Here is a 71,853-nt window from a genome sequence, read left to right as displayed (position 1 = left end):
CTAAATGACCATGTGACAAGCATGCAACAGCCAAGCTGTGCGCTCTGAAGCATGGTGGGGGCAGAGAGAGAAGGCTGGGTCAGGTGATCCCAAGTGTACATCTGGGGTGACACAGACTGGGAGCTCTTAGGACCACGGTGGCTGAACAAGACCACGACCCCTGTCCTTAGCTCTCATTTGTCAGGGAGCTCATCTGCATGGGCTCCAGGAACTCTCCTCTCCCTCTCAGCCCTCAGCCCAACTTCTCTGGATGCAGGAAGTAGCCAGGAAAGCTCTGCCCACAGCGTGGAATGCGTTTCTCAGTAACTTTGCTCCTCATTGAGCAAACATGTGGCTCCTGTAAGATGCATCATTGAGGCTGCCAGCTTCCCGGGCTTCCCAAGTTCTGGAACTCTGCCCTCCAGCTCCTCTGATTCCTGGGCAAAATCTGCTAGAGTAGGGATCCTGTGGGCCTCCTCAACCTTGGAAACTCCCCATTTTCTAAAGCTGAGAATTTACAGTTCTTGACTTTGGGATAAGAAGTGGGAGTTTCAGATCATAAGCTCCATGATAGCAGGGATCCAGTCTGTATTGTTCACTGGTCTTCCTGTCCATGGAGGCACTTAAATAATTATGGATCAAATGAATAAATGACTAAGTGAACAAATGATATAAAGGTCACCTCAGCCACCTTTCTTGCAGGAAACCAGAGTCACCTGTGGACTATTCCCTCTGTCCTCTCTCTGAGGAGCTGAAGGAAGAACATAACATTCTGGAAGGCACATCACATCTGGGGTCAGACTACCTGGGTCCTAGTGCTGGCTCTGCCTCTTATCAGATGTGTGACCTTGGGTAGGTTCCCCAACCGCTCTGCTTCATTAGCTTCAAAACAGTGATAATAACCTTTACTTTAGAAAGATGCCAGGACAACACTCTGAGACATTCTTAAGTTGCCTGGCATACAGTAGGCACTCAAGAAATGATGCCTGTGGTAGTTACTAGAAGTCACAGTGAGATGGAGCCACAGTGAGATCAAGTCACACAGCCTGGGTCCTGGAATGCGGATGACATGGGCAGATTTCCTCCAGCTGATGTGATGAGTAGCATGTGGCAGATTGTAAAGATGGCTGCAATATCCCTCCCATCCCTTTGCAACATGACTTTGCTACCACCCCCACCCGTCATCCAGAGACTAAGTCCATTTCTGCACCCCTTAAACCTGCTCAGATGTGTGACCTGCTTTGGCCAATGGAATATTAGAAGATGTGTTGCAGAGACCTGCAAAGTGCTTGCACATTGAAGCTTGCCTTCTTTTGTGGCTTGGAACTCAGCCGCTGTGTGAATGAGTCAGGGCTAGCCTTCTGGAGGAAGAGAGACCACACAGAGAAAGGCCTCAGCTGTCCCAGTTGAAGCTCCAAACATGTGAGTGGTTTGTATCCAGCCCCATCGAAACTGTCACACTCCCAAGAGTCACCCAGCCAGTCCCGAGAATCAGGGAACATATACAATGTGTCTTGTTTTGAGCCACCAACTTTTGGAGTGGCTTGCCACTCAGCAAAGGCTAACTGATACCATGTAGCATGGAAGAGAAATAAAGCTCAGAGTATTAAGCCACTGATCTCTGGGGATGTTTATTACCGCAGCATAACTTAACCCATTTTGATGGATACATTTCCTTCCCTTTCCATCTAGAAAAGGAAGAGTTGTGAGAGGCTTTGCCCTTCACAGTTTCCCCCCTATTCAACCATTTCCTTCCACTAAGCCCATGGTCTGCCTCTTCTGATGTGGGGTCTCCTGCCATTATCCATGCCTAGGGTGGGTTAGTCCCTGGGCCCATCATGGAGCCTTCTCTTGACCTCCCACATTTGGACCAAACTCTCCAGGGCTCTCCAGGGCCTTGGAGATAATATGTGCAAGGTGGCCACGTTGTGACACCCATCCTTACAATGGACTCTTGAGGTGAGGTAGGCTAGCCCCAGCCTGCACTCAAGCATTCTCTCACCCCCTTCAGCTCTATTACCTGGCTACAAAATATGGTGGAAAAGGAACTGCTCTTTTCAGCATCGGGCACACCTGGGCTCAAATCCTGACTTTCCCATTTGCCGTTTTAATGCTGGCTGTCATCTCTTAACTGTGTGACCTTGCGAAATTTCTTTAGCGTCACTGAGCCCCAGCTTCCTTCTCAGTGCATTGGAAGTAAAAATTCCCTGTTCACATGGCTGTGAGAATTATAAATATATTAAGTGTCTAGCACAGTGCCTGACACATGGTAGACATGGAATAAGCAATAACTGATCATTATCATTTGGAGCTAGAGGACCAGCTGTCCAATCCAGCTCTGCTATTGTCTGGCAGGGTGTTCTTGGAAAAGTCACTTGGCTTTCTGAGCCTTAGTTTCCTTCTCTGTAAAATGGGAGTGAGAATGATTATTTTGACAGGGTCAGTACAAGGATTTTAAAGAAGAAATATATAATAAACTACATGGCATGTACTAAATTCCAGAGAACACAGTTCTTCTTCCCCCTGTAATTATCAAATTCCTTTGAGGGCAGAGTTTGTATTTTATCTTTGTACCCCTCCCCCTACTCTCTCTCTCTCTCTCTCTCTCTCTCTCTCTTTCTCTCTCTCTCTCTCTCTCTCTCTCTCTCTCTCACACACACACACACACACACACAAAGCTGTGCGCGCACACACACACACACACAGAGGAATAGATCCCCAGCTACCCCAGACCCCTTCAGTCCAGAGAAGGCTCTGTGCCCACTCAGCTCTAAGGGAGACTTCTCAGCCCAGATAGCCTCATTCCATTATGCACCAACTAAACCAAAAGAAGTAACAGAGCTGAGGTGGTACGGAGACCCCTTTGTGCATCTCACTCCAACACCATCCTCATCCTCCCCCCCACTTCTTTCCTCTCGCCTCACCCTCTCCCACAAGCATGCTCCATGACTGCTCAAGAGCAGTTTCCATGGTGATAGCATTTTAAAGTTTTCGAGGAGCAGAACAAGAATAATTTTCCACCCTCTCCTCCTCCTCCGTGGCAATCCGGGAAAAGGGAGCTTATTACAGATAAAGGGTGGGGTAAGGGGCAAAGAAGGAAGAAGCAGTTCTTTCTTTCATCACCTGATTGGATGAGAAATTCCTCACTCTCATTGCCCACCATCATCCCCTGGGGTCCTAGGTCTCTTGGTCCCACCCATTTCTGCTTGGATGAGAGGATGGAATGGGTGAGGGTAAAAGAAGAAAGACATAAAAGAGAGAAAGGGTGGACTGATACATTCCTAATCACATGCACACACACATTCACAAAGACAGTGGCTATTGTCACTAATTCCACTTTGGGAAGCGATACTCATTAACAGGGAAAAGCAGAGTATTAGAAGTGGAGACCAGTGTAACCCGGATGGGATACATCATTGAAATTGAATCTATATGCTACAACCACCTTGCAGATATCCTCACAATCTTCCAGCCCAAAAGAGATCTGTATACACCTTGAAAGAGCGTTGTGGTCACGATGCCCTATGATGACAGTGAACACCTGGCTGAATGAAGTGTGGGTGGATACTCATCTTTCATTCTGACTCCTATTTGCCTCCACAGTCTTCTTTCTCTCAGCCCCACCCCCAAGGTTCCTTCTTGCTCATTCTCCAGTCTTTGAAGGGTTCTTTGGTCCAGATTGTGCCCCCCCACCCCCGCCAGTTTGCCAACATCCCTGAGGCTGACACCCCCTGGGATTAAATGGAAGGTGAAAATGGGCTGTGAATGGCCTACCTCCCTTTCCTGTATGGCATGGCTGTAAAGAGAGCATCTACCCAAGGCCAGATGAGCCAGAACCCCCAACAGGTGCTAGGAAGCTGGCTGAGGCATAGGGTAGGGCCACAAGCTCAGATAGAGGCATGTCCAGTCAGGAAGAGCTCAAGCCAACAAAATTCCTCTCCCATTTTGTTCCCCAATGCCGGGGACATCAGGATAGGGAGGAAAAAGAACCAGATTCAAGTCCTGGTTCTACAACTCACTAGCTGGGTGACCTTAAGAAAGTCACTTAATCTTTCTGAATCTCTTCTATTTTACCTCCATTATCCACCCTGTCTTGCTCCAAAAAGTTATTTTAAAAATTCAAGGTGACAGGGAAATACAAATCCAAACCACAATGAGATACCACTTCACACCAGTGAGAATGGGGAAAATTAACAAGGCAGGAAACAACAAATGTTGGAGAGGATGCGGAGAAAAGGGAACCGTCTTACACTGTTGGTGGGAATGTGAACTGGTGCAGCCACTCTGGAAAACTGTGTGGAGGTTCCTCAAAGAGTTAAAAATAGACCTGCCCTACAACCCAGCAATTGCACTGTTGGGGATTTACCCCAAAGATTCAGATGCAATGAAACGTCGGGACACCTGCACCCCGATGTTTCTATCAGCAATGGCCACAATAGCCAAACTGTGGAAGGAGCCTCGGTGTCCATCGAAAGATGAATGGATAAAGAAGATGTGGTTTATGTATACAATGGAATATTACCCAGCAATTAGAAACGACAAATACCCACCATTTGCTTCAACGTGGATGGAACTGGAGGGTATTATGCTGAGTGAAATAAGTCAATCGGAGAAGGACAAACAGTGTATGTTCTCATTCATTTGGGGAATATAAATAATAGTGAAAGGGAATATAAAGGAAGGGAAAAGAAATGTTGGGAAATATCAGGAAGGGAGACAGAACATAAAGACTCCTAACTCGGGGAAACGAACTAGGGGTGGTGGAAGGGGAGGAGGGCGGGTGTTGGAGGGGAATGGGTGACAGGCACTGAGGTGGACACTTGACGGGATGAGCACTGCGTGTTTTTTTGTATGTTGGTAAATTGAACACCAATAAAAATTAATTAAAAAAAAAACAAAAAAAAATAAAATAAAAATAAAAATTCAAGGTGAAAACATTTTGCAAGTTATCAAATAATACAAACCTGTAAGATATTTCTTTCTATTACTTTGGCAGAGTTAGTGAACAGTACAAGCTTCAAATCTGGTCTCAAACAGCATTTTAGGTGAATCTAGGAGACAAGAAAAGTTCAAATGTCAATTTAGAAATGCAAAGTCCTCAAGCAATCGCATGAGTGATAAGGCAACTCAGGTTGCACAGGGACCTGCTATGTGACATTGGACAAGTCACTTGTCCTCTCAAGGCTTTGTCTTCCTGTACCAAAAGAAGTTTTTAAAGGGCCCTATAGTGCAGGAATCCAAGCCAGATAGGTGACAAAGTCAAGTTAGAGAGGGTGGATCGGGGGTCAGCACCAGGGACAGCTCCCCAGAACCAGGGAACCCAACAGAACTCCGTGTCATCAGAGACCTGGGTTCGAGTTCTGACTCTGGCCCAAACACAATGTTACCTTGACCTGACATACAGGCTTCTCTGAGCCTCGGTGTTGCCATCTGTACCCTATGAACTCACTGAGATGAGTATCATGACCACATCACAAGTAGGGCTCAGTGTAGCATGCTGGGTCTGAAATCCAAAGCACCACTGACAAGATGACTGTTTCTCTAAGATCCATGTGTCCCTGCTCCTCTGAATCTCAAGCTTCAGGGGTATGTCATCCAAGTTCTTGTCCTGATGGAACAAGTCTCCCATATTCCTTGTTCCCTTAAAAGAACTATTTGATGTGATAAAAGTGTTCAGAGTTGAACAGCTTTGGTTGTGAATCCTGACTCTGATGCCCATTAGCTGTGTGTCCTTGGGCAAACAAATTCTTCTCCCTGAGTCTCAGTTTTGCCTTGGTAATATGGGAATTAAATAATACCTGCTTAACAAAACTTGTATGAGATTTAAATGCGAGGTTTAGAAAATATTTTATTTATTTATTCATGAATAAATTCCATAGAGAGAGAGAGGCAGACACACAGGCAGAGGGAGAAGCAGACTCCCTGTGGGAAGCCCAATCCCAGTGCCCCAGGATCACATCCTGAGCCAAGGCAGACACTCAACCACTAAGCCACCCAGGTGCCCCCCTTTTTAAAGATTTTATTAAATAAGAATTTAAATGAAGGTTTATGTATAGCCTTCAGTACATGCCTGTCCCACAGTAAGTGCTAAATTAAAGCCAGTTCCTCAGCTACCCTCCCTTTCTGAATTGTGGTCTCTCTTGTTTTAAGAAACCTCTAGCTGGGACATCTTTGATTGGGTCACTTGGCACAAGAAAGGCAGTGGGTAAGGGGCCAGGTGCTATTTAGTGCTGCTTAGTATGCTGTTTTTCAAAGGAAATGGCTCATATCCCCAAAAAGCTGAGTTCTGATTAAGGCCCCTCTGACAGGGTCTTAGGTTGACCTCCAAAACCTGGAGCCCTGGCTGGTCAAGTAGTACAGTGCTAAATAATAGAGGCACTGGGAGGGCAGCTAGAGCTCAGAGATGAGGACAATCCCCCTTCTTCCTATTCCAGTCCTCTGTCTTATTCACTTTTAGTTGTTGACTGGGGTAGGGGGTGCAGATGTGCAGGCTACAAGGTTTGCACAGATCTAGTCTAGTCCTAACTTGGCAAACAATTTGCTGCGTGACTTTGGCTGATTCCCTTCCTATCTCTGGACTGCAGAGCAGTTTCCATCTTCAAAACTGGGGAGCTCTCTGGGGCTGCTAACAAGTCTACATGCCTCCCCCTTGGGTCTGTACTGTGGCTGCAATGGGGACTCAAGTTACCATCGGCTCCTCTGCACCCAGCCTAGCCTACAGCCTGCTGGGCCCTTATCTAGATTCATCCTGAATTCTATCTGAGTTGTCACCCACAGACATCCAGGCTGGCCCCCAAAGCCCCTCACATGGCATTGGGAAGATGATCTAGAGCTTCTAGGGGTTTGTGGCCCAGACACTGAGGTCTTGGAGATTTCCCAGGAGAAGAAATATGCCATTTTATCATGGGCTTCAGGGGACAGTGGGAGAGCCACCATTTTGATTTTCAGCCTGATTCAGGGTCAAGGAGGGCAAAGCTGTTTCATAGGCAGTTAGGCAAAAAGATCAATACCTGAGGAGGGAGAAATCCATCAGCCTGGAGCCCAGAGTGTGGCTCCTCTACCCAGACAGCTCCCCAGAAGTTCCACATCCTCACTCCCGAGGTAGTGCTGGGGATGGAGGACCAGACCATTGGCTGCTCCGGGGCCCTAGCACCTCCTTTGTGAGTAGGATGTCCCCTTAGAACTGAGTCTTTATGACACATTTGTTTTTCAGAAGGCCTTTGGGTTATTATTATATTGTATTATTATTTTATTTTTATATTATATTATTTTATATTTTATTATTATTATATTATTTTTATTATAAACACTGATGGTCCTTTTAGAGAGGCAATGTGGTATGATAACCAAGAGCACAGAGATTGGAACAAGGCTGCTTGTGCTAACCCATCTCAGACAAGTCACTCAAGCTCTTTGCATCTGTTTCCTCATCTATAAAATGTAAAGACCATTGTTTGCTTCCTAATGAGTATTCTGAAAACCCCAGTTCTTATTGTTACTCCTGTTTGGTAGGCTACAGTGTTATACTGTTCATAAGGGAAGCTCCTCAATAGTCTTTTTTTTTTTTTAATTTTTTATTTATTTATGATAGTCACAGAGAGAGAGAGAGAGAGAGAGAGAGAGGCAGAGACACAGGCAGAGGGAGAAGCAGGTTCCATGCACCGGGAGCCCGACGTGGGATTCGATCCCAGGTCTCCAGGATCGCGCCCTGGGCCAAAGGCAGGCGCTAAACCGCTGCGCCACCCAGGGATCCCCCTCAATAGTCTTTATAATGCTCTGTGAGGACAGCACGGAAGGTGCTATTACCCTCATTATGTAAATGAGGACACTGAGACCCAGAGAACATAAGTGATGGGCCCAAAATCCAGCCGGGTCTCCTGAATCCAAGTTCTCTGCCCTCCCATAGAATACTGGCAGGAACTTATTCTCATATCTTCACTAAGCCAGGCACCTTGCCATACACCATCTTATCTAATCCCCATTACAAACCTCTAGCTTACACATTGTTACCCCTACTTTTCAAACAAGAAAACTGAGTCTAAGAAACGAGTGTCAAGGAGCCTGTTGCCTTTTCCAGTCTATAGTGCCTCAGTCATGAGTAAGACAACTCCAGCACTGCCACACCCCCAGAAGGCAGCAAGACCTTGGGCAAATCCCTATCTCCCTCTGGGTTGGACCAGAGCTCTAAGCATCTATATTCCACACGCCTCTGAGGAACCTTGACCTTGAAGTACCAGAATTGGAGCCAGGAACCTTTCAGAGCTCAAGCCCACTCCAGTCCCAGGTCTCTCAGGGCCAACAGGCAGATTTCCCTGCTCAGACCCCATTCTGAGCCAGTTCATTCTCAGAGAGTCCTGGACGATATGGCTGTGCTACTTTGGCAAGAATTTTTCTTTTTTTAAAGAAAAAATTATTTTGACAAAGCATTCTTATAAGCCATGGATGTCAGCCAGACTCTGTAGAAAAGTGTCAGCATGGAATCAATGTAGTCTTGGTGTTTTAATTATAGTAACATCCCCTAGCTCTGTCACTGGTGCCAGCCCCACTTATCCTGCCCTCATGGTAAGATTGGGAGTGGCCTATGTGACCTGCCCCCCAAGGACCCAGGCCAGTCTTGCTTCATTAGGATGAGTTGGGCCCCAACTGGCCCCAAATTGAATTTCCAAAGCCCCAAGTTCCCGCAGCCCCTTAGAGTATCACATTCCTGAAAGTCAGAGATGGGAAGAAACTCAGATAATTACCATATCCAACCCATTTATACATTGGAAAACCAAGGAATTGTCAAGTTATACTGTATACATCAGGTCTTTTTGTCTTATAATAGGACTAATCTTACAGAGAAGTGGCAATAGGAGATGTGACAGTCACCTTGCCTGGGCAAGGTGAGTGTGAGAAGACCCAAAGACACAAACTGAGAGGAGAGAGAATGGGAAAAAAGTAGCTGTGATGGATGAAGCACTATTATGTGCTAGCCACTGGGCTCATCACTTTTATAGATTATGTCATTTGGTCATCCCCATCATACAGATGTGAAAACTGAGGATCCAGAGAGATTAAATGACTTACTCAGGGTCACACAGCCAGGATGTGGACCTAGGTCTTCTAGACCCTAAATCTTGGGCTCTTCCTATTGAAGGGGGTTATAGTAGGCTCCTCTCTAATGCAGCAAATGCCTGGAGTCAATCTACTTTGTTCCCTACTCTTCCTGACTTGTCCCCTGAGATCAGGGACTCAGTTTCATCTAATGAAAATAAAAAAGGCCTCCTTGGGTGTAACCTGCTCTCTGTTGGGTTAGAGGTCTCATCTTTCCCATAGGTGACAGGGACACTTTTTGCCATTTTGGGTGTCCTATGATCTATTGGTATAAAAAGATCCAACCAATATCCTTACATTCAAGACGTCAAGTCAATCCCAGATATACCCAGAAATGTTTCAGGACACATGGATCAGTCACCAGAGGGAGATGAGATTGTGAGGTGAGACACAAAAGGCAAATCTCTCCAAGGTGGATATGGAAAGGGCACTTTCTTGCTCATCCTGCTCCTACTAATAAAGCACTTGCCACTTGTCATGGCCTTTGTGGTGACCAGGGTTGAGAAATATTGCAGTGGGCTTTTTGACTGACAGTGGCCTAAATCTAAACTTTAGATTTTTGAGAAATTCCTCTGCACTAGATTTGAAACACCCCTGGTCTGCTCCCAAGATGCCAGCAGCATCTTGGTGTCAATCGAATGTCTATAGATACCATGAACTGAATCAGTCTCTAGCTGTACTTCATTGCTCCAGGGTCCCAAATAATCTATTACAGAAGGTGGGGGGAACAGCAGGTGATCATCCCACCCTCCATTATGGTTCATCTGTGTGGGGACCACTCATACCTAGCTAAAACACCCCCTATCAATCCACACAGGGTGCTTGAAATTTCACATGGGCAAGTGGCTACCAATATGGGCTGAATTGTCCACCCCTTCCCCAAATTCACATGTTGAAACCCTAATCCCCAGTACCTCAGAGTGTGACTGTATTCAGCGATAGGGTCTTTAAGGAAGTAATTAAGTTAAAAATGAGGTGATTGGGGTGGGGTTAGTCATCCTAACCCAGGATGACTGTTGTCCTTATAAGAAGACATATGGGCATAGACACACACGGAGGGAAGGCCATGTGAGGACACAGCATGAAGGCAGGAAGGCGGCCACCTGCAAGCCAAGGAGGGAGGCCTCAGAAGGAACCAACACTCGTCACATCTCAATCATGAAGAGGCCTTTCTTCTCCTCCAAGCAGCTCATCTCTCTGTTGCCAAAGGCATTTTGAGATTACAAGAAGCTAAACTGATAAACCACATCTTCCTCAATCCGTGTGGAAGCCAGGGTTCTGGAACCCAGCAAGCATTTTCCACAGAAACAGTATTTGTAAAGGCAGACTGGTTCCCAAGCTAGCCCTCAAAAGCTTGTTTGGGCAATCCTGGAGCTCTGATACTCGTTCTCTCTTTTTGTCCTAGAGGATATAAAGTGCAACACTACCTCAAAAATATTGTTTAAACCCTACAGAAAGACAATGACGTCCACCACGAAGTGAGGGGGTAGTATTTTCCTTTGGGAAAGCAGTGCCTGGGGGAAAGCAGACGGGTTAGGGGAAGCCCAGGAAGTAAATGGAGTCTGTGGTGGCAAATCTGAAGGGGACTTCTGGGATTTCTCAAGGGCTTTTGAGGCTGAGCACTCTTCTTCTTTATTATGTCTAATTTCACATCAGAACATAGGGTCTCCTTTATATCCTCACAACTGAGCTGATCAGCCATGATTGGGGCCCTTGGTGAGAGAAAGCAGGCATGGGAGAGGGATGGAGCAGGGAGAGAGGAGGTGATAATGCAAGGAAATAGCATTGTGTGTGTGGGGGGGGGAATCACTGGGAGAGAGGGACTGGCTGATGGGTCGGATGGAACTGGGTATGTGAGCTCTGTCTCTCCTCTACCTTCAAACTGGGCATCAGGACAAGGACTCTGGAGTCACATATTCCGGTTTGAGTTCTGAGTCTACCACACACAGCCTGCGTGACTTTGAGCAAGTGGTGTAACCTCTCTGGGCTTCAGTCTCTGCCTCTGTAAAATGGAATTAAAATAGTACCCAGCTCACTGCTTATTGCGAAGAATCAATATTCACACAGAGTGCTTGGTACTCAAATACTTGATAAGAGTCAGTTGTGATGGTTTTGTTAGTACCCATGTCCCAACTTTATTATAGCCTAACTCTTAAGAAGTAGGCAAATAGGCTGGGCCAGGAGAGATGCCTCTGCCTCTGTCAGAAATGGCCACCAAGTTTCTGTGGCATGGATGGGGCCAAATGCTCTCCCCTCTCATCCTCTGCAACCACCGCTGGCATCCTCTCCTGACCTTGACCTGCCTGTGGCCACTCAATAAGAAGCCCTCAGTGCCATGGCCTTCCCCATGGAGCGGGGGTGGGGACTTGGCCAGGGGCATCCCTCTGTAGCTGAGATGCTGAGGTGGTTGAAAGGGAGCCTGAGGGGCAAGGGTGGGAAACGGGGTGGGCTGGAGGATAAGAATTGTGAATTCCCCGAGAGGAGCTGCTCCAAGGAGCCAGAGCTGGCTTTTCATTCCAATTAATTATCCTTTTAGAGCAGTTCAGGCTGCTGGAGAGCAATGAGGAGAGATCCATTTATATTAAAATCAGCCCCAGCCCTTCTCAGTGAGCTTCTAGCCTACGTGTAGTGTGGATACAATGCGCCTGGAGTGGGGAAGAAGAAGGGACAGGACAATCTTGGAGAGGCGGGTGGCTTGTTTCCATTCATGGCTTCACAGAGCCCAAGTCCGACCTGAGCCTGACTGCACTTCGGCACCCGAACCCCAACCCCACCTCCCCTGCAAAGTTTTGCTTCATTCCACATGCATTTTTGGAGTACAGCCTTAGACCAGACCAGCACTTGATGGTCAGGGAAGACTTCTAGGAGGAAACAGAGCCGCAAGATTTCCTGATGGATTTGGATGTGGAATATGGAAGAAAGAGCAGAGTTGAGGGAAGAGCAAGGGTTTGGGACCTGAGCCCCTGGAGAGATAGATTTGCCTTTGAGATGGGGATGGCTATGGGAGGGACAGGGAGGGAGGGCTATTGGGGCAGTGGACATGTCAGGTTTGAGATGTCTGAGGTCCGTAGAATCCTCCCCTCTGAGCTCGGGAGGCAGACCAGCCACTTCCATCTCTGTGCATTTCACCCGGCCTTCAGGGTGGTGGTGTCAAGAGAACCAGGGATCACAGAGCAGAGTCAGATTCTCTGACTCCTAGTCTAGTGCTCTCACTTCTTCCCCATCTGGCTTCTTCAAAAGGCCAGGCATGAGGTGGGGGGTTGGTGGTCTTCCATGCCCTTTCCTTCTGGACACATGCCCTCATTCTGTCTCCCAATGACCCCTCCTCAAGCCAGCACTCATGACTTATCTATTGGAAAGTGCTCTATCACATAATTCATACTAATGTAAAAATGACCAATGAGAAGGGAGAGCCTTGGAGGCCGCTGAGTAACAGGGAACAATCAATAATGACAAGAGTAAGACTAATAAATACTAATACTGATAATAATACAGTATCTAATGTTTGTATATCACTTACTATGTGCCAGGCACTGTAATAAGCACTTTATGTGTGTGTTTTATTGTTGAATCCTACCCATAACTCCTTGAGGAAGTGATATTACCAGTTGTGTTTGTTTTGTTTTTTGTTTTGTTTTGTTTTGTTTTGTTTTTTTACAGAAGAGAACACTGAGGCCCAGGGTTACACAGCCAGGACATGGCCAACTCAGGATTTGAACTCATCCAGTCTGACTCAGGAGCTCAGTGTCTGAACCACTGCCATATGTTGTCTATCTACACAATCTTGTCAATCTCGACAACCCTGTGAGGGTAGCAGTTTATCTCCACTGTACAGAGGGAGCACAGATCTAAGATGGGAGGCGAGCTGCCCAAGGTCACATAGCTGGTGCCAGTAAGGCCTAGATAGTGTTGCCAGATAAAGGGCAGGATGCCCAGTTAAATTTTAATCTCAGATAAACAGTACTTTTTAGTACAAGTATGTCTCATTCAATATTTGGGATATACTTATACTTTAAAAGTATTTGTTCTTCATCTCAAATTCAAATCAAGCTGGGCATCCTATATTATTATTTGTGGAATCTGGCAACCCTAGGCCCAGGGGAAAATCTGCCCCAGCGAAGGCCAACTTCCTCAGTCTCCTGGGATGAGCCCAGCTCCCCAAACCCAGAAGGATGGAGCTGAGGTTTCCCCAGGCTGCTCTCAGCACTGATATCCCACCTCCCAACAGCCTTTAGGACCTCCCCATGCTACAACCATCACTGGAAAATCTCTGAGATTCCACCCCAATAGTCTCTCCCAGAACCCTTGGGTGAGGCGCTGGGCCCACTGAGCCAGCAGCCATGCATCCCTAAGCACCAGGCTTAGGAGCTTCCAGCCCACAGCCCCGAGCCAGCACACCCATACATCACAGGCAGGTAGAAATCGAAACTTGTTTCTCAAGCCAATTTACTGGTGGGATCAGTCATCTGATTTGGGCAAAGTCGCAGTGCATTGGGCACTTGTCAGGCCTGTACCCACACTCAGACATGCACCACGCGTGCGCTAGGACAGAACCGTTCCCAAATTCCCACCTCAGGTAGGAAGCTGACAGCTGTAAAGTCCCAGCCCTTTGAGCAATAACCAGTTGTTTTGTAGAGCACCTGCCACACGCAGGGCCTATGCAGGCTGTGGGCCATCCAGATAAATCTAATAATTGCTGTTTTTAACCAAAAAAATAATTGCTGCCATGTTTTGAGTGGACGTTTACTACTTCACTGACAAACTTGAGAATTTTCTATGCATTTGCTCATTGAATCTACAGACGAGGCTTTGAGGGAAAGAACATTATCCCAATTATACAGATGAGAAAACCGAGGCACAGAAAGGTTTAAATGATATGCTTAAAGTCACACATCTAGAAGTTGCTGTTCAGGGATTGAAATCAGGGCCCCCAAGTATAGGTTCAAGATCCCTCTCCTTCTTTGGCCTACAGAACAAGCATCTTGGTGTGAGATTTAGGTTCAGTATCCAGCAGTGGTGCCCCATGGAACATCGGGAGGTCATGAGGTGCAGCCCCCTGCTTTGGCATGAAATGCTTCAGCTTGAAGGGGCTGGGGCAGACAGAGTGGAGCTGGGAGCCCAAGGCCCAGGATCTGGTGGGGAGACTTTGATTTCTGGGTTGGGAAGACAGGAGGGACTGCTGAGGACTGCAGACCCTAAGTGAGTAGCCCTACAGCCCCTTCCTCAGGCATTCCAAGGGTTGTACATACCAAGTGCCCCAGAGACCTGGGTTCTAGTCTCAAACTCTCTGGTTCCTCTCTCCATAACTCAGAAAAGTCTGTTCCTTTCTCTGAGCCTCATTTTCCCCTCAAGTAATAGATCTTCAACTTGTTCCATCCACCTTGATATTGATGGGTGACCCCCCAGCAGCTGTCATCAACCTCCCGTCCTCACCTCAGGGATTCCTCGTCCCAGGCTTCCCCACCCAGATGGGGAGCCCTGTGTGGTTAAAGGGACAAGAGCAAGAACTCATCAGCCTAAAGCAAGCTCTCTCCTTTGGGGCCATTTTTAAGATCCAGCCACACTTCAGACCTCGTCCTGCCCCCAGCATGCAGCCCACATCAATCACCTGCGTCCTCACTGGGTTAGCTGGGCCATGTAGGTCATAGACTCTTCAGAGGAGCTCCTCAGCTCCAGACTCGTAGGGGGTCTCTAAATGCACCCTCTCCTCAATGCTAAGGAGGAGTCAGATGTCTGTAGAGTGTCCACGCGTGCATGCACAGGCAGAGGGATACGGCTGACCCTTGAGCATCACGGGTTTGAACTACAGGGTCCGCTCACACATGTATTTTTTATAGTACAAAACTGTAGATGTATTTTCTCTTCCTTATGATTTTCTTAGTAACATTTTTTTTAGTTTACTTTACTGTAAGAATACAGTGTACCATACATATAACATACAAAATATGTCTAAACAACTGTTCATGTTATCAGTAAGGCTTCCAGTCAACAGCAGGCTATTAGTAGTTCAGTTTTTGAGGAATCAAGAGTTGTACATGGATTTTCGGTGTCCCTACCCCACTATTGTTCAAGAGTCAACTATATGTGCCATGAGTGATTTTTAAAGCAGCCTGTCCATCTCATCCCTGCTCCCAGGCTTCCACTCAAGTCAGCCAGTGCCCTGGAGACACAGTTGGGAATCCAACTGTGCATTCTGATGGCTCAAGGATCCCTTGAACTCGTGCACAAACACATCCGTACCCATGCTTCCTTCACTCCCTCGTACAATCTGCTTGAATAAATGTCCATCATCCTCATGGATTATGAGCATCTTGAGGACAGAGCCCGGTCCAGCCCTTCTGCACATCCTTCACCCTGAGTCCTACCCAGCACTCAGCATCGGAATCGGCATGAGGGACATGCTCAATGTTGTTAAATATTCCTAAATTTTGCAAATGTGCGTGTGCACGCATGCAAATGCACATACATGCAGCAGGGTGTGGCTAGCACATATGAATCTCCCTGTGTGTGCTGGCCCCTGCTATGTACTCACGGATTCAAATGCACACGCACACATAGATGTGCACATCAACCCGAGTGACCACACACACCCGTGTGCCCTTCTTTTTGTGCACGTTTGTGTGCTGGTGTGGTGTCCATGGGTATGAGTCTAAAACACGCTTGGAAACAGACACTGGTCCGTCCCCACGCACATGTGCACGCACATGTGCACAAAAATCCATTTATTTAATCACCCACTTACTTACCGTTGGACAGATGTTTAGCTAGCACCTTCTCTGCACCAGGCACTGGTCAAGCTCTGGGAACATAGCAGTGAACAAAATGAAGTGCTGCTTCCATGCAGGACATGGTCTGGTGGGTGCCTATGCCCATCATTGGGTGTGCACACGTGTGGCCCAGGTGCTAACATATGTGCATATGTGCATACGGCCTCACCCAGAGAGGTTGTGCCCTCCTCTGATCTCATCAGGCTCCTCACCCCACAGTATGCCTGGCCTATCTCACCTGTGGGGGGTGAGAATACTAGGTACCAGGTGACCTCATCATCCTCACCCTGGCCGGGACCGTATCTCATCTGTGAGCATGACCCATGGGTCAGCCAAGGTGACTCCTCCATGGGCAAGGGACATAGAAGACTTTTAAGGGCTTAGGGACAGGCCTAAGGGACAGGCAGGCCCGGTGGTGTCCTGCTGGCCTCTCAAAACAAATGGAAGCCGAAGCAGAGCCATCATCCTCTTGTGTGGATTCCAAGACCACCATGACACTCAAGTGGCATCAGAAGGGGCTGTTGGCCAAGATGCCACTCCTCTAGCTTAACCAGGTAGAGGAATAAAAGGGAGGGATAGGGGATGGAGCAGAGTGCCCATCTCCAGACCCTGCTGCTTCAGCTGGACCTGGGTGGCAGCAAAAAGAGGACACAGGACATAAGAGGCCTGACTTCTAACCCCGGCTACGGCCAAGCCCAGCCTCGCTGTGTAGCCTCAGAAAAGCCTCTGCCCCCTCTGAGCTAGGTGAGGCTGGAGGGGCGGACGACTTTGAAGGCTGCCCTTCAGGATGTCCCCTGCGATGACTCATGCCACCCCAGGATTTGGAACACGGGGATGGGGTGAGGCCAGAGTCCGGGATCTGATGGATGCAAACACTCAGGAAGGACAAGAAACTAGGCCAGAGGGTTCCTGTAGGAGAATCAGGCCTTCGTTCCGGGGCCTGGCCCAGAGTATAAGGGCTTGCCATGCCACACTCCCACCGGTCCAGTCTCTCTGCCTGGTGTACGCTCTCCACCCACAGCTGAATTTTTAAATCACCTGACTAAAAACACTGACTCTTAATAGTCGAGAATGCAGACTACAAAATCTTCCCATCATTAGGGTCCTGATTTTGTGTATCCCCATCCAGCCCCAGCCACACATCCAGACCCCATCCTCCCTTCGCGGCACCGCCTCCCTAATGCTGCTCCAAGTCAGTTTTGCTGCTAAGTGTCAGATGTGAGAGGGCAGGGACCATGTCCATCTTGTTCTCTTGCTGTTCCCAGAGCCCAGAACAAGCGTCTGGCTGATGGGAGGCACACAATAAACATTTGTTGAGCAAATAAATTAAATGCACTGAACTGGCAGCCGCGGATATTCAGGGTAGGGAACTTTCAGATCATTTTTATTTTTTCCTTTATACTTGTAAGTCATTTCTATGTTTTCTAGAATGAGCATGTGTTGATTTCATAACCAGAAGCTCCCTCCCCCTAAAAAGTTCCTAAAAACAGAACAAGACAGAACTTCTCTTGACTCACGGCCCTGCTCCCCAGACCCCCTCGCTGAGAGCCTGTCCTCCCCTGGGCTTCCTCAGCACCTGGCCACGTGAGTAGCCCAGGTCACCCAGGAACTTAGGGACCCAGCACCAGCTGCCCCGCCCCAGGCCGGAGCACCCGTTCTGAGATCCCATCTCTATCATCTCAAACCCATTCTGAACTGCCTCCTTTTTGTTTTGTTTTAATGTCAAAGTCCTGGCTCTGCCATTCACTCCCTCTGTGCTCTCGGGTGAATAACTCAACACCCCAGTGCCTCATTTTTCCCATCTTTAAAATGGGAATGATGCTAGCACCTGCCCCAGAGGGTAGGTGACAGAACTAAGTGCCCAAGAGGCACTAAGCACCATGCATAGCCCAGGGTGCGGATCAGTAAAGCGTTTATTGTTTTATTTTTTTTTAGTAAGCCCTCCTCACAAGCCAGGCTGAACACTCTGTACTAATCATCTGCACAACAGCGCTAGCAGGTTAGACTGGAGATGGTACCCATTTCACAAACGAGACACTGGATGCTCAAGAGTGAGGTCACTCTACCCAAAGCCACTCATCGAGGAAGCCACAGAGGTGGGAGTGGACACCAGGTCTGGCTGGCTCCTGACCCAGTGCCCCTGAAGCTTAAGAACTGCATGGACCATGTATGGGGAAAGGTATTCAGGCTCCAGAATAAGGCCTTGTGCCCAGGAAGGGCAGGGGTCCAGGGCAGGAGACTGGGAAGAGGGAAGGTGGAGTCAGAGCTCCTGTCCCACCCAGACCAGCCCACTGACCTGCCAGGCACCGCCGCTGTGGGATGGGGACCGGTCCCCGGGCTGGGTCTCCTCCTTCCCTCAGCAAGACCAGAGTCCAAATCCCAGAATGAGTCATTCTATCCTTCTCTTTATCCAATTGTTCGTTCATTCGTTCACTCATTCATCCAACCATTGTTTATTGAACACCTACTGTGTGCCGGGTGATATTCGGGCAGCAGAGACACAGCAGTGAACAGCACAGATGAAAAGCCCGCCTCTCCTGGAATTTACATTCCAATCAGGGAAGACCGACAAAGAGCCCACTAATGAGTCAGTATTTCTTTATGGAGCAGGTAAGAGGGAGAGAATGTGCCAGGGAGGGTGTTCCATCTCCTATCCGTGTTCAGCGGAAAACTTGCCGAAGGTGGCATCTGAGCAGAGAAAGTGGGGGGTCATGTGCCTATCAGAGGAGGAGGGTTCCAGGCAGAGGGGGCACTACCCCTTGTCCCCCTCATCTGTCTGTCCATCACCCTTCTCCCACCCCTCCCACTCTCAAGAAGTTGCCCTGGAGCCCCAGCTCTGGGAAAGGCTCGGGGTGAGGACCTAAATTCTGGGGTCAAACAGCTCCGACTCCTCCACCAGCGGTGGGGCCCTGGGCTTAATCTCCTGCACCCCCACTCTCTGTTCTGTAAAGCTAGGGGCTTGGGAAGTGAAAGAAAGAAAGGGGGTGCAGGTTTTCTACCTTCATATGAAGGTAGAAACGTCCTCCTGGAGCAAGAGGATTCATGAGTTGAGATTCCAGCTTTCTCAGGGGAGGTCCGGGGGAGCTTAAGACCCATCCCAGACTTGGGGTTGCAGGGACCAGAGAGGCTTGGAGTCTTCCTTGGCCTTGCCATTGTGGGAGGGTCCGTGGTGCCGGAGCAGAGAGGTGAGGGTACAGACCCTGCTGGGAGCCTGGGGAAGCTGTGGTCAGCCCCATGCTGGCAGCGCCCAAGTTGGCTGGAACACAACCCTTGGTCTATAGGGACATGACGGGGTCCTGGATCCAGCCTACATCCCCATTCTCACCACAGCAAGCATGGTGTCTCAGCTCGAGTGTCACCTCCTCAGGGAGGCCGGCCGTGATCTTTCTACCTGAACAGCATCCCCTAGCTTGTTGCACTACTTCATAGATCTGTGTGGGGACTGGGTCAGCACCCATCTCTCCTGTGCTGCAAACTGTGAGACCCCACGTTTGCTCTATCGAACCTCCATCACCGAGCACAGCAGCAGCTTAATACGTATTTCTTGAATGAGTCATGGATGGACTCCTGGACAGATGATGGTAGCGGGGACTGGGACCCTCAGCAAGCACCTGCAGGGAGCAGCAAGGAAAGAGATAGACAAGCAGTTTCCTGCCTTGAGAGAAAGTGACCCTGGAGGGGCCCAAGCAGAAAAGAAGTGACCAGTAGGTCACCAGTAGGTGACCAGTGTAGAGATTTACAACACTACACACTGGAGGAAAACTTTACAACCTTCATTGCTATTACTTTATTACTTTATTTATTTTTTTTAATTTTTTTTATTTTAATTTTTATTTATTTATGATAGTCACAGAGAGAGAGAGAGGCAGAGACACAGGCAGAGAGAGAAGCAGGCTCCATGCACCGGAAGCCCGACGTGGGACTCGATCCCGGGTCTCCAGGATCACGTCCTGGGCCAAAGGCAGGCACCAAACTGCTGAGCCACCCAGGGATCCCCACTATTACCTCATTTCATCGTCAACACGGCCCTGTTAGGGCAACACTGTTATCTCCAATTTACAGATTAAGACACTAAAGGATCAGAGAGGTAAAGTAACTTGCCCAAGGTCACACAACTTATAAATCTTTGAGCTGGAATTTAAGCTCGGCTCTATTTGGCTTCACATAATGATGGCTACTATTCACGGAGCATCGGCTAGTTGGACATCCACTACTAAGAATAAATATTATCTCTAATTCTCTCAATGTCTCCTTGATGTAGGTATCTAGGATTTCCCTTTCAAGCCTGAAAAACTGAGGCTCAGAGAGGCCACATGACTTTCCGAAGGCTACCGCAAGATAAGCAGCCCAGACCCATCCATCTGGGGCTCCTGGCCTCCCCTCTCCTGCCCCACTGCCTCGAGAGGCCTCGAGGGCCCCAACCAGCCCAGAGAGTCTGGGATCCAGGGACCTGCACTGAGAGGACTAGGAAGCAATAGGGCTGTCATTAGGAGGGGAGATTCTGGAGCCAGACTGCCTTCATCCATAGCTCAGCTCCACCAGGTTCTAGCTGTGTGGTCTCTGTCTCCACGCCCTGCTCTGATAAATGAGGGTGATAATAGTACTACTGCTACAGTTATCGTAACGAATAATTAACCTAGGTAAAGGTTTTAGGACAGGGCCTGATAAATGTGATAGAAGCCTTAGCAGGAGTGAGTTCTACGATGGGTGGGGGCCAGGGCTGCCCTGAGTTCAGCAGTCCAGGGATTTGGGGGCTGGGAGGTGACAAGCTCGTGCGTCAGTGCAGGACGCCAGCCCACACTGGGTCCTCTGTCTCAGGAGAACTCTGATCCTCGCCTGCCCTTGGCTGACCAGAGGGGAGGCGCCTGGGTGCGGTGCTAGGAGATGGTTCCTGGTGGCCGCGGGCCCAGCCTGGGGAGAAGGGGAGGGGCAGGGAGAGCTGGCTGGGGGCAGCGTGGAGCGTCCCTGCTAACAGAGCCCAGTGTTGTTCAGAGGCCAGGAAAGGCTGCACCCCTCCTAGCCCCAGGGAGTGAATCACTACTGGTCTAAGCCAGTCCCAGTAACCCCAGTGACTGTGCTCTGCTGGGGAACAGAGGGCATGTGGTGCAATTCTGGCCAGCAAAGCAAGAAAGGAATGTGGCAGGACTTCTGGGAAAGGTTCCCTTGCTCTTAAGAAGAAATGAGCAACAGGAAGCAGGTCATTTGCTGCCTCTGGTTGCACCGTGTGAGGTGGCGATGCTCAGAGTGGACGCAGCCACTGCAGGACCACGAGGGAATGGCCCACTTCGAGGAAGGCAGAGTGAGAAAAGGGAAAGAATCATGGCCTTGGGTGATATTGCTGAGTCACAGAAGTAAGCGACTCAGCTCTGAACATCTTATCTCCTAACATATTTTCCTTATGATTCATGCTCATAGTTGGTTCCTCTGCTGCTCATTAACAAAAGGGTCCCAGGTGACTCAGCATCTTAGCCTGACTTACTCTCCTGGGCTTGGGCAGACATGGGTCAGGGACAGGGCTGGACCACACCAGGGCTCTCTCCTCCACAGCCAAGGGGCTACAAGCAGGTGGGAAGTCCAGCACCCCGCCAAGACCTCAGATCCCCAGAATGAGTGCAGGAGGGGTGTGGTGTCTAGGAAAATCACTCCCCTGAGCCAGAGACTGATACAGATCTTTCTTTGGTCCAGTGGCCTAGAAGGTTCTGATTCTCTCCCCTTGAGTCTCTAGAGACTTGAGGCTCAGAAACCAACCCATTGCAACCGCACAGTCATGCTGGGCTCGAAGTGACCATGCTCCAGCGCATGGGGACCAAACACATCAGGAGGGGAGTGGCAATGTACCAGCTGGACTCTCACCATCCTTCGCTGCTGGGGGAGGCGAGACACCCACAAGGGCTGGCCCCGTCAGATTGTGGGCCTGAGGGGCCTCACGAGCCCCTTCTGCTGAAGTGTGCAAATAAATAGCACACAAAGGGTTCTTTGTGAAATGCTAGTCACCTGTCTAGAGTTCATGGTAACATGACCCTGGTACCCCATATACCCCAACCGGGTGCTTAGTGGATAGTTGCTGGCTCCGTGAATGAACGCATAAATGAATGAGTAGATGTGTGGTTGGATAAGGACCAGGTCATGAATGAATAAATGAGTGAGCCCTGTTGTTATTACTATTATGGGGTGTATTCATAATTACCCCAAAACTTAGCAGGTTAAAACTACACACATTGACTATCTCACAGTTTTGATGAAATGGGAGTCCAGACACGGCCTAAGTGGGTCCTCTAGCTCAGGGCTCTCCTTGGCTCCAGGCAAGGTCCGTCCCCTGGGCTACAGTCTTCTCGAGGCTCCATTGGAACAGAGACCTGGGGTACCCACGGAGATCTGGCTCTGCTCAGCTCAGAGGAAGCCCTGGGACAAAGGGGTAGGGTCTTTCCAGGCAATTGTGGGGACTCCGGGCTTGTGCTCACACCTGCACTGTCTCCTTCCTCAGCCCTTCTGAGGCCTGCACTGGCCCCCACCTCCCACCAATGACCCATCATTCTCTGCACCTGCAGGCCCCACCTGGAATCCACTGCTGAAGGCCCATGGGCAGCTGGCCCTGAGCCCAGGCATCATGTGGGTACAGGGGTCTCCTGCCCTTCCACATCTTTTCTAGACAGATCCAGCTTTATGGGCATGTGACCACAAAGTCACCTGGGAACCATGCTTGCTTAATGCTCTGCTATTGCGGTCTTGATAGGCTTTAATAATTCTTTACCAAGAGTCTTGAATTTTCATTTTGCACTGGGTCCTGCACATTATGTCCCTGGTCCTTCTTCTAGCCATCATTTCCTGGGGACCTCACAGCCATTGTTTGAGGCCAAGAGAGCAGAACTATAAGCCCCATCTGCAGATGAGAAAACTGAGGTCCCAGATTTGAAGGCCAAAGAGAGCCCAGTAGCATCCCCCAGACCCTCTTTGTGGGCAACTGACTATGAGAGAAAAGAAATTAGAATCTAGGCAATGTTGGGCGGAGTTGAATCCTGGCTCTGTCACGAGTCCATCGTGTGACCTTAAGCATGTTTTGGAATCCTTCAGGGCCTCAACTTCCACATCTATAAAATGGGAGCAATAAACCCTAGCTCTGGGGTTGCTGTAGCAAACACTGGGGATACTGCAGATGCAAGTGCTGTCAAGCGGCCTTACAAGTTGGAGGGGTGAGCCAAAACCTCCTCTGGGGGCACCTGAGCGGCTTGGTTGGTTAAGTGTCCAACTCTTGATTTTGATTCAGGTAGTGATCTCAGGGTCATGAGATTGAGCCCCGCATCGGGCTCTGCTCTGAGCGTGGAGTCTGCTTAAGATTCTCTCTCTCCCTCTCCCTCTGCCCCTCCACACAAACAAACAAACAAAAACAAAAACAAAAAACCTCTTCTGCCCACACTAGCTGTGCTGGGTACCCAGGGCATGACTCCATCCCTCTTTTTAGCAGGATGCCTGGCCCTGAATCTGCCTCCCCCATCAGTGTGAGAATGTCTGAAGGGCAGGCAGCGTGGCCCTTCCCCTGAGCACCAGAGCTGGGCTCCGAGCTGGCAACTTGGCCATGATTAGGAGGCTGCCTTTGAAGCAGACCACCCAGATGAGCGCCCCCACTGGGCTGCTTGTCACCCATGGGGTGATCTTCACAGGGAGCTTAACCTCTTTGAGCCTCAGTTTCCCTGCCATGTCAGGGCATGCCACCCCTTCCTCCACAGAGGATGGAGAAGATGAAACGAGGTAAATGAGCCTTGCAAAGTACTGAGCACACTTTCAGGCTCTGGCACACAGTAGGCGCTCACCAAGGTGCCAAATCTATGTTGGCTAGAAAGTTCGCAAGGGTAAGGAGACGGCCCGCACCAATCACCTGCTACCAGGTTTATAAACACATACATGCACGTACACACACACACACACACTGGTCCTCCAGGATGCATCCCCACCCCCACCCCAGCCTAAAGCCCAACTTGCACCAACAGCTGCTTCCACATCCCAAGGACTTTGCTCTCCCCCCAGAACATCTGGAACATTCTGCCAAAATTGCCGCTGGGGGACTCAGCAGCCTCCCTCCCCCACTTCCTGGCTGTGGGAAAGCACGCAGAATTCCCGGGGGTCCCTGAGGTCTCTCCTTCAGAAGCCCCTGCTCCCTCAAGACCAGTAGGCCAGCTGCAGCGGCGTCCCCCTCCAATGACCCCACCACCCCCTACCCCCACCTGCCTCACCCTTCCCCTCTGCCCACCCCTCCTCTCCTCCCCATCGCTCATTCCGTCACTCTTGCACCTTTTCTGTCCCCCAGAATCCACTCCCACCCACCTCTCACTTTGCACGTGGGGAAACTGAGGCTCCGGGAAGACAATTAACTACAGAACCTGTTTCTAAAGATGGGTGGGCAGGTTTGGCACCAGGTGGGGGCTCAGCCTCTGCATCTCTTCTTCCCCTTCCCCTTCCTCCTCCTCTGCTCTGTGCGGCTCTAGCCTAGGGCAGGCAGGGGCAGGGGGCAGCGGGCAGCCAGCCCCTCCTGGCCTCCACCCTCGGCCCCCGGGCCCGGGACATCTTCAGCCACCAGCCTGTCACTGGACCCCAGTGCCTCTCATATGAACAACCGCCCTCTAATTAGTATATTAGAGGAAGTGGGGCCAGTGGCGGCTTCTTGCTAGAAACGCCAGCAGCAGTTCAGGAGCTGCGAGGAGATGGACGGATCCTGGGTTAACACCGCGCACCGCAGCCTCCCTGCACGGAGCCCGCCTCCCAGTGAGATTGCTTTCTCCCTGAAGAAAACAATTTGGTCTCACTCTCTTTCTTTCCTTTCCTTTCTTTATTTTTTTTTTTAATTCTCTTACCTCTGATTTTCCTCTGATTGTCACGATTGGAAACACAGAGACTGGTTCATTGTCTTCAGATTCAGCTGGGCCCAGGGATCCGCGGAGGGGGCCCCCAGCACCCAGCGGGGCTGCCCTGGTCCTGCGAGGCAGGGCTCCGCTCTGGGGCCCTTTGAGTCACGATGATGACATCGGCGGGAGCTGGCACTTCTTGGACACCTACATAGGCTAGCTCATACCCTACAAGGTTATTGTTATCCTCTTTATAAACATAGGGAAACTGAGGTCAGGAAGGTTAGGAACATTCTGAAAGGCAGGAAGCTGGGGGCTGGGGGCGGCTGGGACGAGGACCAGGGGCCTGGGATTTCTCACTTGTTCCTCACCATTGCCTGGGGGCCCAGAGGAGGTCAGGGCATTCCGAGGAACTGACCTCCGTATTCTAGTCTTCATAATGGGGACACTAACGTCTCGCCTGCCCCTGACACTGCTTGCTGTGAGCACTCCCAGGGGAGGAGGAGAAGGCAAAGCTCCGTAAAATCCCCAAGGCAGGGGGGCACGCAGAGGCAGGGGGACTGTAGGAACCTCCCCACCACCCCCGTGCCCCTCACTAGTGTCTGGACACGAGCACACCCTGCACGTCCGTGAGCTGCGCTTCCCCCCGGCCCAGTGCCACAGATGCAGTTAGGACAAAGAAACACGAACTTCTTTTCAAATGTGGGTCAATTCCTAGAAGCTTTAGGCACTGGATATTTTCTCAATCGATGGATTTTAAATTACGACTGCTGTGGCTGTAGGGAAGGGAGGGTGGACTAGTGGGTGCCGCGAAGGGGTCTGCTGCTGTGAAGCCTGTGAGCTGCGGGCCTCTGGACGCGCCTTATGGCCAGAGGTGATGTGTCCAGCCCCAGTGTGGAGAGGGTGGGCTCGCTCCCCAGGCCGCTGTCAAGGCCCCTAAGGGATAAACATGCCACATGGCCGGACCCACACAGGACAGTCACGCGGCGGCGGCAGGGGCAGGGGCCTGAGAGCGCCCCCCACCCCATTCCTTTGCTCACACTATCCCTCCGTCTAGAATGCACTTTATCCTTGTCACTGGGCAAGCCTCTATGCACCCTTCAAGACCTGCAGGAGAGGGACACCTGGGTGGCTCAGCGGTTGAGCGTCTGAGCATCTGCCTTCGGCCCAGGGCGTGATCCTGGAGACCCGGGATCAAGTCCCGCATTGGTCCTCCTGCATGGAGCCTGCTTCTCCCTCTGCCTGTATCTCTGCCTCTCTCTCTCTCTCTCTCTCTCTCTCTTTCTCATGAATAAATAATAATAAAAAAAAAAAGACCTTCAGGAGAGACCAGAGGTGCCCCATGTCACCGCCCCCTGACCTCCTTACTTCAGTGTAGCTGTGCGAGACACTCCACGGTTGTCTCTGGGGTCCTGCCCCAAGAATCCCGGGTGCCTCTGCGTTCCCCACCTCAGTACCCTCTCTCCCCAGGACTACCCAACCCAAGCACAAATGCAGCAGGAAGGAGGTCTCTGATGCAACGTTCAACCAAAGGGGGACAGGAGTCACTAGATAAATGCCCAGCCACCTGCCCTCTGGAGGGAAACCCTGAGGTGTGTTCTACACCCTTCTTCAAAGGGCCCCAGCAGGACTGAGTGCTGGTTGTTCAAAGCAGGACCAACCAGCTCCATCGCTCATCCTGGGATCATCGGATGTCCGTCCTCCCCTATCCCATGCCCACTCTCCCACCTCTTGCTTCTGGGATCACCTCCCCAGAAAGCAACTTCGCTCAAGTTCCTGCCTGAAAAGCTCTCTCAGCCACCCCGTACCTGACCTGCCTGGCCATGTGACGGAAGCAAGTGAGCATCAGCTCCCTGTGCCTGTTTCCTCACCTGGATCAACTATGCTAATTATGCATAAAGTGCTTATAACAGTGCCCGGGAGGCAGTGAGCATTCAGGAAACAGTGACAGTCACTAACACCATTCGCACTTTCATTGCCACTCTCTTGTCTATAAGCCCACAGGGCTTTGTACAGTCAAGTCAGGAAGGAGGAAGAGGGTCTGGGCGAGAATATTAAAAATCAGATTTTAGGGGATCCCTGGGTGGCGCAGCGGTTTGGCGCCTGCCTTTGGCCCAGGGCGCGATCCTGGAGACCCGGGATGGAATCCCACGTCGGGCTCCTGGTGCATGGAGCCTGCTTCTCCCTCTGCCTGTGTCTCTGCCTCTCTCTCTCTCTCTCTGACTATCATAAATAAATAAAAATTAAAATAAATAAATAAATAAAAATCAGATTTTAGAGTGCTCCAGGCAAAGGGAACAACACAGATGCAAAGGCCCTGAGGCAGGACCGAGCCTGAGGGTTTGAAGAACTGGGAAGAGGCCAGCGCAGCTGGAGGGCAGCGAGCAAGAGAAGGCCTCAGCCAGCTCAGGCAAGGCCTCTTTGGAGAATAAATTTTATTCTAAATGTAAAAAAGAACCACCACGGGTGTTAAGCAGAGAAGTAACATGGCCTGGTTTGTTTTGAAAAGATGACTCGGGTTGAGCGTGGGATACTATCAGGGGGAGGGAAGGGGGAAAGTGCTGGGGCTGTCGATGGAAATGCAAAGCACTGGACAGATTCAAGACAAATGGAGGCGGCTTCCTGTTCTGTTCTTGCCACCTCGAAATTCTCAATCAGGTTTCATCCTGCACCAGCCTCCACGGTTATACAGTTGATCCAGTGTGGGGGGGTGGACAGAAGGGTCAGAGCTGGTGACACAACTGTGGGTGTCACCAGCATAAAGATGGTATTTAATGAGCTCCCCTAAGGAAAGTTAGCCCCATCCCCACCCTACAGATGGGGAAACTGAGGCTCTGCAAGCTAAGAAGGCTTTTCCCGAGGTGTTAATTCACACCGTCCCCTCCACCTGGAGTTGCCTCCCCGACAGCTCCTCAAAGTGTCCTGACTCACAGGCCACGTTCTTCCTGTTAGAAGAGATCATTTGGAAGGAATCAGAAGAGGTAGCACCGGCCAGGAGCTGGACACCCTGGCTTCTCACCACTGACTTGCCAGGCGGCCTGGGGCCTCCGCTGCTTCCCAGCAGGCCTGCTCCTCTTCTGCAGCCTGAGTCTGCAGTGCTCACGATATCTATGCCCCTCCGTGGATTCAGTTTCTCACGTCAGCCTGCCTCCTTCTGTAGGCCTGGTCTCGGAGACTGTAAACAGACCCTCGTAGGGCTGGAAGTGGAGATCTTCCCCCCACCCCGCCTGCCCCGGGGGGTGAGGTTAAACCCAGAGGCCCTCAAGGAGGCAGACAGGCAAGTGGTCATGCGGGGAGAGCCTGGATTCCAATCATGACTCTGCCTTTGACTTGCTGTGTGACTCCGGCAGATCTCTCGCCCTCTCTGGGTCTTGGGGTTCTCCGTGTAACACAAAGGATCTCTATGGTCCCTTCCTGCTCTAAAATCTTAAGATCCTGGGCTTCGGGTTCCAACCCCTGCCTAGCTGGAGAGAGGGGTGGGAGGCTGGGAGGAAACCTGGAAATCTCAGAGGAGGGGTATCTCCCCCCCAGCCCCAGAAACCCTGACCCACCTTATTCAACGGGCAACATGCATTAGTCCCAAACCATGCTACTGGGTTTGGGGGAGCAGCAACCCCATCACAGACCCCAACACTGTGGCTGATCCTCAAGAGCCAACCAGGGCACAGACTCATTGCCATTGCGGCTGTGAAGCAACCGTGACACGGGCTTTGAAATCTAAATGAAAGACACACAACAGAGACCCCACCCCCATGCCTCACCTTGGCACCAGAATTTATCGCTTTCATTTTAATAGGTTAATTACTTAGACAGGTAGGTGTCCGAAAGCCATCCTTCTCAGCACAGGGCCATCGCGGGGTGACCAGGCTTTTCCAAGCAAGCTCACAGTGAGCACAGGGGGAGGTGGCCAGGCTGGCTTTAATTACCTGGGGCGTACACTAATATCCCAAAGATGCTCCCCTCAGAGGACAGGGCTTTGTTGGGGCTGTGAAAATACGGCTGCTGGGCGCCAGCCTGGATTTATAGCAGACAAGCAGCTCTCCGCCTCTCCTGCTCCATTAGCATTTCCCACCTTGTTGTGTATGGATGGGGTGCATCTCCTCTGATGCCCCTGGAGGCCAAGGCTGTGCTGAGGCTGGGGCCACGCTCCTTCATGAGTTCAACCTATATTTATTGAGCACCTACTAGAAGGCAGGCACTGTGCTAGGCCCTGAAGATAGGGCAGCAAGCGAAACAGATCAAAATCCCCTTCCTTATGTTCTTAACAGGGAGAGAGATGATAAAAGAAATATGTAGCTTGTTGTTCTTTTGCTGTGGCTCCAAACAACACACACTGAGTATCACAGAATCTGCACGCACGAGGAGTCCAGGACAAGTGAGCTGAGTCCTCTGCTCAGTCTCTTGTGGCTGAAATCAAGGTGGTGGCCAGGCTATGTTTCCCTCTGGAGTTCAGAGTCGCCTTGCAAGTTTATGTGGATGCTGGAGGAACCGAGTCTCTCGCTGGCCTGCTGGTGGGGGTCACTCTTCGATCTTAGAGGTCACTCCCAGGTCCTAGCCGTGTGCCCCTGGCTCTGTCTTGAAAACTAGCAATTTCTCACATGTAGAAATCCCCTCTTGGTTCTGAATCTGCCTCGCCAGGGGAAGCCCAGTCCCTTTGAAGGGCTCATTTAATCAGGTTAGGCCCCTGGAGGATGATCTTCCTTTTAATAAAGTCGACTAATGATTTGGGACCTTAATTCCATCTGCAAAATCCCTTTGCAGCAGCATCTAGGTTTGTGTTTGATTGAAGAACCGAGAGAGAGGAGGGCTGGAGTCTGCAGGTGTTTTCAGCGCTGCCCACCACAGGATGTTGGAAGGTATCAGGTGATACAAAGAAATTGAGCAGGACGGAGGGACCTAGAATGATGGCAGGGGTGGGGGGTGAGGAGGATCATCTTCAGTGGGTGGTCTGGGAAAGTGGCACCGAGAAGTGGCATCCGAGCAGAGACACAAAAGATGAGGGAGTCGTCCTTAGGGCTCTCTGGTGACAGCGGGGGACCAGCAAGAGTCACAGGGGATGGTGTCAGACTGTGCAGGGCCTGGTAGGCCACGGTGAGGACACGGGCTCTCTGCTGAGTGACGTGGGGGGTCATCACAGGATTTTGAGCAGTGGAGTGACATGATTCAACTTAATTTCTAAAAAACCTCTTGGGCTGTGGGGTTGAGACTGGATTGCACAGGGCAAGGGCAAAGCAGGGAGACCAATTAGGAGGCCCTTGCCATTACCCAGGGGTAGAGCCATGGTGGCTCAGCCCTGGGGATGTTCTGAAGGCAGAGCCCACAGGATCTCCTGACAGATCAGGATGTGCTGTGGGAGGACAGCGTGGTGCTACCCCCAGGCTCCGTGCAGAGCGTCAGCCCCCGGACACCCTTGAGAGGCGTCCCCGGACAGCTGTACGAAAGCAGCAGGTACCTTCTAGATTGTCTTTTCACATTAGAAGACAGGAGTCCTCCTCAGGGGGTGGGAGGGGGAATTGATCCAACCTTTCAACAATACCCCAGCGTCCTAATTAAATTCTCCTATTCACAGGCACCAAAGTCAGCACCTCCCTCACCAAGACCTATCAGCAGGAGCCCTAGTAGGAGTGGGAGGTCCAGATTTCAGGCTTCTAACTAATCCTCGCTCAGCACCCGCCAATCCACTCACCTTGTTGAGGGAATGGTTGCCCCCAAATGCAAGTCACAATGTGTCCCTCTCTTCTTCACAAGTGGCTTCCATAGATCATCACTTCTGCAAAATATGCCATATGGCCTCAATATAAGGCACTGTCAATTGTAAGAAGGAAGCCCTATTGATTAAAAAAAAAAAACAAAACAAAACAAACAAAAAAACAAAAAAAAAAACTTTCAGGGAATTTTTTTAAAAGAAGGTAAAATTCTACATTATATTTTTTTTGAAAAGTTTAAAAAAAAATTTTTTTATTTAAATTCAATTTACCAACATACAGTATAACACCCAGTGCTCATCCCATCAAGTGAGCTTTCAGAGACTTTAAAGAAACCCTATATTACATATGCATTATAGACTGTAAGACATTCCCTATCTCATAAATATGGAAATATTCATCCTCCAATTGTAACTATTAAGGGGGAGGGGTTGCATGGTCAACACTTAGTTAACTTAAGAGTCTGCCACTGCAGGACTTGTCAGAGCCTTGGAATGATCACATATACTGTGCTTCTCCCAGAGGTTCTTAAAAAATCTATTTTCCAACCATTTATTAGAATAAAATATAATCCATCTATTTTCTATTTAACCTCTGATCCATTTGATCTTTTCTTTTGGCAGAGCTTCTGTTAAGACTGGTGTTCCCTAGAAAACACTTTGGAAACAATATCAGATGCCTCAGCTAGATAATCAAGGCCCCCGTGATCTGGCCCTGGCCCAATTTTCCTAATCCAGTTTCTGTTCTGGGGTTCTTACGCTTCCTTCATGACACACCACCTATTCTGGTCCGGAACTTCTCCTCCTGTTATAATTCCAGGCAGGACAATCCAACCTGACCTAATCCTTACCTATTCTTCACTCCATTAGCCAAATATTATTTATCGAGCCTCTAGAATGTACCAGAACTCATCCAGGCAGAAATGAGAACATGGTGAACGAGACAGACAGGGCTCCCGGCCTTATGGAGTGTACAAACAGTCACACACATGCACACCCATGTGCACGTACCTGACTGCAGATTGGCTTGGGTGCTATGAAGAATGAAAGCAGGGCACGATGAAGGAGCATAATGGGGACTTCTTGCATTGAGAGCAGTCTCTTTGAGCTGGGATATGGAGGATGAGTAGGAAGCCATCAGGCAGAGAATGAGGACAGAGAGAGTTCCAGGCAGAGGTCACGGTATATGGGAAGGCTCTGAACTGGGAAACACCTGGCATATCGGAAAAACTGAGTAGAATTCAGCATGATTGGAGTATAGTGAATAACACCGATGAAGAGGCTGAGTCCGGATCATGCTGGGTCTTGTGGGCCATATTAAGGTTTTGGAGATGTATCCTTAGCACAGTGGGCAGTCACAAAAGTGTTTCACAGTCTACAGCATGAAAGACATTTGGGGGATGCCAGAAAGAGTGTGGGAGATTCTAAGAAGCTACATCATTCTTTTGATTGCAAATGTCAGAAAACCCAACCCTGAGCAGTTCAAGTAAACACAGAATTTATTAACGAGTATAGTTGAAAGCCCAGGGATAGGGAAGGGATTCAGGCAAGGCTTGATCAAGGTTCAAACAATGCTGCCATGGCCCAGTTTGTTTCCTTCCATCTCCTCTACTTCCTCTTGCCAGCTCTGTTTTCCCTAGGATCACACGACATAGGGGCAAGACAGCTGGACTAGCTCCAGTCCCACATTTGCTCTCGTCCAGGCTCAGCCAGGCCCATGTCTTTTCCTAATAACACAATCAAGTCCTGGAATCGAGTCTCATTGGCTCTTATCTGTCTGACCTCGGTCTTGTGCCCAACCCCGAACCAATCACCATAGCCAGAGGAATGGAAAGAGCAGCTGGCCTGACCTGGGCCACAGGTTGTGCCCATGCAGCCAGAGACGGAGCTGGCTTCCCTGGAACTACGTGCCCTGGGGGGCAAGAGGCACATCCCCCCAGATGAAAACCAGGGTCTTTTATGGAAAATGTGGTGAGAGGGAGTCAGGGGCCCTACGTGACCAATATCCACTAGAGAAAATATTGCAGCATTCAGGCAGTGGCAGCAGAGGTGAGGAGAAGGGGACAGAGTTGACTTAGACTTTGGTGGTAGGCTCAACAGGATGTGGTGACTGGTGGGATGTGGGTGATGAGTCCATCAGGTTTCTGGCTGACACACCTCAGGGGGCAGAGCCACTGAGTTAAGATGAGGAAGGTGGAAGGTGAAGCAAATTTGCAGCCTCAGAGGGGAGATCGGGTGACCCCTCTCTGCCCTTCCGGCCCTTACGAGGTGTCACACCCTCTGTGATACCATCCTAGATGCTCCCTGGTCAGAATTCCCTCCTCTTTCTGCTACCCTTGTTACCCCTTGAGACCTTTTTGGCACCTTGCTGGTGTCCAACATCCTCACTCATTGTTTCCCAGCTTAACCCCGTTCCAGACTGTGAGCTGTGAGCTGTGTGGGGACAGGAATGGGGCTCAATTCACTGCAACCCCTCCTGCAGGCCCGGCACAAGGTAGATGCTCAGTAAAGAGCTGTTGAACTAAATCAAAATAAACCCTCAAAGGAAAGGGGACCCTCTTCGATGTTCCCCAAATCGGAAAGGCCATTTCAGAAACACACTCCCAATGACCTGTGTGGCCCAACATGTGAACCAGGCGCCTGGTTTCTCCTCGCAGGGAAGGCCACACCTTCTGGACAGCTCCATGTTCATAGATAAAGACGCATCTGCTTCCCCGCAGTACTGCTCTAGTAGCTTCTGCTTTCTCGGGTCGTGCACTTGCTGAAAGGAAGATGCAATCACATCTATATTGTATTTCCAAACTATAAAACAGTGACAGAATTTGCGGGGCCTCCTAATGTCCCCAGGAGCGGAAATCATTCTAACCTTCCAATAAAATGCCAAGGCCCTAATTAAAGTCTCTAAGGCTGCGGTCTCCTGGCCCGGTGCCCCTGCTCGAAGCAGCCTCTTTCCTTGCTTGGGACTGGGAGGTGTGAGATGCCACCACATGAAGCTCCAGACCTTGAGGACTCTGGAGAAGAGCATATCCCAGAGGACCCACCCAGCCAGGGTCCAGTCCCATCTCCACGTGGAACCCACCGATTGCTCCAGGGCCTCTTTCCACCTCCCCCTCTCCTGGCCCCACTCTTCCAGGTGGGTCTAATCTAAGGTAAATTGTGCTTTTTATTTTATTTTATTTTCCCCCCATAACTTCTCCTCTCCTGGAGTCGAGAAAGAAGGGGCTGGTGTGGGGCCCAGTGGGGGAATTTCATAAGGAATCCGGCCTAGGGTGGAAGGCACCTCAGCCCTTCCCCTTCAAAGGGATGGCAAACGTCAGAATGAGCTTCAAGAGAGATTTTTCAGGAACAGAAAATGTCAGAGTGAAAATAGCAGTGTTGCCAGTCTCACCTCCTGCCTCTGCGCTGTGGAGCTTGTGCTCAGGGCCAGATGGATGATGGTGGGAAGAGGAGTAGGTTGGGTGCTCTCTTCCAGGTGGCCCACTGAGGAAGAACAGATAGGGTTGGGCTGGGCAGGAGGAAGAGGGATGTGGTGGCAAGAGCTTCTAGCAGGATGACTGTCACCTGGGCTCAAGAAAAGTCCCAGGAAAAAAAAAAAAAAAGAAAAGTCCCAGGAGGTGAGCTACAGGGCCGGGTCTTTCACAGCAGATTTGGATAGCCCAACAGACAAATGCAACACGGTACGATTAAGGTGAAGGGGAGCTAGATGGGCAGAAATTATGGCTCAGAAATAAGAAACACAAAACATCTTAGGGTTTTTATCCAACATTAAGTATAAATGGAATCAATAGGATAGTGCAGCTACTAAAAAGCCAATGTGTTCTTAGGTTGCTTGATAGAAGTATGAGTTTCAAAAGAAGGGAAGGGATTGTCCCTTCCTGCTCCCATTGGAACAAACCTGACAGTGTGTCTAGGTCTGACCCCTGCCACCTTCTCTATCACAAAAGGGAGACTGGTTTGTCCATAACCTCTCGGTCAGTCGAATACAGATACATGAATATGTGCACACACACTGTGCAGATCCTGATACATGTTCAAATTGTCTGTCCTCTAACTTAACCCTATTCATCACCCCACTTTGCACCTCTCCACCTCTTTTTGGAGACTTTCCTGCAGTTTGTCATTCAGCGGCTTCTGCTTTCACTGTTGGCCGGGGGTGAGGGGATTGGGGGGGAAGAGTTCTCGAAATCCTGGGGGGCAGTGAGGGAGAATTGGGAGATTCCCTCCGAGAGGCCTGGCTTCAGACTCCTGTCGGTCTTTCCTGTCATCCTGCTAAAAGAGCATTTATAAAAATTAGTGAAAGGGGATAAAGGGAAAGGAGAGAAAATGAGAATATATCAGTGAGGGTGACAAAACATGAGAGACACTTAACTCTGGGAAATGAACAAGGGGTAGTGGAAGGGGAAGTGGGCGGGGGGTTGGGGTGACTGGGTGATGGGCACTGAGGGGGGCACTTGGTGGGATGAGCACTGGGTGTTATGCTATATATTGGCAAATTGAACTCCAATAAAAAAATTTTAAAAAAATGAAAGAGCATTTACCTCCTCTGCCTTCAGCCCAGTTGTTCTAGCTTCAGGATGTACCAGCCCAGGGCGGGGAGGGAGGTCAAGAAGCCACCTCCCCCGACTTGGCTGCCACCCCAGCCTGGAGCTCTTCAGATGAGCACGACAGGTGGGCCAGGGGTGCAAGCCCAGCAAGTGGAGATGTGACAGGCCTGAGGCTGCTCTGTCCAGAGGCCAACAGAGGACAGGGCAAGGGGGCCGTGATGACTGTCTGCGGCCAGCCGCAGGTCTGTTGGGACCATCTGATCGTGTGGACCCAGGAGACAATACCAACTCTGAGGCAGGAGGGACCAATGGATGATTCCAAGTCCACAGAAGGAGAATTTCATAAGACTCCAAGCTCGTTCGAGAAAGGGCTACCTAAGAAATAATCCCCTTCATGGGAGGCAGTCTAGGCACAGGATGGATGACCTTGACGGGATCAAAAGACGGGAGTGAGGACGAGGCTTGATTTGGACTCATTCCAAACAGATTCTAGGATCTGTTCATTAAGCCATTAGCTCATAATTTCCCAAGGAACACACTGAAGAGGTCACTCCAACCCCTGAATATGGGGGTGCCATTCCGGCCCCGAGGCTGCCCAGGAGCCTCTCAGGAGGATCGTGCAGACCCGGGCTCAGCAAGGACCACAGTATGGAAGCCAGCCATGTGCACACGCGTGGAACCCCAGCATGTGCCTGTGAGGCGACAGCACAAGCCTGGGCTGCCCGCACCGGGCCTGGCTGTGTGACCCGAGGCAGGTCACTTCGCTTCTCTGTGCTCCTGTTTTTGCCTCTTGCAAAACAGAGACGCCAGTGATGGGCATGTCCCAGAGGCATCTGAAGGCCGGAGGAGGAGCTGCACGGTAAGTGCTGGGGACAGTGCCCAGCACTCAGGACCTGCTGCATAAACGTGAGCTGCAATTAGAGTCAGGTGAGCATCCAGTCCGCCGCCCCGTCATGGCTATGACTGTGCCCGGTGCACCCAGAGCCTGAGAGAACCCTGGGAGGCAGGCTGGGGGTCCTGTTTTGCAAGAAGGAAACAGAGGCTTGGGGAGATGGAGTGTCTCGGCTGCAAGAAGGCCCACTCAGAGAGTCACTTTGCTATTTCCAGGGCCACAAACCACTCCAGGGACCCCCAGGGACCTGAAGCAAACTGGATTCCCTCCCTCCTGTGCTGAGCATCTCAGGTGGGTGAGCCACCTCCAGGGAGTCTGCCAGAGTCTATGGGATAAATGAGAGGAGGAACAGCCCACACTCTGGGGCATGGAGCATGGGCACAGCTCTCCATGAGCCCAGGACCTCCACTCCCACCTCATCTGGCGGCCAAGGTCTTGGGAGCTGCATCTGATTTAGTGTCCCCGCACCAGCCTCCAGTCACCAGGAACAGCCTGGTGCCTTTTCCACATGTGACAGCTTCCTTCCTCCAGGACTTTGCTGAAGCTGTTCCATCACCTGGAATGCCTTTCCCCATCCCCGATTTTCCAAATCCTGCACAGCCTGGTTAGAGCAGCCACACTGAACAAACCCTTCTGGGTCTTTATCTCCTCATCTGTAACAAGAGAGAGCTGGACTTGTTGATCTCCAAGGTTTTTTTCCAAGGCCTGATTTAAATTCCACCTCCTCTGGGAAGCCACCCAGATGGAAGTGGTCACCTGCCCTCTGAAACCCCACGGTGCTTCGTGCAAACCTTCTAATGGCACAGATGGCTTACTGCCCCGACTCACGGCCACATGGGTTTTCTAGGTACTGTTTCTCGAGGGCAGGTGGGCTTCGTGTTACATTTATTTCTATTTCCCTTTGGTGGGTGGTAGATGGACAGGTAGATGGGCTGATGGACAAGCAGAATTGGACAGCCACCCAGGCCCATCTGTGTCTTCCAACAGATCCCTGGAGCCCAAAGGAGGACTTTTTTGCCCCCAAGGAATGAAGTGCTGATGGCAGGGGGTGAGATATAGGGCAGTCGAGAAAGAGGATCCAAAGTCAAACCACCTGCACAAAGTCCTCCTTGGCCTCTACCCATTTCCTCCTCCCATCCCCCACCCCAGCTCAGCACCTTCTCGGGTCCCACTGTCACTTCACCTGCCAGCAAGGCTGCTCTGCTCTGACATCATTAATGAGACTCCTCCCTACCCCAACAGATGATGAGGTGGAGTGACCTGTCCACGTCACCCTGCCAGTGAAAGAACCAGAAGCCTGGACTTCTGGTGCCCATCATGGCTCCCCCACTGTCCATCCCCATCCCTCTGGGTCCTCCAGGCCGGCCCAACAGTTAGTTGATTCAGGGGTGAGGGTGTCTGAGCCAGACATGGCAAGCTAAACCCCCATCCCACCCCAGACCCTCACCAAAGACCCCCTCATCACCCTCCCCCTGACCCCAGCCGGCTCTGGGATTTCAATCTGGAGCCCCAGAGGGAGAGGTTTGCTATGACTTTGCTGTTCCCACTCTCCCCTCTCCTGCGTCTGCAGCACGCCTTTCCCCAGCAAAGCCACTAAATCACTTTTATAGGATTCGAGGTTCTTTCTACCCGGCGAATTTCCTGCCAATACAAAATGTCTTCCAGGATCTGGGGAAGACGGGTTGGCTTGAACGGCTGTTCATTAGAGGAAGATTAATGGGGCCACTGATCCCATTAATGTGTTATTGACCCTTCCCTTAATATAATCGGCCAAACAGCTCAACCTCTGGCTCAAGGCAGAGTTTACTCAGAACTCAGGTCCCATTTGTGGGGAAAGCGGCTCTATTGGCTCGGCCCCATTCCCACTGCCTGAGGGGTAACAGATGAGCCCCTCTCCTATCTATGAGAGTGGAAACCCTCACTTCTCATCCCACAGGCCAGCCATATAACAGCTAACATTGATTGAGTGCTTCCTATCTACCAGGCACTCTGCTAAGCACTTTACAGGCATGATTTCATTTAAGCCCCTTAGTTCCATTTTACGGAGAGGAAAACTGAGGTTTGGAGGAGTTAAATAACCTTCACAAGATCATGCAGGATGTGCTCAAACCCAACAGCCAATGCTAAGAACAGCAGATAGTGCCGGCATGCCCATATCATGCCTACTGGCATCGTTCTAGATCAACACCGACCAGTAGAAGTATAACGCAAGCCATATATGTAAACTTTCATTTTCTAGCAGCCACATTAAAGACAGGAAAAAGAAGGAGGTGATATTATTTTTATATTTATTTTAAAGAGAGAGAGTGAGCAAGTGGGGGTTGGGACAGAGGGAGAGGAGAGAGAGAATTCCTGCCCAGGGCTCCATCCTATGATGCATATGATCATGACCTGAGCTGAAATCACAAGTCAGATGCTTAACCAACTGAGCCTCCCAGGAGCCTCTGAAATTGTTCTTAATATATTTAGCAAAACCCAATATATCCACAATATTATCATTCCAACGTGTAATCAATATAAAAATTGTCAGATACCCACCCCATTCTTCTTGTACTAAGCCTTCTAAATCTAGGGGCTATTTTCCTCTTATGGCACATCTCAATTTGGATTAGCCACATTTCAAGTGCTCAACAGCCACACGTACCAAGTGGTCGCCCTATCAGTGCAAGTCTCGACGCTCCATGTACATTCATTCATCCATTCCCTCTTTGTTAACACCGTGAGGGGGCTGCCCTTATTATCATCGGCCCCTTTTAAGCATGAAACACCTGAGAGACTCAGAGAGGGGAGGTGACTGGCCTAAGGTCACACAGCAGGTAGGAGGCAGGACTGGGAAGCCAGGTTGGCTGCAGAGCCTACGCTTTTACCCGCTATGCACACGATAACATCCTGCCAAGCAGGCAGGACAGCTCTCTTCACACTGGAGCCTGGGGTCCCCAGGATGGTCTCCAGCTCCCGAGGCATCTCACTGCTCTGTCTAGGGTGCCAGGCCCTCTAAGGGGCCTTGGAGACACAAGGGCTACAGCACGGTCCCTGCAGAACCCCCAGAAACAGCCTCCATGATAAGGTTGTAGCTCCCTAAGAATTACAAGGACAACCCCTGCCACCCCTTAGTGGGGGCTTACAATGGTTAGGGCCAGTACCGAGCATTTCACATTGGTTACTTCATTGATATCTCATGGCAACACTATGAGAGGGGTTGGTTATTCCCAGTATAACCCAAGGACACTGAGGCTCAGAGAGGTTAAGTATCTTACCCAAAATCACACAGCAGTCAGTGGCAAAGCTGAAAGCAATGGACTCTAAATCCCTGGCCCTGACCCTTTAATAGCAAAATAGCCCCCAAGACTTATCTGAGGGCACTCTTCCGGCCAAGCCCACTCTCCTGGGCTATGATCCCAGCTTTTTGCCTGGACATTGGTACTTTGTGCACCTTCCAGAACCTTCCGCAGGGACCATGCTCATTGCCATCACCAGCTGTCACTGTCCTTCTCCGCCCGTGGCTGTCGCTGACCCAGCCCACATGGCCCCACTTCCCTCCACGTCCCTCTGTTTCCATCTGTCTGAAATTCTTCACTATGCCCACCACGTAAAGTCTCACTATTAACCCCTAGCTTAAATAAAACAGAAGCGATGCCCCTAAAAGATGCTACCAAACACTCCTCCTGAGCTTTCCTTTGCTCAATCTCTGCCCCTCCCAGAGGCCCACTTGCAGGAAATGAAAGTTTAATCTGGACATAAAGAATTAACTTCAATCAGAGTTGGGTGGTCCCACGGCGATCATCCCATCCAGGCCCTTCATTTCACGTGTGGGGAAGCTGAGCCCCAGAGCAGGGGGTGACCCAAGATTGCACAAGGAGACGGAGGACTCACACTTGGGTCTGTGACTCTGACAGCATGCTCCTCACCGTGTGCCACGGTTCCTCTTCAGACTGGCCAAGCGGCTTCATTAGGAAGAGGGATCCGTTCACCCCATCCCCAGACCCTCCCTCTAGGGAATGGCGCCAGCACTCCAAGGTCTTGGCAAAGAATGTGCTCTTGAGCTTGGAGGCTTCGGGCAGGCAAGATAAGACCCAGGAAGGCCATTGACCTTGCCTACCTTCCCCTCCAGGTCGGCAGGGCTCCGTCCCCTAACCAGCCGCCTCCCCTCCCTGACATTGCGACACTGGACGCAGGCATGGGGCCCATAGACTGGCAAGTCTTGGCCTTCCAACAGCCCCCGGAAGTAGGGGGTGGGGGCCATTCCCATTTCAGAGATGAGGCAACTGAGGGTCAGAAAGATGAATGGCCATACAGCTGGGCTATTCCTAACCCCAAACCTGGGTTCCCACCACTGCCCCAGATTAAGGACTAAGGACTCCCAGCCCAGTACTCTACAACCCCACGCTGCCTTCTTGAGGCTGACCGCCCACCACCCCGACGTGAGCTCTTTTATTGATGCCAGTTGCTGCCTGGGCCCCCGGCTGAGCCGAGCCAGCAGCACAGCCAGCCTGCTCCATGTAATTCTGTGCCAATTAGGAATGAGTGGGAACCATCACTGTATTTAGTTCCCAGCTGGAAACAGGCTCTGGGAAGCCAAGCGTCAAGTAACCAAGTTGCCCCACCCAAAGCTACCCCAGACACTCTCTTTTTTTAATTTTAATCACTGAGCCTCCCACCACTGACAGGAGCCATCCACACACACAGTTCTAGAACTTTTCTAGGGACCCAGGGGACTGGGATGGGAATTAGATGTGGCCCCTGGCCTCAGGGGAATCCCAGGAAGAGACCTGGAAATAGATCACTGAGGTAGCTGCCAAAGCCTTTGTTGCCAAAGACTCAGTTTCCTCATCTTTAAAACGAGGATAAGAATATTCAACAATTCAATATTCTCTCTGGGGAGAGAGTTGTTGTCACAGTTCATTTCTTAGTTTATTCCACAAACCCTTTTGGATCTCCTACTCAGTGCCAGGACCCCAGATACTAAGGACAGAGGAAAATCAAGTCCTATCCTCATGGACCCTTCACCCTGGTAGGAGGTAATGCCATAGATTAAAAAAAAAATTTATATATACATATACATACTATTGTAGGGAACGTAAAAATAAGCAGTGTAATGAGATAGGGACTGGAGGGAGTGGTCAGTAAACCATGGTCCTTATTGTTTTCATTACTATTATATTATTTGTTCATCTGAGTCTCAAGAGCCAGATGGGAGTCGTTAGGCAGATAAGCACAAGGGAAGAGAATTTCAGATGAAGGGAAGGATTGAGGAGTTCCTGCAGCTGGTGGTTCAGAGGCTGCCAGCGAGGCTGGAGAGGTGGGGATTCTGGTCGGGAAGGGCAGTGGATGCAGAGCTCAGGATCTAGAACCTTACCACTCCCCTCCCCACCAGCATCATCAGGGAGCTGTCAAAGGGACCTCAACAAGGAAGTCAAATACTAAGGTTGGTGTATCCGAAGGTGTGTTTTGGCTGCTGCACAGGCTAGGGGTGCGAGGGGGGCCTTCCCCGCAGAGCAGTCCACACTCAAGGCTGTGGTACAAGCCCACGGAGATGCTGAGGCCCGGGACTGGGGGCAGAGCGAAAGAGGGGCCACGAGGAGAGGTGTTCGGAAGGCAGATGAGAACAAGGCTTGGTGACTGATGGGATGTGGGAGGCAAGTAATGGCTTGAGGACTATGAATAACAGTGTCTTCTCGCAGACTGCGTGGGGTGCAGCCCACCATGCCAGCAACCCGGGCCCCGGGTGGAGACTGGCTTCATAAGCCACGGGGAAGACCCCGGCTGCCCTGTGCTACACAGCACTTCCCAAGTCTCTAACAAGCGCGGCTTCCTGGACTACAGGCCTTGATGTGCACTCCCTCTGCCTGGAGTGCTCCTTGGGACTGGCCTCAGTTCACTACGGACACCTCTGGGAAGCCTTCCTTGACTCCCCCCCCCCCCCCCCCCCCCGCCGAATTGGTCCCTCTGTCTTGTGAGTTTCACCAGTATCCAATTCACAGATGTGTTAGTTGTCCCCCCCAGGGGGTAGGGGGACAGAGTCCTTGTCCCTTTCTTATTTTATCCAAGTGGAGATGTCCCCTCCCTTGTCATCCTTTCTGCCCAGTACAGTGCCTGGCACTCGGAGGGCACTCCACACACATTTGCTGAATGAATGAGTGAAGGAGGGTGGGGCGCCGGCCAAGATCCAGGGAGAGAAAGTAGTGAGTCAGTCTGGGCTCCGCTGGGTTTGAGGAGCCCAAGGCACATCCACACGGATGCACAAGGCAGCTGGACAGAAGGACTGGAAGCCCCGGGAGGGGATCTGCTGGGTCATCTACACTTCTCCCCACCTCCTCACTGGGCTCCTGCCCTGAGAGCCTGGAGGTCTCCTCTCTGTGCAGAGGGAATGGGAGAGTACTGGAATCTGGCCCTCTCTACCTCTCCCCTTGGAGATGCTCCACTGGGGGTCAATTGGGATTCAATTTCCATAAATAAATGAGGTTTGGGGTTAATTGCACCTTTAGTTGCATGTGGAGGGATGTAGAGTCTTTCCTCCCTGCTCATCCTGGCCAGAAAAATGAGAGCAGACCCATTACCAGCAACCAGTCCTCCACCACTCTTGGGGGAAAAAGAAATGACATTTTCCCTTTACATTGGAAATACTTAAAAGTCCCAAGAATAGATTTATAGGAATATTTTAACCTTTTCTTTGATCCTTGAAATGTCATTGTTCTGTGGGTTGAATCGCCAAATGTGACCTTTTCCATTAGCCATGGGGCGGGGGAACCCCTGCTGGCTCATTGAAAGGAGCTTCAGAAGGTCCCCCTGCAGCTTGCCCAGCACCCCACACCCACCCTGAAACTCTTAGCCAGTTGGAGGATTGGTGAGTGGGAAAGGCATGCTCGAGGTAGCAGGGAAGGGCAGGCAAGTTTCTCTTTACCTTATCAAATAAGGATGAGTTAAATGTGGGCCCATCACTAGGTAACTCACTCTCTGGTGTTTCCTGTCTTTGGGCCGTGGTTTCCTATGCAATGGGAAAAATCAGGGTATCTACTTCATAGAGTTGTTGCAAAGACTAAATGAGACACTGTGTGCTATATTAGTTCTGACAGAGTGACACCAAAAATCAGATGACCCCAAAATTCAGTCGTCGCCAACAAGCATTTGGCAACTTGGACTCATAGGTCTGCAGGGTGACCATACGGAATCCCGATGGGGTTCTGCTGGGTGGCCCTGCTTCAGACTGTGGTCTGTTCTCTGTATGTTCACACTGAGGCCCAAGCTGACAGGGCCTGCTCTCTTCCTGGTGGATTCACTGCTGTGCCAGGTGGCAAGTAGGAACACACGATACCTCTTAAGGCCTTGGCTTGGAACAGAACCACAGTCACTTCCGCCCAGTTCCTACTGGCCAGACCAAATCACAAGACCAAGGCCAACTTAAGAGAGTGAGGGAACAGCATTGCCTCAAAGGAGAGGGGAGTGCATAGTTGATGAGACGTAATCCAATCTACCACAGCATGTAAAGCCCCTGGCACTGTGCCTGGCATGTGATAGAAACTCAGAATATTAATTCCCTTTCATAGCATGTTGCATTATTATTATAGTTTACCACTCAGATTAATTCATTATAATTCATTATAATAGGATGAGTCTTTCTGGCTAAGAGTACATACCTTCTTGTCCAACATAAGTGGGCAGTCAAGTATTACCTATGAGTGCATTCTCCACACAACAGAAATATACACCTTTAAGCCTTTTTATTTTAATTCTTTTAATGGGAATGTTTCTAGAGGTTGTTGCATACCTTCCTACCTTCTTAAACAGAGACTATTAGATGTCATTTAATCCATAAGATTGATACATTGGGACCTCTGAGATGAGCACCAGCACAGAGCTTGGGCCATGGAGATGTTTGGGCTGTTTGTCCCTCTGCTGAATGACCCAAAAGGATGGTTCTCCCGCCTCTGATGTCTCCCTTAGACATCAGTCCCCTATGGGTCAGCTTCTCATCATCAGAAATAAGGGATCACAGATTCAGGCTAAATCCACCACATGTCCTGAGTATTTGTGGCACTCACTGAAATCTTTGCTGATAGTGGCACCAGAGAAACCATCATCATCACAGACTGTTACAATGCTTCTAGTCAGAGTAGAGTTGCTGAAGCTTTGAGCATAATGAGAAGTTGGAGAACTTCAGAAAGTGGTTAATCTAGTAGGAATGTATAAGAAGGAATCATACCAAGCTGCCTGGGGTCCGTGCAAATGTCAGGAAGAGGATGAAAAAAGTAGTGATACCCTAGGGCCTGCAGAACTGGGGTCCCTCCCTGGGCTCTCATCCCCCTTCTTCTCTGTGTGCTTCTACATCTCCCTCTCTGTAGACCTGTTAGTTTTCCTCTTCCTCATCCTGCCTCCTTCCATCTTCCACTTTCCTTTCCCCTACCGGCTGTAATGTGGAGAGGAGGGGGTGTGAGTGGCCATTGTTCAAAAATAATTTCATCTCTTCAACTGTTATTATGCTTCTTAATCTTAAAAGCATTTTGGTTTCTGTAAACCCAAATGGCCACAGAATTCTACAAAATTAAGTCACATCATGCTCCTGTGGATTCTTTTTTTTTCTCCAGGAAATCAGTGACTCTCCACTAATTTTTATTTTTTATTTTTTTAAACAACTGCCCACCTCACTGGAGACCAGGCTTGTGATCATAACATTCTGTAGATCCTGGGCTCCAGGCAGGAGTTCTCGGCGGCTGTGGAACTGTCCTGAGTGCTGAAATGGTGTCTGGTTCAGCCTACGTCTTGGGTTCCCTGTTCCTTTGCTTGAGAGCTCTGCGCCTCCACCAGCACTTTTTTCCCCTTGCCTGGGTGTTCTAAGCCATTTCTAAGTGGGATGCCTGATGAGTGAGTCCCACAGCCTCCTCATTATAGCCATGACAGATGCCCGTCTGCTCAGCTGGCCAAGATTTTTTGGAAAGTGTTTAAGCCAAGAACATATCATAACAGTTGTCTGTGAAAATAACCCCCAGGCTATGACAATGAACCTTCTTGTGCTAGGTCCCAAGTTGGCCACACCAGAGGGCTAATTGCTAACTATGAACCCACCCCCTCTAGGACCTGGCTTCAAGCCAAGATATCTGGGTTTCCGCCCAAGCTCACTACTTGCTAGTCAAGAAGAACTGAGCAGCTTACCTCCCCCTTTCTGGGCCTCAGTTTTTCCCATCTGTGTGATACAATCTCTAAGACTCCAACCAACTTTGACACCCAGATTTCGTGATTACGTGTGCCCAGGATGTGGTAAAGCGGAATGGAGGAGAAAGAACCTTCCGCAGGGAGTCAGGAGTCCTGGCTCCCAGTTCTGCCACCATAAGCTGTGTTACCCTAGGCCAGATCTTAATATCTCTGAACCTCATCTATAAAGTTAGAATGATACGACTGTCTTTCCCATCTCTTGGTGTCATAGGAGGCTCCAGTGAGATGGGGAAGTACTTGGTAAAGTAAAGAGGACTATATGGCACTGGGGATGCTTTATGACAGGAAAGCATCAAACAGCTATATCCTTTGGGGTAACTGGGCTTTTGGTGCCCCTGGGAAGCAAAGGACGCAGTCTCTTTCCCTTCCTCATCTATGGTTTCCTAGCCTGGAGGAGTTAATGAGCCAGGGTGATATCATTCTTTACTGCTGACTGAACACTCCAATGCCAGGTCTATTCATTCCTTCACTCAATAAATAATCACTGAGAATCTTCCATGTCCTGAGCAGGGAATCAGAGGCAGACATAGCCCCTGCCCTCATGGACTGGAGGGGGCACTTAGCATGAGACACACTTAACCTGGTGCTGGGCACATAAACTGCTCATTAATACAGTGTGATAGGTGATCCTAGAGAATTCCCTGGTTCCTAAAGGGAGTACGAAGGAGGGGGTCCATGGGGACCAGAGTATAATATTAGAGATAATTAGGAGTGAGTCAGAAGAAGACTGGAGAGAGAATATTCCAGGCAAGGACTGCGGCATGAAGCAATGGGTGGGACAAAGGAAGACAGCTCACCCCATTCTTATGACACAGCCATCCCAGCACCTGTAAACCAGAACCTAGGGCTCAGTCTCATGTCTCAGCAGAAATATTCACTTGAAGGGTAGGTAGACATAAGGTAGGATAGCTTCCTATAGCCCCCTCTCCTGTTGTCCTGGGCACCAGGGTGATCCAGGAAGCATGAGGGAGGTTAACCTGGGCCTTACACAGGTAGGGGCTTAACCCCATATTGTTAAAATCTATCTTCGGCTTCATCATCATCATCACCACCACCACCACCATTATTATTTATTGAGATCTTACATAGCCCAAGAGTTTTGTGTTCAGCCTCTACAATCCTCACATCTATGAAATAGGTATGCTTAGACCTATGGGGAAATTGAGGCCCAGAGAGCTTACATGGTTTACTCAAGAACACACAGCTAGCCAGTGGCAGGGCTAGAGTCAGATTATTGTTATCCTGTCAAGTTAACTGAGCTTCACCAAGCACTGACTCTGTCCCAGAGACCCTGCAAAGGACTTCCAGTTCATTGGCCCACTTAATCATCCTTGTGAGCACTATTATTAACCCCATTCTGTGGTTGAAGAAGCTAGTCCAAAGAACATAAGCAACCTAGCCAAGGTCACACGTTAGATGGTCCCAACTAGCTGTGTCAAGATTCTCACCCAGGTCTGCCCAATCCCTCCCCACGCTGGAGGCCCCTTTCCTTCAACAAAGCCCAGGAGGTGGAGGCGGGTGCCTCTTCCCCTCCCCCTCAGTGCTGGGTTCTGCTCACTCCAGCCCCACAATGGCGGGAACCAGGACAGCAAGAGGCACACCAGGGCAGGGTGAGGAGCTGTGGCCAGGATGACCTTGAAATCCCATTGTCCCACCAGGCAGTAAATATCCTCATGCTAAGTGTTTAAGCTCTTCCAGAAAAAGCTGCGTCAGAGGGGCTTCCATGTCTCAGGCTGGAAAGCACCGCTGGGCAGATTTATTCCTGTAAGAGGTCAGACAGCCACTGTATTTCACCAGTGGGCCAACAGGGGCCCTCATTCTCTGGAATTATACTTCTATCAAATATTCATTTGTCTGGTTTATGGGCTACTGAAAACTTGGGCCCACCAGATCCTGCCAGCCACATGCTTGCCTGAGTGTGCCAATGCCCTTCTTCTACTCTCTGCTCACAGCCCACTGGATGGGAGGATGTCACCCCATTTATGCTCCCCTACCCCCAGGGAAAGGCCCTGAGCCTGTTCTCATGTCTATTCCTTCACCAAGCCATAAGATTGGAAGCCACAAGGGTGGGAGAAAATTGCTATTTTCCAAAAGCAGAAGGCCTGCAGTAGACACTGTTGGTACCCTCCCACCCCCCCAGGGGGCTGGATGCTCATACCTGCACCCTTCTCTGAAGGATTATCCTGGCCATTCAAGCTGCCTCCCTTTACCCCCCGGGCAGCCCATAGCCAATGACCAACTGATGTGGAGGTCAACAGGGCCACTAAATGGGACAGACTCTGTGACACAGCTCCCACTCCTGAGTTTCTAGTGGTATCAGACTACAACTCCTCCCCAAACCACACCTCTGCTGGCTTCTTCTGCTCTATCCTGCTTCTCTCCCTTCCTTACAGGTTTCTCCTTGGAGTCCTCCTTCAATAAAAACACAGGCATAAGAATCTCCATCTTCAGCTCTAGCTCTAGGGAAACCACCCAAGACAGGGCTTTAAGCCCCATGGCTCCTTACATTGCAACTTAGAACTGATCTCCCGAAAAACTTCTCACTCGATGCATGAAAAACGGAACAATGCTCACAATTAGACTGTGGGAACATTCTTCCCCTTGAGTCTGCAAAAGGCAGCAGGACAGATTGCCCCTCACCTCACTGCCCATTTTACAGACAAGGAAACAAAGATGGAGTGACTTATCTAAGGTCATGTAGCTAGCCTAAGGGAGAGCCAGAAATCAAATCCAAATCCTAGGTTTTTCCCTGGAAGGGGTCTCTGGGCACCCTGAAAGACTGCCCTGAGCCACATGCTTTGCCCATCTCACTTTTCAAGGTGCTATTAAAATGCCACCTCATCCAGGTAGCCCTCCTGCTTACCCATCAGAATTCATCATGTTTCCTTCTGGATGCATCACATGGGCTTTGATCTGGCCCCTATTTCATTCCACCCTTGGTGAGATTAAGGAGTTTCTCCAGTTTCTCTCCAACTAGCATGGGAATCCCTTGAGCCCTAAACTACAAACACTAATTTAGGGCCCCAGAGGGACCAGGAAGACCATTTTCCCTAGGAAAAACAAGCTCAGGGCTTCCAAGGACAGACTGGAAGAAATTCTCCCCACAGAGGTGAGCCCCACCTTAGACATTGCTCTGCCCCATGTTGTACCTCACTTTGAGGACTCTATCTGGTCACTATTGCCACTGCCATGCTGACCTTGAAGGACACTCATGTCTCATAGCACTTTGGACCAGTCATGGGCAAATGGCCCCACCCATGCCCCCTGGCACGTAAGAGCTGGGACTTTTGGACTTGAGGTCAGGATGGCACCTAGGAAACAGACACAAAGAGGCATCCTGTCCTCCTACTCTTCAGGCATTGGAGCCCCATCACCCTCAGAATTGTGTTGTATCTGCGTACCACCCACATAATTATTTACTTAATATGTTTCTTTACATTGACTGGCTTTTTAAAATGCAGATCTAAAAAAGGCCTTTTCTCTCTCCCGCATGGGAAATCCAGAATCACCGTCCACAAATATAATGCTATAGCTACAAATATAGTACCAGCAAGGCACTGGTGCTAAAGCTTCCATGGCAAGCCTGAGCTCCCCTCTCTTCATTAAGGCAGGAGATGGATAAGGGCTAAGGTGTCATCAATGACACATCAGCCCTCACCAGACTTTCTCCTGCCAGGATCAACCTTGAAAATGATTTCAAAAGAGAGTAATCTTCTCATTCACAATTCAGTGAGACTTGATGCCAGGTCTGTGGGCACGTGAAACCTTCCAGGAACCCACACTTTGGGAAACACTGATTCCAAGGATCGGGTTTCCAGGGTCTGGGTCTAGTTTACTCATGTTCAGCCAGCAGCTCATTGACACGGTCCCTTTCCCCTCCTAGAGGACAGCCATGTGCCTGGATCATCCCTGATCTCCCACCTGGGATACAGTGGGCACTAGGAAATGCCCGTGGAGTAGGGTGAGGCTGACGGGGATGTGGGGGGAAGGGAGAGGAGGCGGTTATTGAACAGCCTGGCATCTGGCTTGAATCTGTGAGTTTCTAGGACAACAAAAGCTGATCCTTATTTCTTTCTTTCTTTTCCTTTTTTTTTTTTCTTTTTTAGAAAGTAAAGTGGGCTTTCTTTTTGTTTGAATGGAAAGCACATACCCTCAGCGCCCTATTGTGGAAAAAATCAGGCTTTATTGTAAAAACAATTGTGCCAAATTTAAAGCAGGGATTAAAATTGAGGCATGTTAAGTGTGGTCGTTAATACATCAGGCTTTTTCTTCCAATTGGAAAGGAAGCTATTCTGGTCTGCCCTCTGCTTGCCTTCCCTGGGCTGAGAAGGCCAAGGGGGAAGGGGGAGGGGTACTCAGCAAGACCCACGGGGGCGGGGGTGTCTCTGAACCCCAGGAACCAGAGAATGCTGTGCATGACAACATGAAAAACAGGGGAACCCAACTTGCAAACAGAAGAAGAAGACATATGGTCTGATGAAGGATCTTTTTATCCTTATCTGTAAAAATGTTTATAGGCAAAGGCTCACAAGCTTATATATTTTAAATCACCTATTGTTACGGATTTAGAAAAATCTCCTCTATATAAAATGAATACATAAACTTGGGGTACTCCTGGAAACAGGGCCCGCCACCTTAGGTCCCACCCCTCCCACCCCCTACCCCCACCAAGTTTGTCTGGTTTTTCTTCTCCAGCTAATCATGGAGGTTCAGCAATCCCAGCCCTAGCTCTCCAGCATCTATTATCCACACGATCCTTGCATGAGCCGTGTGAGGTGGAGTTCATCGTCTTCATTTTATAGGGGCACAGAGAGGCTAGGTCAGCTGCCCAATGTCACAGAGTGAAGAAGCAGTAGAAACAGGATTTGAACCCAGATGTGATTCCAAAGCCTGCATTCCTAACAAAACATCCCCCTGCCTCCCAGGACAGAGCTCTGGGAAAGAAGGCCAGAACTTCAGTGCCCAGGACCAGTGGAAGGTACTAAAGGGGAAAGAGAATGAAGAAAATTTTACATGTTTGAGTGTGTCTCATGTCTTAGGCCAGTCCTAAATGCTGGAAAATCTAAAGTAGGAATGTAGCTAGCCCTTTCTACCAGAAACCTTCAGGTTATCTTCAGAAAGGCTGGGACTCATCTCTAAGCCCATGTGAGGCTACATGTTATATTCTCAGAGTGGGGACCCATCCACAGAAGGAAGGAATGAAAGGAAGAAAATAGACAGGACCGGAGCTTATAAAAAAGGCTTAGGAGTCCACTTGAAAGAGATCCCAATGACCGAAGTTGGAACAAATTAAGCAAAATGGTAAGTCACAATAGCACTGGATTCCAACCCAAAGAATAAAGAACCTACCCATGAGTCCATCCAGATATAAATAAATAGAGGGAAAGATACAACTCTGCCTCACAGAAGAATTTCGAGTAATACGTGTAGAAGGAATGAGGGAAATGGAACATTGCAGTAATAATTGCCACAGACAAGATCCATCCACGGATGCTAAAATTAGCAGGCAAAAGTTTAAGCAGAAACAGGGTATGGGCATAGTCTCCAAGTATCTCTTCTCAAATAATTAGCAATTATAAAGAGAAAAATAGTAAGTTTAGAGTGAAGAGTCTCAGCAGACACGTTAACCAAATGTTGAAGGTACATGGTTACTACCTCCTCCCTGGTTATAAATCACCAAAACACACCAACATCATGTCCCCTCTGGGTGATCCCAGGGGAAGCATATCCTGCTGTGGCATCCCTCCCAGCAAGGCATAACCTCCATCTAATCAGGAGAAAGCAGGAGACAAACACACACGGAAGAATATTCACAAAATAACTGAGCAGGACCCTTCGAGAGTGTCAAGGTCATCAGGGACGATGAAAGACAGGAAATGTCACCAATCAGAGACTAAGGAAGCATGACAACTGAATGCAGTGTGGGATCCTGGGCTGAGTCCTGAATGAAAAAAAAGTGTGTTAGTGGAAAAATCCATCAAATCCAAACAAGTTCAGAAGTTTAGTGAATAGGGGCACCTGGGTGGCTCAGTGGTTGAGCATCTGCCTTCAGCTCAGGTCATGATCCCGGGGTCCTGGGATCGAGTCCCACATCAGGCTCCCTCTCTCTCTGTGTCTCTCATGAATAAATAAATAAAATCGTAAAAAGAAGAAATTTAGTGAATACTGTAATGAAGTGAGTCTCTTAATTTTGATACATGTTCTATGATTATTAAGATAATCATAAGGGGAAACTGGGTGAAGGGCATCTGGGAACTCTTTGTACTCCATTTATAACTGTTCTGTAAGACTAAAATTAACTCCAAAAAAAATTTTTAATAATATAGTAAGCTAAATAATGCCCCACCCCCACCCATGCCCCAGTCCCTGGAACCTATGAATATTACTCTCTATATGGCACAAAAAAAAAAAAAAAGGAAAGAAAAAAGGAAAAGACTTTGTAAATATGCTTAAGTATCTTGACGTGGAGAGATTATCCTAGATTATCCAGGTGGGTTCTCAATGCAATCACGTGTCCTTATAAGATGGAGGCAGAGGGAGAGGTAACGGACAGAAGAGGAGGAGGCCATGTGACATGGAGGCAGAAATTGGAGAGATGCAGCTACAAGCCAAGGAAGGCCGGCAGCCCCTCCAGAAGTTGAAAGAGCAGGGACCAGACTCTTCCCCTGGAGCCTCCAAAAGGAGAACAGCCTTGCTGACATCTTGATTTCTGCCAAGGATACTGATTTTAGACCTCTGGCCTCCAAATTCATGAGAGAATAAATCTGTATTGGTATAAAATACCAAGCTTGCAGTAATTTGTTGGCAGCAATAAAAAAAAAAACTAATAAAATATTAAAAAAAAAATTAATGAGGTTGGCCTACACAACCCCCAAGCCTCCTGCCAGCTGTGACCTTGTCGATGCTTCAGTTCTTTGTGGTAGGACTTCATGACCCAGGAGCTCCTGAGCCCCGTGTACCCGCACCGGAGCCTGCTGGGAGCTGCTCATCTCATGCCACTCTCTATGGAGGCTGTGTTGCTCTTTCTCAGCAGGCTCAAGACTCCCCCCTAACATCCTTTGAGGCTGTCCAGCCTGAGGTCAAAGGACAGAGCCATGCTCCACTTACTCTCCCAAAGATGGAACAGCTCAGCTGTCCACCAGCTGAGGACCCCATGAGGCTAGTCCCAAAATAACAGAAACAATCATTACAGCTCTCCTTTATTGAGGGCCTATTATATGGCAGGCTCATTACTGGGCATTTTCCATGCACCAACTCACTTAGTCTCCATAACCACCTCACGGGTGGCTCAGAGAGGTGATGGGGCATGCTCAAGGTCACACAGCCATCCAGCAGCTGACTCAGAGTTCCAACCCAGGTGTCTATGACTCAGAAAGCCCATGTCCCCAACAAGCAGGTCACCCTGCCCATCCAGCATCTGCTACCCCCACCTCCTCAGCTGTGCCCTCTCCTTGGCAAACCTCAGCCACAGAGGGAAATCCAGAGTTGTCCTTCCTGGGCCCCTTGACTGCAAAGCATCCAGGCTTCAGGTGCCTTTAAGAACACAGCCCGATTTGTGGGTGAGAAAAATCATCAGCCTTGAAACCAACTGAGGGAATTTAGAGAACTTCTCACTTCCCACAGGTGTGTTATTAGCCCCATTCTTTATCCCCAGGCATTCGGAGACAGCTGGCAACATCCACTATAGCGGCTGCAGCAAGCCGAGAAGGGGGGCCAGGGGCAGGCCCGAGGCTCGGGATGAGCAGAGAACTGCTCCAGATCATTCTGGACTCCAGAATGCATGGGCCGCCCGTTAGCCAGAAATTCCCCTTCCATTAGGAGGGGCGTCCAGGCATTCTGGGAACTCTTTGTACTCCATTTATAACTGTTCTGTAAGACTAAAATTAACTCCAAAAAATTAGGAGGTGCCTCTCCTGACCCTGGCTGGGAATTAGGAGTCACAGCTGCCTTATTGGTGGGAGTGGGGGGGGGGTGGGAATGAAAGCAGGGCCAGTGCAAGCGCCTTAGGCCCAGGACAGCAAAGCTTCCCCCAGGGCACAGACTCTCAGGGCAATTCCTAGAGCCTTTAGGGCCACATGGTCACCTGAATCTGTTTCAGACCATGTACGACTCCCTCCGTGCCATCTACTTCAATTCCATGATTTCACAGATTCTGACCACCTGTTTTCCAGGACCTGGGCTTTCCTCATCCACATCCAGGTCGCTCCCGTGGCTGATGAGTTTAGGGCTGGAGCCACATACCACCTTCTCTGGGTGCCTGCTGAATGCCCAGCTTTACACAAGCAGCCACAGAGCTAATGTGGGCCTCTGTGTGCCCAGACAGAGCGGGGCACTCTCCTACACATCAGGCTTATTCCCCACAACACAAAATATAAGGCTCAGTTGAAGTAAGTTAAAACTGGGAGCAACCTCAGAGTTCCTCAAATACATAATAATAGGAATAATAGCTATACTTACATATTGCTTCCTATGTGTCAAGCAGCATTTGGTCAGATAGCAACTCTAGGAGGAAGGTACCATTGCTATTCCTAGTTTACAGATGGGCTGCAGCACAGAGAAGTAAAGAGACCTGGTCAAGGTCATGAGGCTAGTAAGAGCCGTCAAGTTCGGGGCAGAGCTGCGAATGACTCCCCGCCTCCATGTTCCCCACCCACATTTCCTAGATGCTGCTCACCTGTTCCCAGATGTTGCTAAGCCCTGTGTATCTGGCTCCCCCCACTATGGAGGCCAAAGCACTTTGAGCATCCCTCTTCTTGGCACCTGCTATGGGGCAAGCACCTGCTATGGGGCATAAACACAGCTACCTCCCAACTATCCAGAATGCCCCTGCCAAGAGAAAGCAGTTCATGGTCACACTCACATCCCACCGCCCAGCGCAGGGCCAGGCACAAGGGACGTGCTCAGTGATCGTACTTTTGAATAAATTAAAGTCCAAGTGATTGAAAGAAGGGACTAATAAAGTGCCTCTTTCTGGAAGGCGAGGCGGCCCACCCATCCCAGCCTCTCCATTCTGGCTACCCCAGTTACTCCATTTCCACCCCTGAATAGGATGCCCAGCTCGAATGGATTTGCTCCTGGCTCTGGCTCCTCCTCGGGTTTGTCTCTGCAGTGGGGATTGCAAAGTCATATTGGATTAAGACCTGCTCCAGCTGTCACCCGTGGTGGAAAGCTCGCCTATCATGCAGCCCAGAAGGGCCGTGGTATCTAATGGAGATTTGCTAATAAGATCTGAGTTGGTGAGCTTTGCATCCTATTAACACGGGGAATGCGGGCCTGTCTGTCTGCTGGAAAATTGCAAACACAATAGAAAAGTCGCTTATGAATATTAATGGGACTGGAAACAATGCCGAGAGAAATTTTTGATGTGATTGGGAAGCGGGGAGGGGGCTGTGGGGCTGGAGCGGCCTCCCTTCCCTCCTGCCCCTGCCTGTCCCTCTAGAGCTGCCTGGAAGTGAGAGGTCTGCACGGCTGTCACAGATAGATCGAAAGTGATCAGTGTGATGACCGGGAAGGGACAACTGAGCCCGATTTCAGAACTCGGACTCCCTTCTCCAGATCCATGCGGACCAGTCGGATGTCAGCTTGGAAGGGGACACAGCGAGGTGTCTGAGAAGGAACTTGGGCGCTCCCTCTCCTACTCCTGGACTTCTCAGGTGAGACAAGCTTCCCTCTTGGACTCTCTCCTGAACCAACACTTGTCTAGGGCAGCTTCCAACATGGAAGACCCCGGGCTCTGGAATCACAGGGAGACCAACATGAATAGTCAACCAGGAGCTGACCTAGCACCTCCCAGAGGATGTGAAAAATCCAAAAAACCCTCAGTGAGTCCTCCTACCCCCACCTACAGTTCCAAAACAACGTGCTGGGGAGCTCTAGGGGTCAGGAGAGGCACCTCAGGTGCCCCCATGGGACAGTAGAGAGGCCAAGAAGGCTGGGCATGGGGTTGCAGATTCAAAACAGGGATTCAGATCTCCTGACCCTATCCTGAGCCCAATCCAAAGCTTCGATAGAACCTAGGGACCCAATGGTAAATAAGACACACTCTTTGCCCTGCTAGGAACTCTCAGATGGGGAAGGCAGACGTTCAGTCCCATGCACTTCTCATTACAGATCCCCCCTAGCTGACTATGGCCATGCATTTTTTTCTCCTACTGGTCAATAAAGAAAAGGCACAGACCCCAATAGGAAAAGGGATAACGGCCAGAGCAGTTGGCCTGCAGGGTCGGAGCAGGTCTGGAGGGACAGTCCAGTGCACAGGCAGCTACGCACACTGAACCCAGGGGCCCTTTCATTCCATCCAGCTACAAAGCACACCCTTTTCTGCACCAGCCAGGCAATCTCAGGTGAGTGATGAGCTCCTCAGAGCTCCACCGCTTCCTCTTCTGTAACCTGGTTGTAGCACCCCTACCTCCTGGGATTACGGAATTATCCCAGTCGGCACAGTGTGCAGACCACTCTGGCATATAGAGTGGCACCCAATACATACCTAGTTTTTTCCTTTCTTGATCTTCCTTTGTGGGGTGGGGTCTGCCCAGCATCTATTCACCCCTCCCTCTGAATGGCTCCTCTGCAGCTTTCAGTTTCTTCTCTCTTCTCTCTTTTCTTCTTCTTCTTCTTCTTCTTCTTCTTCTTCTTCTTCTTCTTCTTCTTCTTCTTCTTCCTTCTCTTTCTCCTCTTCCTCTTCTTCCTCCTCCTCTTCCTCCTCCTCCTTCTTTTTCTTCTCCCTCTCTCAGGAATTGACCCCACCCCCTGGGGTGGGCCGATGAGCAAGGCCTTGGCCAATCAGGGCGTGGTATCACCTGGCCACAGTGATTGGTTCAGGGCTGGGAGTGTGTCCCGACTGAGCTAATCAGAGCCAATGGAACTTAACTTTGGGACATCAGTTCATGTTTTTGGAAGGGTCCTGTTCCTTCCTTTAAGATAGCTGCTCGCAGCCATCTTGCCCCAGGAGACAGGTGGCCTCTGGAGAAGACACCCTTCTAGGAGAAAGCTTGGCTGGAAAATTGGTTAAAAAAAAAAAAAAAAGATTTCTGAAGGTTTCATTTGAGACCCTCAATATAGCTGTGCCTGGACCTGGAACTACCTCCTAGATTTTGTTGTTGTTACACAAGTCGAATATTCCTTTTGTCTTTAAGCCAGTTTGGATTTGTGTCCCTTGCAACTGAATGACTTGGAACCAACCCATCCAGCTACAAGGGGTTGGGACTACTCCTCAACTTGAACTTGAAACTTAACAAACATCCCTTTCCTTCCCTCCTCCTCCTACCACCTACCTAACTCCAGGATCCAGTTGTTTGGAAAGGCTTAGGATTTGGGAAACCTCAGGCTCTGTTTCCAAGATGCATTCATCGTCTGTTCCCAAGCTCCAGCTCCATCTGCTTCTCAGCACGTAGCTGGGATACAGGGGTCCAGACACTCCCCGGCTCTGGAGGGGGAGGTCCCAAACCAATGACTCATAGTCAGATCCAACCTGTAACATATTTAACTTCCCCAAGTCTGTGTTTAATGTTTTTTTTTATTCAAATATTATTAGGTAAAAAAAAATGCATCTTCTAGTTTACCAAGGGACCACGATTCTGTTTTTCCTACACCTCTGAAGCTCCACATGTTTATATTACATGTGGGGTCCCAAGGTCATTTGAACCTACAACCCCTGGTTGAGACCCAGCTGCCTTTCCTGCAGACAGACTGGTTGATATGGTTGTAGTTTCTGGTTTCCAGGGCTACATGGCAAAAAATGGGGGGAAAGCTAGTAATTAATCATTCATATCCTTCACCCTCAGTGGGATATGTTATTTCTGTTGCCCCTTCTTGCTCTCATACTCTGCAGAATCGGACCAGAGCTGTGCCCAGACCCTCTGTTGGCCTGCCCAGAACTGGTCTTTATGAATTCCAGGGGTCCTCCCTCCTCTTACTCACCTGTTCTCCCATAGGTGCTGGGCCACCCACCCTGCCCCAGGCCCAAGGAGGCTCCGGGCAGTGGGGGCTCCTACAGTCCTCTCTGCTAGTTTGCATTGTATTTGTGGGATAATTACTAATGACAGAGATCATTTTTATTAGCTGAGCTGTCTGCATTAAAATGATAGATTTTTTTTTATTAAAAACATCCGAGGGAGCTGCCATCACAGTAGGAGAAGGATAATTTTCCGTTTAGTTTAAGAGCAGATGGTTACCGAAATGTTCAATGTAAATAAATGGAGACTCAGCCTAAGCGTTGGGTAAACATATCGGAAATTTCTGGCCTGCTTCAAGTCTCTCAGCCCCCTCCTTCAGGCCTGAACCTAGCCCCACCCCACCATGAAGGCAAGTCTACCTCATAGCACCTGGGAAAATCCAGAAGTCCAGGTGTGGTAGGTTGGAAGATGAGTAACGGTCTGCTAGGACCCACCCCAGAACTCTGGGTCACCCCAATGTTGCTCCGGAAGCTGAAGCTTAGGAGTTCAAGAAGCAGGTAGAGAGAGGTGAAGAATGTCCCATACACAGAGCAGTGGTCAGTGGGTGGGAGTCAGCAGGCCTGGGTGCCAGGCCTTGGGGAAGTCCCCCGCCCCCGACCCCCACCACCCTCTGCACCTCAACCTTCAATTTGAGGGCAGCCACAGCTCCAAAAATGGGTTAAGGGGGAAAGTGGAGGGAGTTTCCAGTTTTAAAAAAAATGATTGGGACCACTGAGTTAAACAGATTTCTTTATTGCAGGATCTCTCAGAACATTAGCTATGTTAGCATGGATTGTAATTCTCCAAAGGTGGCAATAATACATAGTAGACTGAGTGTCCATGAAGCCCTTTTTCTCAAGGGGCCTGGTACATTTTGGGAAACACTGGAGGTGAAAGTGTTTTAAGGGCTTGCTTGGCTCCAGCGCTCTCTGCTCCGAGAACCCGTATTATCTGAAGACAGTCCCCTGCTCACTGAGTCGGTCCACAGGTCATCCAGGACCACTGCCCACGTCTGTGCTGCGGGCTGAGGATACAGAGGTGCACACAACACAGATGCTGAGCGTCCCCAACCTATGCCCTCAGTTTCCATTCATCTCTGATGATTCCCACCTCCCCCTGCCTGCATTTTCCAGTTGTGGGAACACATTCCCCCAGCCAGCTGGGGCCCAGAGTTAATATCCCAGGAGGAACCCTAAACAAACAAGGCCTGAAAGTTGATGCACAAACATCCCAGCTGCCTTGCCCTTTAGGGAGAAAATTTGGAGGTGTGTTCTGCAAACTCTCAGAGGCTCCCCAACAAGAGTGAGTTCCAGCTGCCCACAGCAGTAACCCCCTGACTAGCAGACCCTTGCTGGCTTTCCTCCCTTTCCTGCTCCCTCACAGTACAGTCATTCTGGGCTCACCTCCCAAATAAAAATATTTGCATGAAAGTCCTTGTCTCTTAGGCTCTGCTTTTGGGGAAACCCAAACTAAAACGGCCCTTACGCTCGTAGATCTTCTAGGCTGGTGGCAGAGGCAACAAGAAATGAACACGAGTTCACAAATGTATGATCTCAAATTGTAATTCCAGATACGAAGTGGAAAAACAGTGGTGCGACACAGTGTGAGGTGAGGAGAGCTAATTCAGAAGGTTTTACTGATGCTCACTTTGGCCCAGCCGCTGGGGATTTAAGACTCAGCAGCTCAGTTTCATGAAGGTGGCAGACGTTTAAATCCTAATGCGCTGTGAAAGAAGCAATAGTAGAGGAGGATGGCACAGAAGAACAGAGGAAGGATCACCATTCTGGGACATGGGATAGCCTGCTGCCTGAGACTTCATCCCCCAGGAAGATCTAAAGGACCTCATTCATACTAACATGTAAAAGACTAATATCTTCTGGGATACTTAACTTTCTGCAAAGATGTGTGGCTTTGTCTGCATTGGTCCTTGGAGAGAGCTGGAATCACACACACACACACACACACACACACACACACACACACACACACACCATGCGATCTTTCCAGTACCTTTTAAGGTATTTTATGTTGGCAATCGCCTGCTTCACCAATGTGATGTTCTCTTTCCTGCCAACTCCTGCTAGGATGGATCATGGCATTAGAGGAAGCAGCCTCTCTTAGCCTGGGGTTTCAGGTCCCTGACTCTGCAGAAGGAGGGATGAATGAGCCCTACCTGCCTACACCGTGAAACACTGAGAATGGCTTCAGCAAGAACTGAAGAGGAGATCAGGGGTGTTTTTCTGTCTGTAAGTTGAGTCTCTGTTTGGAACACTGGAAGGGGAAGAGGGCCAAGGGCAGGAATAGGGTCCAAATGAAAAACTGGGCTTACAGCCAGAAACACTGAGAGACAAAGAGGAAGAGAGGGAAAAAGAATGGCTCGCTGAAATGGATGTGCTCAGATGGGATTATCTATGAATTTTACTTATTTCTCAGTGATTTTCTGTTTTCCAAAGTTTCTTCGTTGAGCATGTGTCCATGTTCCTCTTAAACAGATGTACTATTTCAGACAGACTCAATTGGCCTGGCACAGTTCCTCAATAGCATTTCAGTAAATACTCAATAAATATTTGTTGATCTTTTTTGAAAATGGGGGTCTCAATGCACCCAGATTCTCAGCTCCTGTGCAGGCCCCTGGATTTTGGAATGCCAGAGGTGGGCAGGGCAAGTGGGGAGGAATCTGTGAGGGCACCTGTCCCTAGAACCACCACGCTTCTTTCAGATGGAAAGCGTTTAGTTTCTCCAAACTAAACCTTCCACAGAAGCCCAGAGAGGAGAGTAGGTCTGGGTACATTTGAGGAGGGGAGAGGAAGCAGGCGTGCCCCCACACCCTGAGAGCCGCCCTGGGGATCCCATGACCTCCAGTGTGAAAATTGTAATCTTGCTCCCACTCTGTCCCTCAAGCAGACATTTTTTTCAAGTTTGGAGCCTCAGATTGAAACAATGGGCTCAAGATCACATAATAAATTGGCAGCCAAACCAGATCACAGCCAGAACTTGCCCCAGAATGGCCTCTCCTTGGCTTTGACTGACTTGACTGTCCATCGCAAACAAATTGTTGTGGCCATGGGTTGTGTGGGGGTGGTGGGGGATCTGCTGATCATCTAAAGTCCATCAGGGCCCACCCTTGAAGCTGTGGGCTTCTCCCTAAATCACATGTGCCAGAATGTCAGTGGATTGTTAGTTATGAAAGAGTAAGAAAACACTAGAGGGAGAGACGGTCTTAGAAGTCCTGCTAGCTCTATTGGACCACTGTCCCTGTGTCTCCACGGCCATATCTGCAATGTGGAAAAGACACATTTCTGTCCCTGGAAGCAGATCCTCTCCACAGTCTCTCACTCCCAGCGGTCAGCAGAGGGCAGAGGAAAGCCAGGAGACCAGGCTCTCCCACTTAGCTGTGTGGCTTTGGGCGAGTCACTTCACCTCTCTGGGCTTCAGTTTGCCCAATCTAGGAAGTAAGGCTAGATCAGGAATGGCAAAGAGGTTTACTCACCTGCTAACCGCAGATGATTGGTAGAGGCTGCTGGAGAGATTGCCAGAAAAGATACTGGTACTACATCTGAGCTCCGCGGGAAGGTGACATGGACACACCTTTGCCCAGATCGAGGAGTCCAGTCAGGTAGCATGTAGAGTTCCTTGTAGTCTAGGAACCAGCTGCACTGCGTCTGGGGATTCAAGGGAAGCCCTGGAATTCCAGGACGTCCCAGAGGCCCTCTCTCTTCCCTACAGATTTTTCTCCCCCTCTGCCTGACCCAGAGCTTAATGGTCATCAGAGCATAAGGATAGTGAGCTCTTGAGTGGAGGGGCCTCAGACAGTCACCTGTAGATGATCCCCAAAGCTGCCCCAGGCCCCGTGCCAAGATGCAGGGGAGTCTGAAGGGGAGAGTGTTACTCACAGGTTGACCTTACTCTGTACGGTAAGTGTGTGTTCCTGAGAAAATTGGACTCAAATTGAATTTTTATAAATGGAATCCTATTTCAGCAATGATTTACAACACAATTTCTGAGATACTTTATCTTCATTTTGAAGTAATGTTCCTAACGTTTTAGCTTTAGAACTCCCCTTCCTTTTATGAGCACTGAGAATGTTCCAGTTAGACAGCATCGCAGAAACCACCAAGTCTCATCCTTTCAATTTCCGGGAAACTGAGGCCCAGGGAGGGAAGAAGACTAGCATTTGTTAAGTGCCTACAAGGTTTCATGTATCATTTTTTAAAAATCTTTATGGGTGTCATGGTGCCCAATTTTCCAGTGTTCCAATACCGTGAAATGGGCCTTGTGTCACCCACTTTACAGATGAAGAAATGAAGGCTTGGGTAGATTAATATGACACAGGGACACCCAGCTGGTAAGTGGCTTCAAATCCTACAGAGATTTCCACTGCCTACCCCACTATGACCTGGGGGGGGAGGGGTCTGCATGACCCAGCCTTCCACTCACACCCCTCCAACCTCACTGGCCCCCTTTTTGTCCTCAAACCATACCCCCAGGGCCTTTGTATTTGTTGCTCCTTCAGCTCTCTCTCTTGTTTTGGCCTGGCTGGATTCCCTTCATTCAGGTATCACGCATAACTCCCAAGAGGTCCCACTCTCCCGACCATCCACACACCTTCCATTCCACTATTTTACTTTATTTCCTTCATAACACTTGTCACTATGTGCAATTATTTATTTAGTTTATTGTTTATTTATTTACTGTCTCCCCTGCTAGAACAGAAGCTTCATGAAGACTGGGATATATCCGTTGTTTCCCACTGATCTCCAACCCCTATGGGACCTGGGATCCTCAGGAAACACTTGTAGGACAAATGAACACAGCAGCAAACCTAGGATTTAAATCCAAGTCTACACAACTCCAAAGCCCAGAAATCTTGCCATTGCACCAGAAATGTCTTCTTCCCCTATTTTTAAAATTATTATTGGCAAATAATTTCTTGATAGAAAAGTCCTTTGAGGCTGTCTTTGAAATTTAGTTATTTGGGGTTTTGTTTCTTATAGCATATTTGGGCTATTGCAGATGAGAAATTCTTACTCAAATGAAAAAAAATCCAAGTCCAGAGACAATCATTGATGTCCTTTGGCCACGGCCTTTGCAAGCACCTTGGAGAAAGTAAATGACTTATCCACAAAACTTTTCCCATGACCATCTACTAGTGAGCCTACCCCACACTGCCAGGAATTGGCTGGATCATAACTCACCAGCCTGGGCTCCCAGTAGATGTCAAAGAGCTTCCTTATAAAAGTCAATGATAAAATCAGCAGCCCTCTGTTATGTGCCAGAGGGTGATTGCAGGTGTACATAACTGTCAAGCAGCCTAGGGTGGGAGGCCTGGAAAAGACACAGGGACTGTGCCCTGGGGGAAGGGACATGCAGCATCTGGGGCTCATTCATAATAGTAAGAACCCTGAAGATCACACAAAGCCAGGGCACCATGCTTGGAGCTTTACACCAACGTTGACCTTACAAGGCAGGCAACCAATTTTACAGAAGAGGAAACTGAGGCTCAAAGAGGCTGAGAGGCAGGGTCAACATCGTCCAGCTGGAGAGTAGCAGAGGTGAGAATCAAATCGTTAACATTATAAAATGTCCCTCTTTTATCCCTGGTAATATTCTCCATTCTGACTTTGAACAAACATCTACTTTGTCTGATATTAATATAGCCACTCCAACATTCTTTTTTTTCCAGATTTTATTTATTTATTCATGAGAGACACAGAGAGAGAGGCAGAGACACAGGCAGAGGGAGAGGCAGGCTCCCCTTGGGGAGCCTGATGCGGGACTCAATTCCAGGACCCCGGGAACACGACCTGAGCCAAAGGTAGATGCTCAGCCATTGAGCCACTCAGGAGTCCCCCATTCCAATAGTCTTATAATTAGTTTTGCAGGGTGTATATTCTTCCATCCTTTGACTTTTTTCCTATCTGTGTCTTTATATTTAAAATAAGTTTTTTGTAAACAGCATATTGTTTGGTCTTGCTTTTTTACCCAGTCTGACAATCTCTGAAATGCTAAGTGAAATGCTCATCTGTTCTTTGTTCCTTTTTGCTCTTTTCTTGTCTTCTTTAAGATTAGGTATTCTTTTTTAATCATTCCATTTTATCTCCATTGGCTTATTAGTTATACCTCTTTGTTTTATTTTTAGTGATCGTTCTAAGATTTAAAATATGTAGCTTTAACTTGTTTATGAAAGCTGAAAACAATACGTTTTCATTTCTCCGTCTGTCCTTTACACTATTACTGAAAACATTTTATTTCCATCTGTATCATAAACATCACAATATAAATTATCTCTTAAAGGAATTTTAAAATGAGAAAAAAAACTTATATTTACCCATATTTTTACCACTTCTGACACTCTTCGTTCCTTTATGTGGCTCCACTTTGCCATCTGTATCATTTTTGTTCCACCTAAAGAACTTCCTGTAATGTTTCATATTGTGCAGGTTTTCCAGAGACAAATTCCCTTAGCTTTTTTATGTCTGGAAAAGATTTTATTGTGCCATCATTTTTGAAGAATATTTTCAATGGAGGTACAATTCTTAGTTAATACAATTCCCATTATCTTCTGACTTACATAGTTTCTGGCAAGAAGTCTATGATCATTTTATCATGTTCCTCTGTTTTTTGTTCTCTGGCTATTTTTAAGATTTTCTCTTTAGCATTGGGTTTTACAAATTTGATCATGACAGACCAGTAAATGTGTGTGTGTGTGTGTGTGTGTGTGTGTGTGTGTGTGTGTGTATCTTGTTTGGGACTCATTGTACTGCCTGGATGTGTGCATATGTACTTTTCATCACATTTGGAAGGCTTTTGGCCATTGTTTCCTCCAATACTTTTTTCTGTTCCTCCCCATCCTCTGGATTCAAATGAAATGTGGACATTCTCAGCTACCCCACCTCACCCATCCCATCAAGACTCCCTACCCATAGCAGTGTGGGTCCTTTTGGCAGGTGGAATGGTAGGCATCAGCAGAGCCTTCACAGAGACCAACCACATGCCAGCAATACCCACGTTTGCAGCCTGGTCAGAGTTCCATCCATCTCCAGACACCAAGGTAGGAAGACTGATCTGGAATATCCTTCAAGTCAAACTTTGAGGTTCACAACACAGATATGAATAAAAGTTTCCATGTAGGGCTTTATGAAGTTGCTTTTACAAAACAACTTTTCTTTCTCCCCTTGTAAAAAGAAGACATCTCTTATGGCATGCTAACTTTGGACCAATGGGCTAGGCACAGAAAACTGATAACATGTTTAATTCCCAGAAGAATCCTGACATAAGTATTATGAACTACCTAACATAGAGGAAGAAACTGGGTTCAGGTGAAGAAACTCCTCTAAGGTCATGCAGCAGGTAAACAGTAGAGTCTGAACTCAAATCCAGAACTACCTGACTGCAAACTCATAATCCCTATTACTTGGCTCTTGGAGGGATGAGTGAAGGCTCTGCTCTCCAACCTGCTGTCTGTGCTGGGCCCTTCCCTGGCTTAAGGGTAATTATAGGGGGGGGGGGCAAAATAGAAGCAGTCCAAGGTGGAGAAGGAAGAAACTTGTTATTAGCTTTTTTTCTGATTTTTTAAAAAAATTTATTTTAATTTGACAGAGAGAGAAAGAGAGAGCACAAGTAGGGGGAGTGGAAGGCAAAGGGAGAGGAAGAAGCAGACTCCCTGCTGAGCAAGGAGCCCAATGCGGGGCTCTATCCCAGGATCCTACAATCCCAGGATCATGACCTGAGCTGAAGGTATATGTTTAACCATCTGAGTCACCCAGATGCTCTTTTTTTCCTGATTCTTAAAGTAAACATGTTTATTTTAGATGACTGAGAAAATACAGAATACGAAGGAGAAAGTGAAGGTAACCTCAAACCCCCCTCTGTGGGTTGATGTTGGGAGCATAGAGCTGACCCTATGCCCCCAAATACCTCCCCACCAACCTGCCACCAAGACTTCAGTTTTCCCTCAGTGATTATTCCACCACCACAGAGCCCATTTTAACCTTTATTCTAACACAATGGCTTCATATTCTAGTCTGAGAACAGCTCACTGGGACCTGTGATGAGGGCAGACCCCTGCCTGAGACTCACAAGGGTCCAGAGGGAAAGAGGAAAGATCTCAGGTGAGGCTCATGGAGGGAGAAGAGGTGCAGGAAGCAAGGCTCTTCCTTGGGATGGGGGTGAAATTGAGCTCCTTCCTAGGTCCCCAGGGAAGGAAGAAGGTCTGGTGACAGTGTCAGGACAATATGGGCTGGGGGCAGGAATGGAAGGGGAACAGGCAGGTCTTGACAGAAAATGAGCCTCGAAATGGCCCTCTGTGGGTAGATGGCAGAAGCATTTGGAGGAGAGGGGGATAGTCAGAGTGCAGATGGGTCTGGCTCAGGAAGGAGAGAAGGCCTGGCAAAGCCAACCAGCTCCAGGGAGGGCCGCGGACAGGGAGTAAAGACCACCTGGCACATCTTCCTCAGGGCCAGGGAGCTGGGGGCAGCAGGGACAAAGCCTGGATTGAAGGTAGGTCCATGCCCTACCCCAGAACTCCCCAGGCCTACCCACAATGTCTTCTCCAGGTGGCCCACAGGATATGTAGGCTGCCCTTCCCAGCAGAGCCCTACAGCAGTCAAAGGGGAGGGTCAGAAGACATGGGAAACAAGACACTCTGCCTCTCTGTCTCTCTCTCTGTTTCTTAGGCTCTTAGGGGTGAATCCCCTTCCTCCAAGAGCTAGGAAGCTGCCTTTACTTGTCTCGCTTTTGCCCCCTACCCCAGGCAGGCCCCTATCTCTACCAGCCTCTAACATGGGTGGAATGTTCATGGGCTCTTGATTCCTTCTCCCAGATGTCACCTGCACAGGCACCCACTGCGCCATATATGATTTTGCATTCTGCTTTTTCACATCTAACACATTCCCCCCACATTTTGCCATGTGTCTGCATAGTCGTTGCTATGATCTCCTCAGATCCTTTTTCTTCTGGCAGTGGCCCTTTTGCACAATCATTGTATAATGCTCCATGGAGAGGACAGACCCAGCTGGCTGACCCAATTCCCAAAGGCCCGATGTTTAAATGGTTTCCAGTTCTCACTGGTGTAGGGGGAACCAGATGTCTAGGGTCTTGTTTGAGTTTTTCTCTAAGGCTTGATGAGCTAACACTCTTACAGCAGCCACTTTCCAGCCTCTCCTCCACCCCCAGGGGTACCAGCCTCTACCCAGTTCGCCACCTCCCCTAGGAGAGTCAGCCTAGGACAGGTGGGGGCCTCCTTCATTCCATAACTGTCACCAAGCACCTTCTGGGCACAGACCCAGGCCACACACTGCAAGTGCGGAGTCCAGAGGAAGAAGACAAGTAAAGGGGTGATTCTAATCTAGGATGATTCATGCTTTCATGAGAGGACGATGTTTGGGGAGCAAAGAGGGACTGGCTCCTCATCCTTCCACAAGCTTCCCAAGGGTCACACCATCTAGGCTAAGAAAAGAGGAGTGAGTGGAAGGTAGCCAGGTAAGTAGGCAGAGATGTCCAGAAAGAGAGAACTAACACAGGCCAAGGCCCTGGGGTGAGAGAGTTTGCACCCCTCCAGAGGGCACAAAATCTCATTATATGGATGGAATCCAGGGTAGAGAGGTGAGAAATGGCAGGAAAGGAGATGAGGAGGTAGACAGGAGCAGATGCCAAGAGTCTGTGAGCAGTGATAAAGGATTGGCTATTATCCCGAGGGCACTAGGGAGCCATTGAAGGTTTTTAATAGAGGAGAAACCTGATCAAATTTGAATTTTAGTAAACTCGTTCTGTCCTCTCACATTCTTCCCCTGACAGCATCTGGGACACAAGGTACAACTCAGAAGAGCCCTGGGTGCATTAGGAAATCACCGTGGGGTCTAAGAACAGAGGTGGGATCCAGGATGAAGGACAGGTGGCAGCCAGGCTTCTGGTGAGAGACCTGGCAGCTGGAGGACTTTGACCCAGGGTATGTCTCCAGCAGCTCTGAGGACAGAGATCTCGGGTCTCAGGAAGGCTGGGTCGTGCCCGAGCACCCTTTCCCTTTGCATCGCCCTCACCCCACAGTTGGCTCACTGTGCAGCAAACCAGATAGCAGCGATGCCTTGGAAACTTGCTTCCCATCTCCAAGTCAGGCCCGCCCTGCTCCTCCCTGTGCAGTGTTGTCATGGTAACCATTAGAGGCGCCTGTGATTCTCGCTGAGCCTGCAAAATGGCATTAATCCTGCTTGAGCATGAGTGGGAGGGTGGGAGTGTATGCTGGCATTCCTCATGTGGATGGAGAGTCCCTGACCCCACTCACTTCTCAGGACATAAAGCCAAGGGGCCATGGGGTTTTTACAAGTGCGATGACCTAGAGGTTGGGGTGTGGAGAATGGCTCTGTTGGGTCCATGGCCCTGCCCCTTCTCTAGATCACAGGCTAACCTCTAACCATGGCCATCTGCTAAAGGGGGCAGCATTCACTGTGACCCTTCTCAAAGGCCTGAGATACATACTCGATAGCCCTCCTTCTGTCGATAATCTCAGAGCAATAATAAAGATGCCTACAACGGACTGACCACTCACTGTGCACTGTGTTTGGTGCTTCATATGTACAGTCTCACTGAGCACTTACCCCAGGGCCAGGAAGTACATACTTCTTTATCCTCATTATACAGATGTGAAGATCAAGGCTTTGAGAAGGTAGATCACTGCCCAGGCCACACAGTCAGCAAATGGTGTGTCCAAGGAAGGCCCCACTCAGTGTAAGCATCTTCTTTAAAAGCCACTGATGGATGTTCATCCAACAGCTACTACTAGACTCTTTCTCTGATGGGGAGCTCACTACCTGGAAAAGCAGCTCTTTGCATTGTGGAGAAACCAAAAGACAGAAAGTCTGTTCTGACAGTGAGCAGAAGCCAGCATCCCTGAGTATGTCTCTTCCAGACCCAAGTGTGCCAAGCCTGGGACTTCATGGAGCCTGGTATTGGGCCTGCCGGGCCATAGCCCCAAGGCAATGCCTTCATCCCCCATCATCCTAGAGCAGCACTCAGCAGTTCTAGAAGTCCCTCTACACAGAGCTATCGAGATGGCTGATTAATTGATTGATTGGTATTTGGGGCTCATTCTGCAGCCAGATACAAGGCTCAGTTTGTGCTAAGGGTCACAGCTCAGGTGATGGCAGGGGCCAGAGGCTGTGTACCTGGCCAAGGTCAAGGTTACCATCTGAACCTGAGTCAGAGATCTGTGAACAGACTTTCTGTGTGTAAAGCTTCCAGGCCTTTTCAGGGGTCATGCTGCAACCTTGGCCTCATTAGCACGCAACTCTCACCAACCAGCTGAGCCCATCTGGTTTCTTATTAATCCAAGAGTGAGATGGAGCAAGCAGCCTTCTGGGGAGTGAGGAGCTTTGGATAAAACAGCCTGCCCAGCATGTCATCACCTCCTCTTGCCTGCAGCCAGGAAAGTGTCCTGCCCTCCTCTTGGCTATGGCCTCTAAACCCTTCCCCCATGGCCAGACCACAAAGCTTTGGCTGGTGACCAACCCATGCTTCCTGTGGGTACAGAGGGGAGGCAGGTGGGAGGAAGAGCTGGGAGCAAAGGAAGGGCTCTGTGTGGAGGGGGGGAATGGTGGGGAGCAGAGGAAGTGGATGTCATGAGGTCACCCAAGGTCCAGCTGCACCCAGCTGTCATACCTGCCTGTTCCCTCCAGGGAGCTAATTCTCATTTTGCACTCTACGTGCCTTGCACAGACTATTCTTATTACATAAAAAAGCCACTTTTGTTTCAATTCCACATAACCAAATTCAATTCCCTGCTGCTGCCCCACCCCCCATCCTTCATGGGCCATCTCAGGTGCTATCTTCTCCATGAAGGAGGAGATGCAGGATGTTTATTAAGACATGCCTTCAAGATCAATGCCTATGGGAAGGAGGTGAGGGAAGCAAGAGTGGGCAGAAAGGAAGTCAAGCCACAATGCAATCTCCAAAGTATCTTTGGCCAACCCATGGGGAACTCTGAAGCAAGAACAGACCTTCAGAGTTGTTCTGATGGGCAAGGATGGTGAGGTTTTTACACCCATGCATACATACATCAGTCACTGGATGTGAGCTGCCCTGGGAGGGGGCATAACCTTGGGCAAGGCAGCTGTCTGCAGCTGAGACAATCCTTGGAGGAACTGACCTCTGAAGGCTTCTTGACACCAGCATGGCTAGCAGTTGAGGTAACAAGACCTTCACTGCAAGGAGATCTGGGCAGCACATCACACGTCCACCACAGATGGACATGATGGATGACGGGTAAATGCATAGTTGGCTAGGTTGACGATTGGATGGATAGAGGATGGATTCATAGATGACATGTGAATGGATGATTGGATGAACAAACACCTAAATGATGGACAGATGGATGGATGGATGGATGGACGGATGGATGGGTGAATGGGTATCTGGATGATGGATGGATAGATAAGTGGATGGGTGGATACACAGATGCATGGATGATGGATGGAGGAATTCATAAATACATGAACTTGTTGATGATAAATAGTTGGGTGGGTGATTGGCAATGGATACATGAATAGACGTTGTTTTCTCAACATCTCATGTCCTTTAAGTAAATAGACCCTCCCAGTTATTCACCTGCTTCTTTTTCCCTTGTGCAGATTTAAGGAGGGAGCCCAAATAGCAATCTTAGCAAATGACATGATGGAGAGGGTGAAGGAGAACTCTCCAGCATCGCCACACAACATGGGGGGGAGGTTTGGGGACTTTTGCCTGGATCTACAGACAATGCCTGTAATTCATTAAGACAGATGTGACCACTGGCCCATGACAAGAATGAAGGTGGTGAGATCAGCAAGCGAGCAGTCAGCAGCAACACGGACATCATGGGTCTGCTGTGGATAGCAAGAGTCCCTGCACTGCCAAGAGGAAAGACAAGCCTGACTAATTGAAGGAGGGTGTGGGGAGGGAGGTGGCTGGGGTTTCCTCCTTCCACTGAAAGCCAAGCCCAAATATCTCCTCGGGCTCTGTCACAATTTCACCTACAGGGACAGAACTGGCTTCAGTCAATTGCAGCATAAAGCCCTTGTCTGTGACCCTGTCAGTGAGGGACACTCTCATGGTAGACTTAGGCCTCAAAATAGCAATTGGGGGCCAAAGATAGGAGCATCTATTGAGAATTAGTGACAAGACATTGACCAGGAAGCTGGCTGCTCCATTTTGGGGGGCGTGGGGGCCAATAGTGGAGGGGGGGACAGCTTTCATGCACAGCAGAACACAGCCCATGGGTATTTGAAGTAGGGGAGACTCACGTGTCAGGTTGTAGGGAGCCCTGGTTGTCTTTCCCCTGTCCTTGGGCCATGCTCCCTCTAGCTTAAGATTCTTTTCTGCCCCTGTAGGATACCCTTCCAAAGCTAGTGGTCCTCCCTTGCAGGGCTGTGAGTCTGGGTCTTCTCTGGTCTCAAGAGGAGGTTAAAGATGATGGCAAGTGAGTCAGAAGGAAGCAGAGAAGCCACCTCGCTAAATTCCCCTTACATGTATGAGCCCCCTACACGGCCGGCCAGCCTCAGCTCCCACACAGCCCCAGGGACTAGACACCCAAAACGTACCTGGCTGAGCTTTCCATCCTCGAGCCACTTTAATTGCTTAACAACTCTTCCTTTGATCACTGCCACCCTAGCCCCCATCTCTCATCTCTGGAACTTGTGAGCAGAAAGAACAAGCTGGCTTCCTCTTAAAAACAGAAGCAGCTCTAGTATCCCCAATGACCTTCTCTCTGAGCCACATGGCTCATACACCCTCTTGTTCCCTAAGACAATGTTTCCTGTCTCCTGGCCATCCTAGGCCTCTCCTTTTGAATACATTCTAGTTTTATTTCCTTTCTGGAACCAGTAGAACTCGGTACTACCTGAGCACTAGACCAGACTGGAGGCAAGCACAACTCTCTTTCCCTATCCTGCTATTAATCCAGGCCCAGTCCATGGTGACAGTTTTGTCAGGCACATCATACTATTGATTCATTATGACCCTGCTGACAGCTAGAACCCTAGGTCATTTTTATAGTTGCTACTGATGATCTATCTGTCCTCCGATTGAGTATTGCTGTGGGTGCTGAGGATGCAATTACAGGACCCCTCATTGTTTCTGCTCAATTTTATCTTGTTAGGCTTAATCCCATAAAGGTCTTTTCAGATCCTGGTTCTGTCATGAGAGGAATTGATTGTGCCTCCCAGCACTCAGTCTTCTGTCAATTTGATGTTCCTGCCATATCCTTTAAGGGCTCTAGAAGTGTATTATCTCCCCATTTGCCTACTAACTACCCATTGTAACCAATCTCCAAAAAAGCCCCCAGTAATCCCCTCCTCTTAGTATCCACACCCTTGTATAGTCCCTTCCTATGTTGTATCAAGATTGGTCTGTATGACCAATAGAACACAACAGAAGTGACGATATTTCATTTCCAAGATTCCATCTGGGGTTCTCTCTCTTGCTCTCTCTTTCTCTCTCTCTCAGAAGAAGAAAGCCATGTCAGCCCCATGAAAAGGCCCACATTGCAAGAAACCAAAGCTTTGATCAACACTCAAGTGGGTGAGCATGGAAGGAAGTAGACCTTCAGTCCCAGTCAAGCCTCAGGTGATGGCAGACGCAGCTGACCATAACTTTGTGAAAGAACCAGACTACCCAGCCAAGCCACTCCTGGGTTCCTGATCCTCAGAAACTGTGAAATAATAAATGTTTGTTGTTTTTGTTTTAAGCCATTACATTTGGGGTAATTTGTTGTGTAGCAACGGATAACTAATACACGTGCATATAGGGAGGAGGAGTTGATAATCAGGTTGCAGGTCCAAAACGATGGGCACAATGCATTTTAAAAGATTACTCACATGGGATTAGCACTTTTCTCTTCCTTTTCAATCCATGGCATCTCCTCAGTTAAC

The 71,853-nt window shown here is 49.4% G+C and overlaps 1 long non-coding RNA gene across 2 annotated transcripts; it reads right to left on the bottom strand.

The window, feature by feature from the left end:
- Positions 1–28,468: 28,468 nt before the first annotated feature.
- Positions 28,469–55,681, bottom strand: LOC121472210. Of its 2 annotated transcripts, none has more exons than XR_005982798.1 (3): positions 55,510–55,681; positions 30,363–30,504; positions 28,469–29,572 (listed from the first exon to the last, which is right to left on the bottom strand). It is a non-coding gene; the product is annotated as an uncharacterized LOC121472210 (long non-coding RNA). The 2 variants fall into 2 exon arrangements; XR_005982797.1 differs by lacking the exon at positions 55,510–55,681 and adding an exon at positions 32,992–33,072.
- Positions 55,682–71,853: the final 16,172 nt, after the last annotated feature.

This window comes from Vulpes lagopus, chromosome 11, assembly GCF_018345385.1.
Source record: "Vulpes lagopus strain Blue_001 chromosome 11, ASM1834538v1, whole genome shotgun sequence".
NCBI lineage: Eukaryota > Metazoa > Chordata > Mammalia > Carnivora > Canidae > Vulpes > Vulpes lagopus.
This window is presented reverse-complemented; position numbering and strand designations above follow the sequence as displayed.